This window comes from Ipomoea nil, unplaced genomic scaffold (assembly GCF_001879475.1).
Source record: "Ipomoea nil cultivar Tokyo-kokei standard unplaced genomic scaffold, Asagao_1.1 scaffold1043, whole genome shotgun sequence".
In the NCBI taxonomy this organism is placed as follows: Eukaryota; Viridiplantae; Streptophyta; class Magnoliopsida; order Solanales; family Convolvulaceae; genus Ipomoea; species Ipomoea nil.
In genome coordinates, this window is record NW_017617471.1 from 10841268 (window position 1) to 10913356 (window position 72089).

At 33.1% G+C, this 72089-nt stretch overlaps 7 protein-coding genes across 11 annotated transcripts in view; 3 read left to right on the forward strand and 4 right to left on the reverse strand.

Moving 5' to 3' along the window:
• The window catches only part of LOC109182265 (bifunctional 3-dehydroquinate dehydratase/shikimate dehydrogenase, chloroplastic-like), a 4763-nt gene extending 551 nt beyond the window's left edge, over nucleotides 1–4212 (forward strand). The window contains exons 2-9 of the mRNA XM_019332392.1: nucleotides 1152–1257; nucleotides 1407–1966; nucleotides 2075–2138; nucleotides 2268–2388; nucleotides 2699–2848; nucleotides 2937–3085; nucleotides 3174–3336; nucleotides 3900–4212. Coding sequence (XP_019187937.1) covers nucleotides 1152–1257; nucleotides 1407–1966; nucleotides 2075–2138; nucleotides 2268–2388; nucleotides 2699–2848; nucleotides 2937–3085; nucleotides 3174–3336; nucleotides 3900–3943 — 1357 coding nt within the window. The 3' untranslated portion in view covers nucleotides 3944–4212. The remainder of the gene's footprint in view (nucleotides 1–1151; nucleotides 1258–1406; nucleotides 1967–2074; nucleotides 2139–2267; nucleotides 2389–2698; nucleotides 2849–2936; nucleotides 3086–3173; nucleotides 3337–3899) is intronic.
• Nucleotides 4213–11664: 7452 nt separating this feature from the next.
• LOC109181255 (transcription factor MYB108-like) lies at nucleotides 11665–13846 on the forward strand. The gene is made up of 3 exons (XM_019331006.1): nucleotides 11665–12044; nucleotides 12158–12284; nucleotides 13127–13846. The coding sequence occupies exons 1-3, from the start codon at nucleotides 11665–11667 to the stop codon at nucleotides 13844–13846; spliced, it is 1227 nt and encodes a 408-aa protein (XP_019186551.1).
• Nucleotides 13847–33925: 20079 nt separating this feature from the next.
• LOC109182190 (protein BONZAI 3) lies at nucleotides 33926–40063 on the forward strand. Its single transcript, XM_019332288.1, has 15 exons — nucleotides 33926–34234; nucleotides 35734–35781; nucleotides 35999–36147; nucleotides 36222–36327; nucleotides 36668–36844; nucleotides 36931–37065; nucleotides 37283–37344; nucleotides 37457–37556; nucleotides 37920–38034; nucleotides 38129–38205; nucleotides 38323–38460; nucleotides 39067–39231; nucleotides 39321–39434; nucleotides 39521–39617; nucleotides 39751–40063. The coding sequence occupies exons 1-15, from the start codon at nucleotides 34079–34081 to the stop codon at nucleotides 39888–39890; spliced, it is 1779 nt and encodes a 592-aa protein (XP_019187833.1). The 5' UTR covers nucleotides 33926–34078; the 3' UTR covers nucleotides 39891–40063.
• Nucleotides 40064–41367: 1304 nt separating this feature from the next.
• On the reverse strand, nucleotides 41368–49367 carry LOC109182188. Of its 4 annotated transcripts, XM_019332285.1 has the most exons (19): nucleotides 49184–49367; nucleotides 48347–48528; nucleotides 48115–48196; nucleotides 47865–48005; nucleotides 47410–47579; nucleotides 46299–46572; nucleotides 46040–46143; nucleotides 44808–45093; nucleotides 44444–44650; nucleotides 44049–44306; nucleotides 43520–43963; nucleotides 43177–43440; nucleotides 42766–43085; nucleotides 42513–42686; nucleotides 42319–42423; nucleotides 42135–42204; nucleotides 41946–42044; nucleotides 41722–41846; nucleotides 41368–41690 (listed from the first exon to the last, which is right to left on the reverse strand). In XM_019332285.1, exons 2-18 carry the CDS (start codon nucleotides 48496–48498, stop codon nucleotides 41757–41759), a joined length of 3240 nt encoding a protein of 1079 aa, XP_019187830.1. In that variant the 5' UTR covers nucleotides 48499–48528; nucleotides 49184–49367; the 3' UTR covers nucleotides 41368–41690; nucleotides 41722–41756. The 4 variants fall into 4 exon arrangements, with proteins under 4 accessions (XP_019187830.1, XP_019187831.1, XP_019187829.1 ...); XM_019332286.1 differs by having other exon boundaries at nucleotides 41368–41846; nucleotides 49188–49367; XM_019332284.1 differs by having other exon boundaries at nucleotides 41368–41846.
• Nucleotides 49368–53920: 4553 nt separating this feature from the next.
• Nucleotides 53921–55533, reverse strand: LOC109181435. Its single transcript, XM_019331197.1, has 2 exons — nucleotides 55270–55533; nucleotides 53921–54350 (listed from the first exon to the last, which is right to left on the reverse strand). Exons 1-2 carry the CDS (start codon nucleotides 55502–55504, stop codon nucleotides 54019–54021), a joined length of 567 nt encoding a protein of 188 aa, XP_019186742.1. The 5' UTR covers nucleotides 55505–55533; the 3' UTR covers nucleotides 53921–54018.
• A 2152-nt stretch (nucleotides 55534–57685) lies between these two features.
• Nucleotides 57686–59022, reverse strand: LOC109181256. The gene is made up of 4 exons (XM_019331007.1): nucleotides 58801–59022; nucleotides 58502–58657; nucleotides 58094–58411; nucleotides 57686–57997 (listed from the first exon to the last, which is right to left on the reverse strand). Exons 1-4 carry the CDS (start codon nucleotides 59020–59022, stop codon nucleotides 57686–57688), a joined length of 1008 nt encoding a protein of 335 aa, XP_019186552.1.
• A 12772-nt stretch (nucleotides 59023–71794) lies between these two features.
• LOC109181746 overlaps nucleotides 71795–72089 on the reverse strand; it is a 5509-nt gene continuing 5214 nt past the window's right edge. For both annotated transcript variants that reach the window (XM_019331649.1, XM_019331650.1), the window contains exon 2: nucleotides 71795–72089. This exon is cut by the window's right edge. In XM_019331649.1, the coding sequence (XP_019187194.1) occupies nucleotides 71831–72089 (259 nt within the window). In that variant the 3' untranslated portion in view covers nucleotides 71795–71830.

Genomic DNA, 72089 nt, shown 5'->3' on the forward strand with positions numbered 1-72089 from the left:
TATGGGTAATTTAAGCTGGTTTACTTTGAGCCTTTGCCGGCTAGGGTCACAAGGCTGGGTTGTGGGTTTCTCTCGGCATCAAAAAACAAACAAAAAAAAAACAATTTTTTTTTAATAGTATTGGCATCATTCATTCTTGGCTAACCTGTGATTGAATCTACCAGAAAAATTGATTTGGTTAGGTTTGGTTACTGGTTTAGTGAAATTTCCCTTTTCAGGCATAAATGTTTTGCCTTAATGTTTACTCTATTGTTGTTGTTGTTGTTGTTGTTTATCACAACAAATGCTAAAGTTAACAATATCAAATTATCAATCATAGCCCAAATAGTCCCTTAATAACTGGAAAAAACAAATAGAATCTCATATATAATGAAACAAAATATAATTCCAACCAAAAACTTATTTTGCCTCTTGGTTCTGCCTGAAGGCTTGTATAGTTGTATACAAATTTGGTGGCTTGTTGAATGAGCAATGTGTGACAGCTAGTCTAAAGCCAACTGGATGACATGTTTGAATGATTGTTCAGGGGGACCACATTTTTTGCTGTAATTTTTTTTTACTGCAGAATATATCTATAGTAATTAATTAGAACTTGCAAGGGTATATACCAAAGGACATTCTTCATAGACTGGATTTTTTTTAAAAAAGCTTCATAGACTCTTTGTGCTTTAGTAGGTTGAGAAAGTAGCTATGAACATATACTACATTGTAACAGAGTCAGTAGTACTAAAAAAAAAAGATTAGCTAATTTAATCAATAAATATTAAAAGTTGTGGCACAAGTCACATCCTTTGGTACAAAAATTCAGTCCATTTCACATCAGAAAATTTACGAGGTAGGTCACCTCTGTGGTTGATATGAATCCACAACTACCAAAGAATGGAGTTGTTTTGCTCTTTTTATTTTATTAAATTTTATCTGTTCTTAGATTGTAGATATATTATAAAGTTCCAAGTAGTTTCCCAGAATTCTGAGTGAACAGCAAGAGAGAAATTGATGGTTTAGTTGAACTGATAGAATGGAAATTATTGAGCTGAAAATTCAAGGAAAAGAAGTCCTGAATTTGATAATATGGTATTTTTATCGAAAGGTCAAAGAAGAGGTTTCTCACAAGATTTCTGACAACTAAATCTCTATTTTTCGAGTTTCAGACCAATCTGGGAAGGTTATAACCTGGAAGGGGATGATGACAAGCAACTTGAAACTCTTCGTTTAGCCACCGAACTGGGAGCAGATTACGTTGACTTTGAGCTCAAGGTGATTATGACAGTTAGCGTTAATACTCCTCAAATTAAAAATATAAAATTGATTATTAACATTTTTTAAGGTTAACATTTTAGAAATGTATTTTTAGCTGATTTTGTTCAAGTGAAACTTCATTGAATGTAATTTTTTCTGTGACTCAGATCGCTTATGATTTCAAGAAAGAGGACAGAAAGAACTGTAATGGATCGAGCAAAATGATTGTATCGTGCTACGTTGAAAACCTCGTCTCTTCGAAAGAAGATCTGAGTGATGTCGTTGCACGTATTCAATCCACCGAGGCGGATATCATAAAAGTTGTTACAGACGCAACCGACATTACAGAGCTTTCGAAACTGTTCCAATTGCTTTCACATTGTCAGGTGCCGGTTATTGCTTATTCTATTGGCGAGAGAGGTCTTATAAGTCAGTTGTTGGGCCCGAAATTCGGTGGTGTCATAGTGTATGGATCAATTGAAGGGAGCCCCGTGCCCGGTGTGCCAACTATAGATCACCTTAGAAATGCGTACCAAATTGAGGATATGGATGCGGATACAAAAGTTTTCGGCCTCGTTTCAAAACCCGTGAGCCATAGCAAGGGACCTCTCTTGCATAATCCGACATTCAGACATGTGGGCTACAACGGGATTTATGTGCCAATGCTTGTGGATGATCTTAAGGAGTTCTTTAGGGTCTACTCGAGCCCCGACTTTGCTGGCTTCAGGTATGCAATGCTTCAACTCACGGTTTAATGATAAAGCTTCATTTTTAGTTCAATCGAAATATGAAAAGGAAAATTAAGTAGACGTTTATTTTCTTGCTCGAACTGCAGTGTTGGGATCCCATACAAGGAAGCAGTGGTCGATTTTTGCGACGAAGTCCATCCACTTGCTCAGGTTGGAACAAACTCCACTCGAAACACTATAATTCATCGATATATCTAGTTTGTTTTCGGCTCGTAAATTGATTATATAGACAGTGAGAACCTTAGTGAAAATATTACTCAACGTTTCCTGTTTCATCAGTCCATAGGGGCTGTAAATACTATTGTGAGGAGGCCTAGCGACGGGAAGCTTATTGGCTATAACACAGATTGCGAGGCTTCTATAACGGCAATTGAGGACGCTTTGCCTTTGACCCTGAAGGGTACGAATCTAAATCTCGTTACACATGATTTCTTTATTCTAACCATGGAAAACATCATTGCTAATTGCTAAGTGTTGAGCATAAAACCATTAATGTGCAATCCAACTATGAGCTTAGGCTTTTAGTTGAGATGGAGTACATGATTCAATTTGGTATCAGAGTCCGACCGAAGCACACGTAAGGGGGCATGTTGAGCATAAAACCATTAGGCTTTTAGTTGAGATGGAGTACATGCTTCAATTCTAAGTTGCGTATATAATTCAAGATTCTTCCGAATGAGGATTAACCGGTTCATCGTTAACTCTTTCAGTTAATGGATCGACAAATGGAGCAGCATTCCATCATTCTCCACTCTCGGGAAAACTATTTGTCCTGGTTGGTGCCGGAGGGGCAGGAAGAGCGCTGGCATTCGGAGCAAAGACGAGGGGAGCTCGGATTGTCATTTTTGACATTGACCTCGGTAATACCATCAGCATTCCACGACTTGTTGGGAAATTGTCTCGATTGGTGTCCCAACTTATGTGTTCTTTCTTTTTGTGTATATATAGGTAGAGCAAAGGCTCTTGCAGAGGCAGTCTCGGGTGAAGCTCAACCATTTGAGAACTTACCTTCTTTCAAACCCGACAGTGGTGCGATCCTTGCAAACGCAACGCCTATAGGAATGCATCCAAACACAGACCGCATCCCTGTGGCAGAGGTTTTCCATCTACTACTAGAGAACACGCCATTTTCATTTGAATACCGACACTATATATACTAAACTATATATATGCTCTCGTCTCTAGGCAACGCTGAGGGATTACCATGTTGTCTTTGACGCTGTCTACAACCCTCGCATGACCACTCTATTGAAAGCAGCCGAGGCTGCTGGAGCCATCACTGTTAGCGGAGTTGAAATGTTTCTCCGCCAGGCTATGGGCCAGTTCAATCTTTTCACCGGGGACAAAGGTAAACGAATCCTCCTTCTATGATACAGCCTTAGGAATCTTAGATTCCTAAGACCATTTTCACTATTTATAATTAATTCTAGATTCCTAGTGCCGTACCATACCCGAAAGTGCGCACTGGATAAAGTCCGTCTTATGACCCTAGCCTGCAAAGAATCACAAGGGGGTAAACTAGCCTAGGTTGTCCTTAGCTGATGACCGGCTCAAACCGAGAAGGCTTGGCTGGGGCACGAACCTGAGACCTCACGGTTATCAAGCCAACTGCCTAACCAACTCGGCTGGAATTGTATTGGATGAAGTCCGTCTTGTGACCCTAATCTGCAAAGAACCAGAAGGGGGTAAACTAGCCTAGGTTGTCCATAGCTGACGACTGGCTCAAACCGAGAAGTCCTGGCTGGGGCTCGAACCTGAGACCTCACGGTTATCAAGTCAACTGTGAACTGCCTAACCAACTTGGCTGGAATTGCCCCCGGTGGCGTACCATTCTATGTGTTCATCAGAGTTGAAACCAGCATTCATTCCATCCTTCTGATTAAAAACATGTCTGTTTGTGGTTTTCTGCAGCACCTGAAGAGTTCATGCGGGAGATCATTATGGCTAAATTCTGATTCTCAGAAAACATACATATTGTGTGGAAGGATTTAGTGAGACAAAACAATAAATATTGTGAAGAAAAGAAATTATTGACCTGAAAACAATTGAAAGTATAATGGAAAGCTGGTTTGGTGATAGCATATATGACTACAGCTCCTCACTATCACTTGACCACTTTACAAAGTGTATACTGCTAAGTGTTTAGTAGTGATATTTATTTATATATATATATTTTTAATGGGAGGAACCTCTGATTATTTGTAATTAATAAATTATTATATAACTTATAAATGCAACTATTTTCCCATGTCAAGTATTTTTACTTGAGAATGTAGATCATTACATGCCTACTAGCATCAACCAAACTTGTCTTAACGTACATCTAATGCAATTGAAGATGTAGAATTGAAATGCCTAGTTACATTTGAAATCGGTGAAAATAACACCCATTAGTACATTGAGCTTTTACCCTTAAGGCAAAAAACCAAATTCCATTCCAGCCAAACTCCATGGAATTGCAATAACGTTTTGCAGAAAACGATTTGCTGGTATTTGGTTGAATGCCTGAAAACTATCTTTTTCTATTTTGCTGAAAGTTAAAGGCATTGTTTGGTAAAAAATTGGCCTATAGGCTAAATTTGTCTTATTTGACCACTATTAATTGTTTAATACATTGATTTAGTTAAAATATCAATATAAATGTTTGGTTAATTAGCTTTTTGTAACTCCAAAATGCTAAAATTCAAAAATTAAAGCTACTCCAAGCAATTTTTTCAATTAGCTTTTTCAGAAAAGAAATTATACCAAACAGCTATCAACTAATAACTAATTTACCAAACACTTTTCTACAACAGCTAATGTTATTAACTAGTTATACCCTCTAAATTCCCAACCGCTGTATTTTCTATGTTCCCTGATAAAACCCCGGGACCGGATGGGATGAAACCCGATTTCTATCAGCATTTTTGGGATGTAGTTGGAGTGGATGTGTCTTTGTTTATTATTAACACTCTAAATTCGCGTGTTCTCCCACGTGGTTTAAATGATACGAATGTAGTTCTAATCCCAAAGAAAAATGTGCCTGAGACAGTAGGGGACATGCAACCGATTGCTCTGAATAATGTGCTCTATAGAATTATGGCTAAAATGATAGCCAACATGATGAAACCACTTATGGGAAATCTAATCTCGGAGTCCCAAAGTGCTTTTATTCCAGGCAGGTTGATTACGGATAATATTCTGGTAGCCTCGGAGGTTGGTCACTTTTTAAATACGAAGCAATGCGGTAAGGTTGGGTGGGGAGCTTTGAAATTAGATATGGCAAAGGCGTATGACAGAATGGAATGGCCGTTTTTTAAAAGAATGTTGAAGGTAATGGGGTTTGATAAAAGGGTGGATTGATCTGACTATGGTCTGTGTAACGATTGTGACATATAATATTGTGGTAAATGGTGTGCCTGGAAGCCAAATAATTCCAACTCGGGGTCTCAGGCAGGGCGACCCCCTATCTCCCTATTTGTTCATTATTTGTGCAGAAGGACTATCTTTGCTATTGCAGAAAGCTCAATTAACAGGATCAATACATGGATGTAGAGTAGCTAGAGGGGCCCCCCAGTGTCACATCTTTTCTTTGCAGATGATAGTCTATTATTTTTTAAAGCAAATTTGCAGGAGGCCAGTGTGATTAAACAGTGTCTGATGAGGTATGAGAACCTGTCTGGTCAGATGGTAAATTATCATAAATCTAATATTTGTTTCAGCAGGAATACCACGGGGGGGATAGAGATGTGGTGGCAAATTGTTTAGGGGTGGATCAGGCGCCAAATTTTGGTAAATATCTTGGTCTGTCCCTAAAAATTACGGGGGTTTGGGTTTTAAAGATCTTCGTTCCTTTAACCTGGCTATGTTGGGGAAACAGGCATGGAGATTTCTTACTAATCCGACCTCTCTTGTAGCAAGGATATATAAGGCTCGTTACTACTCGGCAACCTCTTTTATTGATGCTAAAATGAAAAATTGTCCCAGTTACTGTCGGCGGAGTATAATGGCTGCACATGATATGGTTTGCTCTGAGGTTCGGAGAAGGATTGAAAATGGAGAAACAACTCTCATCTGGGGCAACCCTGATTACCTGATGATCCAAGCCCTTTAATACAGACAATAATGCTTGAAGAACTGCGTGAGGCTAGGGTGGTGAGTTTGATTGATCAGCAAACAAATTCATGGGATCCCCATATTCTATGTGATTTGTTTGAACCCGAGGATGTGGTTCGTATATCTAGGATCCCTATTAGCCCGGATTATGAGGACTCATGGTATTGGTATAGGGATCCAAGGGGAATGTATTCTGTTAAGAATGCATATAGACAGATTGTTGGAGATTTTGAGCATAATCCTGGTGGCTTTGATAAATAGATATATTATGGAAATTGAAGGTCCCCGAAATGCAAGACTTTTTTGTGGGGAGCTATATGTGATATTCTCCCTACCACAAACAACCTGATTATAAAGAGAGTGGAAGTGGATCCAACATGCCCTATGTGTGATATATCTCATGAACATGTTATGCACACACTAATTTCTTGTGACTATTCTAAAATAGTATGGAATATTTCGGGTTTGCCTATTACAAATTTGTTGCTACCAGTGTTGCAAAAATCACGCCTAGGCGCTAGGCGGTGGGAGGCCGCCGCGAGGAATGGCCTCGGCGGTCGGCCGCCTAGACCGCCTAATCGGCAGGTTCGGCGATTTTTTTTTTTTAATGAAAATGTGGGAAAAGTTTCGGAAGGCATAACTTTTGACTCAGTTGTCCGATTTGGACAATTTTTTTTTTTCAAATCGCGTATTTTTTCGAGATCTATCCACCGCAAACAGCCAAAGGCGGTTTGGTCCACTAATTTCTCAAAAAGTGCTTCTTTTGCTCTTAATTTTAATTTTTTATGTATTTAGATGTTTTAAACAATCTTTTGAACAATTTTACAACCACTTTCGTATATAGTTTCTAAGAAATAACTATGGAAACCTTATGTTTTATTACTAAATTTTGAAAATTTTTAATTTTATTTTTAATTAAAAAAAATAAAAAATAAAATAAAAAATCGACGCATAGGCGCCCCCTTGGCGCCTAGGGGCCGCCTAACTTTTTTGCAACATTGATTGCTACTACTTTTCCAGTATGGCTAATGGGTACGTGCTATGACCAACTTAACAAAGGAGCAATTTGCCATGATGGTTGCGGTCCTTTACCACTTATGGAACGCCCGAAACAATGCCGTATGGAGAAGGGCCCTGCTGCACCCAACCGCTACATGGAGAATATCCGCGGCTGCCATGGCTGCTTATGCCAAGGCACACTGCCGAGGCGGGATTCGTGCTGCACAGCAGGCTGCACCATTACCGCAAGGCCGCACACGCTGCTTCTTCGATGGAGGATACCGCCCGCATTCGGGCGACACAACTTACGGAGTGGTACTGTTTCACCCGGATGGCTCTTTCAAGGCGGCAACAAATGGCAAACTCCCGAGTTGCTTCTCACCCCTTATGGCAGAGGCTCTTGCATGTAAGGAAGCGTTATCATGGCTCAAGGAGCGTAATGAATTGGACGTGGATCTGTTGACTGATTGCTCAGAACTCCGACACCATTTACTATCTAGTCCTACGACCATCCTATCCTATGTAGGGGTGGTGGAGGACCAATGCCGGGCAGCTATAGCCCTTTTTTCATATTGCTCTTTGAATGTTATTTCTAGATTAGTTAATGTTAGTGCTCATACTTTAGCAACGTTAGCTTTTGATCAGGATCACTCTATGTACTGGGACTATGTCCCCCGTGATTGTTTGGCTCCTTTCATTAATTAAAATATGCCATTGCTCTTTGGCTTTCAAAAAAAAAAAAAAAAAAAAAAAAAAAACTAGTTATACCCTCTAATTAACACAATCGCTAACAGCTAATAGCTATTTATCAAACAGGGCCAAAAATTACATTTGTATGTTTGATTCATTTTCCTTGAAAATGAACATATAGTAATAATAATAATAATAATAATAATAATAATAATAATAATATTATTATTATTATTATTATTATTATTATTATTATTATTATTATTATTATTATGTGGTGATTTGGTGATGATGGTGTTGTGATAGTGGTGGTGTTGTAGTAGTTGTTGTTGTTGGTGGTGGTGGTGGTAGTTATTGGTGTTAGTGGTGGTGGTAGTGGTGGTATTGGTGGTATTGGTGGTATTGGTGGTGGGTGTTGGTGTTGGTGATGGTGCGGTGGTGTTGGTGATGGAGGTGTTGGTGGTGTGGTAGTGGTGGTGGTGGTGGTGATTGTGTGGTGCTGTCGGTGTTGGTGGTGATTGTGGTGGTGAAAGTAATAAGAATAATTTGAAATTTAACTTTTACAAAGAAGAGAGTGAAAAAAGAGACGGGAAAATAAAGAATTAAGAAAATGTCTTTCGACTAAAAAAACTATGAAGATATTTTTTGTCAAATTGAACTTCTTTTTTGTTGACCAGAATGAATATTTTCCTTTGACTTTATTTTATTTGAATACCCAAACACTAGAAGAAAATGACTTCTCCAAACGGACACTAAATTTTTCCAAAATTTCCCAAAGATCATATGATTTATTTATTATTGTTTACGTTTGTTTGAATAAATAAACACTAATGTACCCTTTTAAAAGAGTTTTTAATTTATATTAACTTTTTTTATTCAATTATATTTGATTAATAAATTAGGACATGACCCTAAAACTTTTTCAGACTAAATTACTAAAATGATCATTTTGCAACATTGATTTTTTATATTTTGTTTTGCATTCTATAATGTCACTATCTAATTTCTATTTATTTGTCATTCAAGTGACTAAAATATGTACAGATTTGGACGAAACAATACACATTTAAATAGTAAAGAATATTAATAAACAAAATTAAAATTATAAAATTAATATAATTAATGCACGAGTTGGATAATTTACTCATTTTTTTTTACTCATTTTTACTATATTGTTTGAAGAGGAGAGGAAACTAGGGGGTGTTTGGTTAGATGTAATTTGGGTGTAATTGAATTACAATTCTGTGGAAGATCCAATTACGTCGTTTGGTTGGAGGGAATTCCAATTCCACCGAATTGTAATTTACTCCAAATGTTGAATTCTAATTCAGACTCTCCCCTCAAGAATTACAATTCGGCGAATTGAAGGGAAAAGAAAAGATAATTTAATGACCATTTTACCCTTTATCTTCTTTTGTCTTATTACCTCCTCTTCCTCCTCCTCCTTCTTCCTCCTCTTCTTCTTCTTCTTCTTCTTCTTCTTCTTCTTCTTCTTCTACTATATTCTCACTTGCATACCAAACATTGTAATTTGAATTTCTACTTTATTCCTATTTGCATACCAAACATTGTAATTTGAATTCTGGTGCAAATCAAATTCCGTGTGCTGTTACAGAATTAATTCCAATTTTGAATTCTGAATTCAATTCTCATATAGTGGCCTGCTGTTATAGCTGTTGGAAAGCCAGCTTTAATGTCAGTTTTAATTGCCGTATTAAAAGTTATTTAACTCCTTCATCCCTATATAAGAGATGGTAGTAAGAAGCAGATTTTTACACAACAGAGAGTACAAACACACTACACGAAAGTATCTTTTTCAAGCCTCAAAAATCTGCTTATACTCCTTTTCTTAAGCCTACTGTGTTCATAGCCTTGCTTTGTTCGTCGGATTTCTTGTTTGGGTGCTCAAACATTGAATCATAAGCAAGTTTTATCTTGGGAAGCCTAGGCCCGCTCCTAGCACTTTTGGGAGGTGGCAAATAAGGTTTTAAGGAAAGAGTGATCGCTTGACTCTTGCAAAAATCCAACACCAAACACTAGCCAAATTCTCCATTTTTTCCTTCCCTTATTTTTTTTCCAGAAAAATAATAATCTTATTTATTTGATTATTATTTATTTTCTACCAACGGATTTCCAACATACATCGACCCGACAAAGCATTTGAGAATATATATGTAAATCACGGTGACTCAATGACTCATAAGACATGGTCAAATGTCGGTGCGCATAAGGGACACACAAAGAGAACTGCCTACTTTGGACATAATCCCCACATTGCCGCTACCAAAGTTTAAACCTTGGTTTCTTCTCTAAAAAACTGCCTACTAAACCAATAAGCTAAGCCCGTACGGATACTTCACATGCCACTTGAGTGTATTAGCGATACTCGATACTTCTTTGTTTTTTGTTTGTTTGTTTTTTTGTTTTTTTTTTTAATAATTATTTTTGTTTTTCCCCCTTTTCTCCTCCATCTCTCTCAAACAGTCAAACCTTAGCCGCGCCATTGGATGCACAATCTTTAATCAAATGGCAATCATTTTGAAACCTTACTATCAAAACGGTATATAAATATAAAAATATATGAAAAAAAAATAGTTTGATAGTATACTCAAAATTGATAAAAATAAAATATTGGATATATCCAAACCAACCCGAAATAGTTTCACCCGAACCAAACATAACCGAATTAAATTTGATTCGGATATTGAGTGTCAAAATCATCACCCGAATTTTTTGAATATTCAAAATAAAATTAGAGTATCACCCAAACTAAACTGACGCCCACCCTTAGTTCTAGTTCACGGTTCTGGGAAATAATAAATCAGAACCGTATTTCAAGTTTGAACCGTCGATTTGATATATATATATATATATATATATATATATATATATATATATATATATATATATATATATATAAAAGTGTGTGTGTATTGTAAATTCTATTATCTATTTTTAAAATAGTTCAAATTCAATAATTATTTTTTATTTTTTATTTTTTTCGGTTTGGAACCGGAACCAAATCGGTTTTTATAAATTGAAACCAAAACCTTTTTCGATTTCAATTCTGATTCGTAACCGAAACCATCCCTACGGTTTTTGTTTCATTTCAGTTGCTACAGTGTTTGGTCGGTTTGAACTAAACCATGATCATGCCTACATATAAGCAATAATTTGTTAGGTAAGAAAAATAAATGAAATACTTAATTTTAAGGATAAAAATATCTACTTAACATAAAAGATGAAAAAATTGTCAGTTTTAAAATAATTGAGGAGTCTAATATAGATACATGAATAATTCAAAGGAAAAAACTAACGTTATAAGCACATAATATAATTCTAGTGAAAAGTGTCATTTTTCCTAACTAAAATATATAAGTAAAAATTTGGACAAATTAATTAAAACTAATACCTACCTCCGGATAATTGGCTAATTGCAATAAATACAAAATTAATAGTAAAGAATATTATTAAACAAAATTTAAATTCATATAAATTATTTTAATAAATTAAAATTACTATAATAATTAATGCCCCGGCCATTTGGATAATTTACTCACTAATTTTGCTATATTGTCCGAAGAGGAGAAGGGTTATGCATGCCATCACCCTCAAATCTAAGCCGTCTCAGCCGTTGGATGCACACAATCTTTTAATCAAACGGCAATGATTTTGGAAACTGATAGGCATATTACAAGCCTCGCAAGAAGCTCCCACCATAATAATAATAATAATAATAATAATAATAATAATAATAATAATAATAATTCCCAAAATGATCCTCATTTCATTTCTCCCAGCAGATAGAAGAGAAGAAAACCCTCACCTTACCTTACCTTACCTTCTTCGTCTGCCCATTTTTTGTTAAGCTTCAATTCAATTCTCCCCTTTCATGGAAGACAGTGATGGCGGTTTTGGGTACAACACAAATTTTCGTTCGGGTCCTCCTAGGTTGCCGTTGGACAGGTTTTTATGGGCTCATCATAGTCAACAGCAAGTCCCAAACGTTGATGATGAGATGAAGAACAGATCAGAAACAATAATGTTCTTCCCAGGAAATAGGGTCGGAGAACATTCCAGCAGCCATGCAGTAGCGTCGTGGCCGAATCCCCAAGAAGTAATTAGGTTTTATGAGTTTATTCATGGAGTGGACAGATCGCCGCCGGTCGGTAATAACGTTAATGAATCGCCGCCGGGAAGGCAAGTGAAGTACTCCCGATCTTCCACTTCTACGCTGCTGATCAGAGGTCAGTGGAGCGAAGAAGAAGACAGGTATATATGTACTCAGATTTTTTTTTTTTTAATCTACACAAGCAAAGAAAGTTCATCATAAAGCCATTAATATAATGGATGGTTTTTCTTGTTTTATTCTTCTGGGTTTTCAGGAATCTGATCAGGTTGGTGAACCAGTATGGAGTGAAAAAATGGGCTCAAGTCGCCGAGATGATGGCCGGTCGTGCCGGAAAACAATGCCGGGAACGGTGGCAAAACCATCTCCGTCCAGATATTAAGGTTTCTTTCATTTTAGAAAAATACTATGGTCCTGTTTGGTAAAATGGCGGTTAGCTGATAGCTGTTAGCAGTTAGCTGATTGTGTTAATTAGAGGGTATAAATAGTTGATAACATTAGCTGATTGTAGAAAAGTGTTTGGTAAATTAGCTGTTAGCTAATAGCTGTTTGGTATAATTTCTTTTATCAAAAAGGCTAATTGAAAAAGTTGCTTGGAGTAGCTTTTTGAATTTTAGCCTTTTGGAGTTATAAAAAGCTAATTAACCAAACATTTATATTGATATTTTAACTAAATCAAACAATTAATAGTGGTCAAATAGGCCAAAATTGGCCTATAGGCCAAAATTGGCCTATAGGCCAATTTTTTTACCAAACAGGGTCTATGTCTACTCCCATTTTCTACTCTCAAGACACAAAATCTGACGCTTGTATTGGGATTCACATGAAAAAAATGCTTATAAGGGTCCTGTAAATTTAGAGAGTAAGATTTAGGAGCACAAAGTCTATGGTACCATTGGATTGGACATTATCTGTGTCTCTCACATCATATAAATACAACTCAAACAACATTTTTCAGTATGTATCACGTCTTCAAATATTTTTCCGAAAATATGATTTTTTTTTTTTTCAAGATCAGGTCTTTAAACTTAAATAATTGCTTTAACCAATTTTGATGAATGTCATAGGCATGTCTGATAGATTATTGAAATGTGGGAGATTAGAATTATGGTTAATATATATAATTAGATTTTCGAGTGATTTTCCATATAAATTTTAAATTCTCTTTAGTGTAGTGTTTTGACATTATCATTTTTGGATTATTTGGTTTAATTTTGGTCTGTAGTTAATTAATATAATGGAGTTACAGAAGGATAGTTGGAGTGAAGAAGAAGAGAGAGTGCTGATAGAAGTGCATGAAAAACTGGGGAACAGATGGGCGGAGATTGCTAAAAGGATTCCTGGGAGGACTGAGAATTCCGTCAAGAATCACTGGAATGCCACTAAGAGACGCCAGAATTCCACAAGGAGAAGCAAGAAGGTTCAAGAGAATAAATCCACTGTTCTTCAGGACTATATAAAAGCTAAGTATCCTCCGAAACTGGATTATTCCGGCGCCGGCGTGTCAGAGAGCCGCCCTTCAATCCAAACTGACCAGATTTTGTCACCGTCGGCCGGCGAGGATGATGATGATGATGATTCTTCCTCCTTGCTGATGCAAGAGGCTTACCATGACGAGGATATGAGCTTCATGGAGAGCTTATTTGGGAACGACTCCACTGATCCCTACCCGACAATAATGGCGGCGGATCCCGGCAACCTTAATAAACATAACGAGGAACCCATTCCGCCGCCGCCAGACCGTTACCTCGCCTACTTGTTGGAAGGGGCGACTACATCACCGGCTTCTTCATCAATGGAGTTTACGATGAACCAGCTGGGATCATCGTACTGTTATCCTTCGTTGTCAAGTGGAACAAAGGCGGCTAAGGATATTGACTTGATGGAGTTGATATTTCCTTCTCCTTCTCAATCATCTCAAGGAAGCAACAACAACACCAATTAATCTTCTTGCTATTATGAGTACGTACTAATTATAATGCATGCATTCGAGTCGTTTGGTTTTGACATTTACCTTTTCAGGCTGTTGTTAATGGACATTTTTCGAGATATGTTTGATAATTGTGAGGCTCTGACGGTCCGGAAAGCGTTGAGCTGGTTTAAAGGGCACAATTTTGATGGGGTACATCTTGAAACTGATGTTCGATCAACAGATCCTTATTCAGCTTCATAAGGATGGTTTGATCTTTCGGGATATTGTTTCTCTTTTATCTTTATTTTCTAATGTGAGTCTTCATTTCATCGTTAAGCGTTCTGCTAATTTTATGACACATCTTTTAGCTAGAAACGTGTTTTATTGGGTAATCGGTTTTGGTTTGATACTGACCCCTCTTTTATTTCTCAAGTTTTGTGTAATGACGTTATGGTTATATAGTAGTTTTTCGTGGTTTGTTTTTCAAAAAAATTAGGGTAATATAATGGAGTTATGATATTGAGTGTAGGTCCATGATCTAGTTTGTAATTTCAATATATATGTTTTAGGTGAAACTTCTATATGTATTATAATGTTTGATGACTTTGATCAACTTAATGGTAGCTATCTAGTAAGTTTGTGTTTACATGCCAATGTGGTTTAATTACGCAAATATATATTTTTCCTAACTAGAATGATTGATCAATGTGTATCTATCAGACTAATCCAGTAGAGTGTCATTTGTCGGAGGCTCTAGTTAAAAACAATGTAAGTATGTAACCCTATTTAATCAATGAGACTAATTCAGTCGAGTGTCATCGATCAAAGACCTATCTCAATTTAAAACAACGTAACCTATTTAGAGCAGTCTCATTGGTGGAGTAATTGGGATGGTTATCAGGCTATGGACTACTCTAATTGCACATTGAGCTCTTAGAGAGTAAGGTAAATCGCATTAGAAAATTAAAATCTTGTATAATAAATTCTATTAAAACAGTTGGCAATAATCAAACCTATAACCTTTATATATTAGATTAGGTACATTTCATTTACTTGATCCATCTTCTCGAGGTTGAGTCGTCAACGTTCTTTGGTCATGTTGTATGTCCTAGTGGATGATGAATAAAATGATGTAATTGCATATAACTAATAGGACGAGTCAGCGTTTTTGGTCACGTATGCCCTAGTGGGTGATGAATACAATGGCGTAATTTCATATGACTAATAGGACGACGAGTCGGCGTTTTTGGTCACGTATGCCCTAGTGGGTGATGAATACAATGGCGTAATTTCATATGACTAATAGGACTCACGGAAATGATGACTCACACCCTTAAGGCTTAGTGTAGTGATTTGTTAGTTGAAAGGGCAGCGCGCAATGTGGGGGTACGGGGAAAAAAAGTCCCAAATGATCATATAGAATGTGTGAATTGGATCTCTTGTGCGTAAGTGAAAATTAAAAATTGACCGCTAAACTGATTGGATGACTTGCAATTTATCTCTACATACGGTAACTAATCTTTATATAATAATAATAATAATAATAATAATAATGATGATGAAATTAATATATGTTTATATAATTATATATACATATGTGTATATTTATATATTTAGTTTTTTTTTTAATATTTAAGTTTTGATATACATTCATAGATATAAATAAAAAAAACACACATAATATATATATATATATATATATATATATATATATATATATATATATATATATATATATATATATATATATATATTAAGGGCATTATTGTAAATTGATCTATATAACCTAAAATATAACTCTGAACCAAACAAAGTAATATTATATTACACCATCCAAACCAAACACACAAGGTAATCTTACATTCCCAAAATCTCACATTACCTTCCAGAGGTAATCATATTACCTAGGGTAATCCAAAATTCCGTGAACCAAACGCCCCCTAAGACTAATCTAGCAAAGTTGTTATCACCTAAGTAATTTTAAAAAAAAAAAAAAATTGTGACTACATTCAACTCCTAATTGAAGCAGCTAGAACATGCATCTATGTCAACAGACGTTGATTTGGTTTTATTAATTAATTTGAATTATATAATTAAGGTTTCTTACGTTGTTCCTACGTCATGATAATTAACTACAAGAAGACACTGTTGATTTTTATTTTTATTTTTCCTACTCGTATACCGTATATATCCGCTCCCGCGCGAGGTGGAAATTAAGTATTAGAGCATTAAATTGTTAGAAGAATATATATGGTGGCCAGGCCACGAATTTAATTTCGACGGTTTCGATCTGTTGAAGAATAATATTATTATGTTGATTAATCATTTTTATGGAGTACATAGATGAGAGAACGACTAATCATATGCATATCCAGCATATTTTGGGGGTAATTTATTGGTAAATTATATTATGCTTCTTTTTAAATAAATATTAGGCATTGTACGTCTTGAAAGATTAAATCTAACATCTTATTATCAAAATATAATATTAATTGGTGTGACGGACTAACTAAATAAAGTTGTATTTTGCTATTAACTATAAATTTTAGCGTAGTGATAAACACGTACTTAATCTTGAAAATGAGTAATCATGTATAGTGATAAGCACAATCGTTATGTTGTGCATCCGTATGCACCATGCATGGTGCATACGGATGCCAAAACGACGTCGTTTTATTAAAAAACGCGCGTCTCCCCTTTAAAAAAAAATTCAGGTTCGATTCCCAGCAACAACATTATATTGTTCATTCATTCTGGAATTTTAGTTCATAGATTATGGAATTATAGTTCATTGATTATGGAATTATAGTTCATCGATTATGGAATTGTAGTTCATCGATTCTGAAATTTTAGTTTATAGATTATGGAATTTTAGTTCATTCATTCTGGAATTTTTAGTTCATAGATTAGATTATGGAATTATAGTTCATTGATTATGAAATTATAGTTCATCGATTATGGAATTATAGTTCATCGATTATGGAATTTTAGTTCATATGTTGTTGCTGGGAATCGAACCTGATTTTTTTTTTAAAGGGGAGACGCGCGTTTTATTAAAACGACGTCGTTTTTGCATCCGTATGCACCATGCATGATGCATACGGATGCACAGCATAATTTGCCGTGATAAGCGTTTGATTTTAATAGAAAATTTTGCAATACTAGATGGCTAGAAGAAATACAAATTACTATAAAATAGAAGGGCAATGAATTTTTGTGAGCAATGCAATTAAAAGTATTATTTTATCTATAAAATACTAACAGTCATTTTTTTTTTGGGGGGAATAAAAAAGACATGGTAAACTCATAGGAGCAAAAAGCAATAAGCTCCATTTTTAGTGTGCGTTTTGCTCACCAGTCGCACAGAGTTGCGCGTGTTGCACACACTGGCTGAGTTTCTTTTTTTTTTTTTTTTTCTCCGTTTCCCTCTTCCCTTTCTTTCCTTGTTGGCGGTTAAAAAACTTGCACAAAAACTATACTATTGGCCTTAGGATTTTGCAATTAAGGTGATGTTTGTTAAATAATCCTTTATGCGCTATAACTTAAATGCGGAAGCACAATTAACAATGATCGCATGTAAATCAAATCAATAAACTAAACAATGTTCATGATTATAGACTTTTAATTAAATAGGGAAGATAGGACTTACTTGGTTCCATTGAAGATGTAATCTCTAAATTGAATGAATCAAGAATATAATGCTTTACCTAGGGGTGGAAATGGGCCAGGCCAAGCCAGGCTTTTAAAAATTAGGCCTGGGCCTGTTAGGAAAAGGTAAAGCCTAGGCCTGGGCCTGGGCCTGTATGTATGCTTTTTTCTAGGCTCAAGCCTGAGCCTGCAGTAGGCCTGGCCTGGCCTGAAGCCTTTTTAAAAGCCTATTTAGTAAATAGGCTTTTAAAAAGGCTTCAAAGTAGGTTCTAAATAAGCTTTGAGAATATTTAAATAGGCTCAAAGCCTATTTAAAGCCTACATTTTAAATACTGTAAAACATAATAATATTATTAAATTACAATCAATAAATAATCATAAACTATAAAACCAAGTTCATATTTTATAATAAAATGTCCAACAACACAAGTTTAATAAGTAGGAGTTCATAATACAAAAATCATACAAGTTTGATAACTTCAAGTCTACAAGTCCAATGTCCATAGACCATAATACAAAAGTTCATCACAAATTCACAAGTTTAACAACAACAGAAATCATAAGTCCATAATACAAACATGAAACATTAAACATAATAACAACAATAGTATTCACACATAAAATTAAGTCATGGTTTCAACATAATCTCCTCTTGTCCAGAATTCTCCTACAGAATATTAAAGTTCAACAGAATTCAAGAAGTTCAAGTGCTCATAATTCATAAATCATAAACCATAAATATTAAAGTAACAAGTAGTAATATAAAATAATATAAAATATTAAAGTAATAAGTAGATTCTTACCTTTTGTTTTTTCTTCAGCCCATCTAAATATTATAATTTATAACTAATCAATTTATACTAAACTAAAACAGCAATCAGTTTATTACTAAACTAAACTAAAACAACAGATTAATTACTAAACTAAACTAAAGATTTATTACTAAACTAAAACAACACAGTTTATTACTAAACTAAACTAAAACAAAAGATTATAATTTATTAGCACTAGCAGTATAAATAAACTAAAGATTAAAATAAACTACAGTATATTAAACACTAACTTCACTAGCAGATTAACTATACAGTATATAGCAGATTTGCAGATTAGCAGACGAATGACAGTATATAATAGGTATAAAATGTAATATATAATAATTAAATATTAAATATATATTATATATATATATTATATATAAACAAGCCAGGCCTGCAGGCTCGTAGGCCAGGCTTTTATATATAGGCCTGAGCCTATTTACCTAAATAGGCTTTTAAATAGGCCCAAGCCTGACCTTTTTATTAAACAGGCCAAGCCAAGCCAGGCCCTAAATAGGCCAGGCCATAGGCCCCTGTGTAGGGGCCTGGCCCATTTCCACCCCTAGCTTTACCTCTCTGATCCGTATACCTTATTCACCTCCTGATGATATGGAGACTAGAAAACTTAGAGATTTTAAACTGTTTTAATCCCTAGAGTTTTCCTGGGTATTTATAGATGTGGTGAGAAACCCTCTTTCAAGAGGAATGGGGAACCTCCTTTAGGAATAGAAATCCCTTTAGGAATGTGACCTCCTTTAGGAATAGAAATCCCTTTAGGATTGTGAAACCCATAACCTATCCATTATACATCTTTTAACCCTTATAAACTTAAATTTTTAACAGAATGAGAGGGAGGGAATTTCACCCAGTAATTCTGCCTTTACACATCACTGATCATCAACGTTAGTACCTTATGGAATTACAGCCTTTATTATATAAATCATTGTTAGGAAATAATTATTTCTAACAGTCTCCCACTGATTCATATGAGCATGACACCTTAATTATATGAATCAACGTTAGGAATAAATTATTTCTAACAATCTCCCACTTGATTCATATATGCGTGACTTTACAATTTTCAATCCTTAATTTGAGCTCACTTAATATGAAAATGTAAAAGTCACCACCTTATCGAACTTTATTAACCGAATCATGGCAGTTACAGGCCTGACATAGCGTCCCGCTCCCTTCTATGTATCACAGTTAATAAGAATTCGAACCATAATAATAAGGTAAAATCCGAAAGTACCTTATTCCTTATGTCTTAAACAAGACCATTGTTATCACTTCTGAATTATGCATAAATAAGTGATCAACATCAACCATAACAAAATCAAAACCTGAATAAATATCTAAGAGTATCATCAACCTGATGTGCTATCAAACATAAATCCATACATGTATGGCAGAGTTAACCGTTATACAAGGACTTTACCAGTATGCCCATCCTTCCAACATGGCCAATGAAGGTCGTGGGCGCCAATCCCTTAGTCAACGGATCCGTGATCATAAGATCGGTGCCAATATGCACTATTGATACTCTTTTGATTTTGTACCTTCTCCTTAACAGACAGAAATTTCAAATCCATGTGCTTGGCACCACTAGTATATCTGTCGTTCTTTGAGAAGAACATAGCTGTTGTATTATCATAATGAATCCTCAATGAAATTACGCAGCCATGATTATTGAATTGTAGCCTCAAAGCATGCTACAAATTCTGCCTTTATAGTGGAAGTAGCAATGACAGGCTCCTTCACACTCATCCAAGATATTGCTCCATGAGCAAGTGGAAAAAATATATTCGAATGTGGATTTTCTGATATCCAAACATCCGGCATAGTCTGAATCCGAATAACCTATAACCTCCAGGTTATTCGTTCCTTTTATAGGTGAGCATGTGGTCCTTAGTGCCTTGTAAGTATCACATGACCCTCTTTGCAGATTTCCAGTTTATATCTTTCTAAAACTTTGTTAATGTGAGTCTTCTAGGACGAACCTAAAATCCCATGTGATCTATTACGGAATATTTCTTATCCAATCACATATGAAGTCTCACCCATATCTTTCATCTCAAAGTTCTTAGAAAGATATTCTTTAACATCACGCAACATCCCTTTATTATTAGCAGCAAGAAGAATGTCGTCAACATGTAATACTAGGATTACAAACTTGCTTCCATTAAACCTTTATGTAGATACACCGATCAACAGTGATCTCTACAAAATCAAATGACAATTTCAAGTACCATTGTCTAGAAGCATGTTTTAATAGATCGACATCTTCAATCTACATACCAGATTTTCCTTTCCTGTGGCCATGAAGCCTTGCGGCTAATCCATGTACACTTCCTCTTTTAATTTACCATTCAGAGAGGCAATTTTAACAACCATTTGGTGGAGCTCAAGAACAGAATGAGCGACCAAAACCAAAATAATTCTCAAGGAGAATTATTATCCTGCATGGCTTGGTTAAATGAGACTGGATAATTATCAATGCTCAAGTCACTTTCAGGCTCAAGTGCATAAACAATATAGTCATCAGGAATGACTGATCTTTTCTATCTAGTAGATCTCCTTAATGCCACTTCCTGATGAGATTTCACTTGATCATCATCATCTTGAGTTTCAACATCATCTTCATTTACAATAGCTTCCTCATGTGGAATTTGAGCATCTAGTTGCTGTTGTTCCAAAGTATTTCCATAAGGCTACACTGCACTGCAGCAATAGGAACAACAACATGAAAAAAAGGATCACTTGATGAATCTGTAACCATCAATGACTCCTTAATCTCAACATTACGAGCTCCCACACTCCCACTGACTTCGCCATTTTAAATGAAGCGAGCATCACCAGACTCAACAATCCTTGTACTTATGATTATGACAATAAACATGTACCCTTTAGACCTTTCTGGATATCCAATGAAATAACCACTAATGGTTCTGGATTCCAATTTATTTTCATGTGGATTATATATCCTCACTCCAGCTTGACAGCCCCAAATGTGAAGATGCCTCAAACTAGGTTTCCTTCTTGTCCACAGTTCATAAGGTGTTTTAAAAAACAACCTTACTAGGAACCCTATTGAGTAAATATGATGTTGTCTTTAATGCATATATCCACAATGAAACAGGCAATGTACAGTTATTTACCGTACTCCTAACCATTTCCCTTAGAGTACGATTTCACCTTTCTTCCACACCATTTTGATGTGGTGTGCCTAGCATTGTGTATAATGCACAAATGCCCTTGGATTCGAGAAATTTCTTTAAATGGGTCGAGAATTTGTCCAACTTTTGATGTTTTCCCATAATACTCATCACCTTTATATGATCTAGTTGTATTTAGCTTTCTATTTAACTGACTCTCAACTTCAAATATGAATGTCTCTGGGACATCCACAGACTGAGATCTTTCACGCAGTAAATAGATGTAACAGTACCCAGAATGATCATCAATAAACGTAATAAATTATTCATCACCGCTCCAAGACGGATCATCAAAAGAGACCACAGATATCTGTATGTATTAAATCAAGTAATCATGAGCTTCTTGTGGCTGAGTGTACTGATACATGTCTGACTTGCTTTACCTTTATGCAATCGACACATGCATCATTCCAGTCATTAAAATCCAATTGAGACAAAATTCCAACTTTAATAAGTCTTAATATCCTTTATTTGGATATATGACAAAGCCTTTTATGCCACAAGTCAGCTGAAGATTCTTTTTGGCGCACTCCTTTTAACACAAACATCACATTAAACAAGGAATTAACAAAGTCATCATTAAGATTGAAACAGTATAGTGTATCAACAAAACACCAGAACCATAAAGGTTTTTGTTGATACAAACATTTGTTTCCAATCTTGAAGTAAAAACTCAATGTTTCTAACCTAGCTGTTGAAACAAGATTTCTAGAACAATTTGGAACATACAGACAATTCTCAAGATCAAGGCAAAAACCTGTATCCAGCTTAATTCTGTAAGTTCCAATACCTTCAATTCTAGCTTTCATCATGTTTCCCATGAAAAACACTTTTCATTTTCCATGTGAGGTTAAAACATCAAAAAATCTTCCTTAATGTTATAAACATGTGTTGTAGCACCAGTGTCTAACCACCAAGTATTAGAATGAACCTTAACAAGATTGGATTCAAAGCATACTGAAACTGAATGTATACTTTTATTTCCATCCAAGCTTTCCTCTTCAGCATTCAGCCTTCTTGTGCCCAGGTTTGTTACGGAAATAGCATTACCTTGCACCTTCATAGGATGCTTGACCTTCTTTACTACATTTAGACTTGCTGCTATTATCACTGACATTAAACTGTCACCATTATAGCGTGATATTATAGTGTTTACTGCGAACATTTATCTCACATATCAATTGCTTTGAGTAACAAACCTTTATTCAGACTATAATTTATAGACCTTAAGTTTGCATTTAAATCCGCCTTTGGGTCAAATTTAAATACAATGTCAATTTACCGACATGCATCATTCACACATACTTGAATGAGACTATTCATCAAGTTTCAATTTAATATATAGGTCATCTTTGGACATGCACTACATATTAACAAAACAGGAATCATAATCTCCTAAATTGTCATTAATCACATGTCTGATCTACCTTTAGGCAACCGCTAGAACCATGTGTTAATGATCACAAATGTTTATCTATCCTTTAGTGTCATTCAATGATGCAAAAAACCTGTGTACGATAAACATTTGTAAACATAAATAATTATTTAGCTATTTCCTTGAGTGGGCCACTTTGGTGACTAACGCACTCGCCTTATGCTAATAATTTATTTATGTGAATAAACCTTAATTTATGTTGTAACATAAACATAAATGATTATTTAGATATTACCATGAGTGGGCCGCTTTGGCGACTAACACACTCGCCTTATGCTAATAACTCATTTATGTAAGTAAACCTTAATTTATATATATGTTGTAAACATAAACATAAATGATTATTAGCTATTACCTTGAGTGGGCCGCTTTGGCGACTAACGCACTCGCTTTATGCTAATAATTCATTTATAAACATATATATAAACCAATAGTGGATAAAACCTCCAACCATAATTGATCCCAAATGAGCCTATAATTTAAAGCAAGTCCTTAATGCCTTAAATAAACCAAACAGCTCAAATATAAACCCAAATTAAATGAGTCTAGAATTTAAAGCAAATCCATAATACTTTAAATAACCCAAATAGACTCAAATATAAACACAAATTAAATGAGCCTAAAATTTAAAGTGACGCCATAATCTACTATACTAATAAGAGCCCAAGAGAGTTAGACCTATAATGGGTAGAAAAAATGGCGGTCACATATTTTAATCAAATGAATGGCTCAGATTGATTAAAAGATTGATCAGATTTAAATTTTACACTAAAATTTCCTAAAATACCCACACACCGTTACTAATTCCGTTAAAATTTTAAGAATTGCCGTTAGTTCACCGTTAACTTATTCATTGATTTTAATAAAAAAAAAGTCTTAGGTTCGAACCTCATCCCAATCAAAGTTGGCATAATTAGTACTTTATTTTACTCTTATTAAATTATATAAATAATAATTTAGTAGTTACAACAAAAAATAATACATATGCATTTCTTTAATTTAGAATTATGTGTCCACAATGTCTTTATTCAAAAAAAAAAAATATTCATTATCAATAAATTAAATAAGATAAATAATTTTATTAGTTATATTGTCTTTATTTTTCTTCAATATAAAAAATTCTTTATATTCAAATTTATTAATTGATTATATTCGCTACATTGTCCTTACAATGTCTTTATTCAGTGAAAAACAAATTATTAATTATCAATAAATTAATTAAAATAAATATTTTCATTAGTTATATTGTCTTTATTTTTCTCAAATGTAAAAATTTTTACATTCAAATTCATCAATTGATTATATTCACTACATTATCTATTATCTTTTTTGTGCACTATTTTTCTAATTAAATATCAAAGTTATAACATAAAATAATGCTATATATTTATTTACCAAGTATTTTATTAATACCATGAAAAAATTTAAAAAAATATAATTAATAAAGCCAACCATATTAACTACTTGAGAGATTTTGTGACAAAGAGAGTATTCAAATCACACAACAAATTGAAGTGAGAACTACCTCGCAATGTCCTTGTTTGACAATTAGCAGTTAGCGGTTAGCGTTAGCGGATTTGACCTTATTTAATTATTAACATTGGGTAGAAAAAATGACCGCCAAATTATTAAATCAAATGAATGGTTCATATTGTTCAGGTTTTAATTTTTTTCTTTTAAGATTTTCTAATTTATCCTTAATTATATGATTATCCATTTAACTTTTCCGTTAATTCACCGTTAGTCCAATTCTAATATTAAAGTCTAATATAGAATTATAACTACACCATTAATCTAATTCTAATAAAAAAGTCTTAATAGAACTTAACCACAAATCCTAATGTCGGAATCTCCTCAAACAATATTAGTATATATTTAATATTTTATGTCCTAATTTTTATTTGTTCTCCCTTATGCATGTCCCGTATTTGATTTCAACCATATCTATACAATTATTTTATTGACAATTATAATCAATATTGAATATATTATCTTGCATTTGTAAACTTAGAATTACCTATTTAACCCGCACGGGCTTAGCTCAATGGTTTAGTAGGTAGTATTTGGGAGAAGAGACCAAGGTTTGAACCTCGGCGGCGGCAATGCGGGAATTATGTTCAAAGTGGGCTGATTCCTTGTGCGTATCAGCATTTGGCCCTGTCTGTTGAACGATTGAGTCACCGTGATTTACAACTTCCCACAATACTCTGTCGGGTCGGAGTGTGAGGGGGCCTTGGGGTTGGGGACTCAACCACTCTGTCGGGTCGGAGTGTGAGGGGGCCTTGGGGTTGGGGACTCAACCTTTGGGAGAAGAATTACCTATTTAAATACGCAAATTCAACCTTCAATTATCTATGCATGAACAATTTCAATATAATCTTGCCTTAATATACTTTAAAGTACTTATTTAAAAAAAAAGCATTGGGCATTATCCCAATCGCGCAATGCGCGTTAAAAAACTAGTACTTTAAATAAACCCAAATAGACTCAATTTAATTGTCCAAACAAAATAAACCTTAATTTATATGTCGTTCTCTTATAACATATAATACATGATTAAAACTGACAAACCATATACTATATAAATCATGTAATAACAAGTAATATGGAGAACCATATTAATCTGAATAAGGTCCAGTACGTACATAGACAACCATATATGTTGAACAAAATATATGCAAATCAATTTATGCATATAAGCAGTACGATATAGCCATAACACATAATATATATATATATATATATATATATATATATATATATATATATCAAATACAGTTGACATATATGTTTAACATGGACAGTGCTTTGATTCCATAACAAACCACAAAGCATGCGGTAAGTAATAAAACATTAGGTGCCAGCATAGGTGGTTTAATGCATCGCCTAAATTAGTACTTAGATTTTCAATTGGGTGTTCTACCCACAATATCTTTTCCTAGAAAGTCAGATCAGAAGTAGGAGAATTCATAGATCCAGCGGTGATGCCGAAACCTCATCCCTTGGTTCCAATTCGATGTTCTCAGCAACGAACATAAAACATACCAACGGTGGCAATCGACAAACCCACCATCAAATAAACTTTATAATTAAAAATCCCCAAATATCATGAACCCTAATTTTAGTGATTAATCAATTTACAAGAAGGCTCTGATACCAAATGTTAAATAATCCTTTATGCGCTATAACTTAAATGCGGAAGCACAATTAACAATGATCGCATGTATCTCAACATTACCAGCTCCTACACTCCCACTGACTTCGCCATTTTAAATGAAGCAAGCATCACCAGACTCAACAATCCTTGTACTTATGATTAGGACAATAAACATGTACCCTTTAGACCTTTCCGGATATCCAATGAAATAACCACTAATGGTTCTGGATTCCAATTTATTTTCATGTGGATTATATATCCTCACTCCAGCTTGACAGCCCCAAATGTGAAGAACAGAATGAGCCACCAAAACCAAAATAATTCTCAAGGAGAATTATTATCCTGCATGGCTTGGTTAAATGAGACTGGATAATTATCAATGCTCAAGTCACTTTCATGCTCAAGTGCATAAACAATATAGTCATCAGGAATAGCTGATCTTTTCTATCTAGTAGATCTCCTTAATGCCACTCCCTGCTGAGATTTCACTTGATCATCATCTTGGCTTTCTAATTTGCTTTGTTATCTGATCTTTTTATAGATGTTTATGTTATAGAGTTTTTGTCAAATAATTTAGCCAATTCTTGTCAACTATCTCCCTTTTTTGACGAAAACAATTTTTGGTTTCTTTGGAGTTGTCATATTAACTCCCCCTTCAACAAGTGTATTCATGTTTAATGTTTTCCATGTTTGACCTTCGATGTCCTTGCATACTTTTAAATGGATAAAGCATATTTGAATATATAAAAAGTCTATCAACTATTTTAACTTGTCAATACAAGCCACTGTCTATCAAACATTCAAATGTCAACTAGCTTACACATTTCATATATATCATCTTAGTTTGACTGACAAAATTGACCTTTTGACCGCCACCTTGTCTTGTTTTTCTTTTGATCATTTGAACCCTTGTTTGACTAGCAAAACATACACTAAATATAGAAAGATAAGATATGTGTTTTGGTACCTGGTTATCAACCAGATTCATAATATGCTTATACACAATCTTCCTTCGACGCATACATGGAATAAAAACAAAACAGATAAAAACCATCAAATTACAGTTATATACCTGACTTAATTAGTAAAATTTATGACTAAAAAACGCTAATCGAAGTACCTACTAGAGCTAATACGATCTGTATGTAGTGTTGTGTGATCGAGAGTCCCTTCTATTGAAATTTTCAGATCAGCTTCCTATCTAAACATGCAGCAGTTCGAAATTATAGCTGGAGAAATGTGTAGTATAGAAAATAATTCTAGAGGATAAGAAATTAACTTAGCTAGACCGAGCAAAGTGAGATGCAAGACACAAAAGTGTAGATCTGGAAAATTATCCGTAAAGATGCACCGTAATAGGAAATAGAATGTATATATCTTCATATGTATGCATCTAATTAAGCTTGTGTTTCGAGTAAAATGGGTTGAACAAAGATGAATCTAGAACTTGAAACTGAGGAGTAGAATACAAGGTAAGAGCTTTCCAGAAACGATGCATCAAAGCGTTGGATCTTTATGTATATACAATCGTTATGCTATGGACCGTGTCCAGCATGCAATGCCGTTAGTGGCATTGTTATCTTCTACTTTGTTTTCTTTTTTAAAAAATTTCAGACCACTTCGTTATAGTAGTATATGTTCATAATTATATTACTATATGTTCGTAATTGTAAGTTCATAATGTCAGAGTTCTATGTTCATAATTGCATAACTGTACACTCATACTTCCATAACTGTACATTCATAATTCCGTAACTGTACATTCATAATTCAATAACTGTAACTTCATAATTTTCGAAGCTCTATGTTCACAATTTTAGAGCTCTATGTTTATAATTTTATCACTATATGTTTATAATTGTAAGTTCATAATGTCAGAGCTCTGTGTTCATAATTTTATAACTTACATTCATAATTCCATAATTGTACATTTATAATTTCATAATTGTACATTCATAATGGCACAAAAGAATAACGTCGTTAACGGCGAGACAAAATCAATTTTTTTTTTAACTGGAATGACGCGTTTCCCTGAAAACGACGTTGTTTTAGACTCGTGTCCACAAGGTCCCGGGCATAATTTGCCATGTACATAAGGATGGGCCAGGTAAATAATTTGGGCTTAGCATTTTGTGATTAAAAATTTGATTCATATGTATATAAATGGGCTTAGCTTTTGGATAATTTATGTGCAGAACAATATTCATAAATAAATAATTATATATATATATATATATATATATATATATATATATATATATATATATGGTGAACACGGTGGGAGTGATATATATATACATATTGAAAACCATGCATTAACAATGAAAGTTGGATCACATGTAATGTTATTGCGAAATATAGATCACTCATTAAGCTTATGTAATGGAACAAGTTTGATTATTATAAGATTGTCTGAGCATGTTATTGAGACCAAAATAATGACTGGTGACAACGTTGGGAGTACAATATTAATACCTAGCTAGAATGTTTATGACTCAATTAGATACAAAATGGCCTTTTAAATTCTAAAGGAGACAATTGCGATGCACGAATATTCGTTGGTTTTGCAATATCCATGCACGGATATTCGTTGGTTTTGCAATATTATCCTATAATAACCTATTACAATGTTATATGTATAGTTTATTATCATATATTCAATCAGTTTGTTTATTAAAATAACATTTTAAATTAAATTATAATTTGTAGACCATGCATTGCACGGGTACAATGCTAGTTGTATACTCAAAACGGATAATAGGTGAATGAAAAATTTATTCTCAAAATAGATTTATTTAAGTTGGGAAATGAAGATGGAAAGACTTGTAAAAACAAGCACTTAGTCCCATATTAGATGAGCTGGTGGATTTTTAACAACTCCAACATCCACATCCACATCCACATCCACATCCACATCCACTTTTTAGAAAACCTATGCTCATCTTCTTCAAAAATTTATGTGTTCATATCACTGTTCTAGTTCGTCGGGTTTATTGTTTGAATGCTTAAATTATAAGTCGTCGTAGTTCGTTTTATCTTGAGAAATCTAGACTACAATGCTCCTAGCACCTTTGAATGTAACAAATAATAAGATTTTAATGAAAGAATGCATGTTTCGCTTGACTCGAACTAAACTTCACCTTTCGTTTTGCTTGGACTTGTATTTTTCTAGAAATAATCTTTTCGTAAGATTATTTCCCTACAAATTATTTTAAAGACAACCTTACATGACTTATATTTACCACTCATAAATTTGTCATTCCTTAATATGACAAGTTTTAATAGGTTACTATTTGAAAAAAAAAATGGATAAAAAGGAAAACAAACCTATTTAAAACTTGTCACATGGAATGACAAATTTGTAAGTGGTAGATGTAGGGGCTATTGTCATTTTTCTTATTAAATAACTTTAATACGGTGTATTATTTATAAAATATTTTTTTAAGTATTAATGGCTCTATTACAATGCATGTAATATCTATTCATATTTACTTTTTTCAACCTATTAAAGGACAAAGAGTTCATATTTGTTCATATTTACTTTGTCAACCTATTGAAGCACAAAGAGTCAATATCACCCCCACTAAGATTCGAATCCATAACATTTTATTTGTCTCATTAAAGTATCACTTCATGCTACTAGACCACAAACAGGGACGGAGCCAGGGGCAGAGGGCAGCTGCCCCCCCTCACCCCACCCCCACCCCATATATAGTCTTTATATGTATATATGTATATATAGTACAGGTTTTAGTATTAGTATAAAAAAGGGAAAATGACACTTTTTACCCCTGAGTTATATACTTAATTACTTATAGCACTTTTTTCCCCTCAATTATTTAGGTAAGCACATTAGCCCCCTCAATTATTTTAAAAGTGGTGCTTTTTCCCCCTGATATATTAAATTGACATTTATACCCTTAAAGTAAACATTTTATTTATTTTACTACTACAACAAATTATTGCGTATACGTAGGGATGACCACGGTTCGATTTGAATTGAACCGGATACTAAAGCAATCGAATTAATAGTTTACGGTTATAATTCAGATCTAGAACCCAATATTTAAATGTCAATTTATTAAAATTATGTATCAAAAAATTGAATCTTGAACCGTGAACCGGCGGTTCCGGATCTGATTCGTGGTTTTGAACCGTCTTTATTTTAAAATTTTATTTTTTATTTTAAAATAGTCTAAATTCAACAATAAATGTATTTTATTTTTTTTTGGAACATGAACCGTCCGTTCCGGTTCACGATTTTAATAAACTCTAAATATCGAATTTCGATTCTAAATTGTAATTGGAATATTTCGGTTTGGTTGCTATAGTGTTTGTTTAGTTTGAACCAAATTATGGTCATAATTTGTTGGAGAAAAAAATAAATTAAATATTTAGTTTAAGGGTAAATATGTCCATTTAACATTTCAGGGGGAAAAACAGCCACTTCAATAACTTAGGGGGAAAAAATGCTATAGGTATATAACTCAGGGGGAAAAAGTGCCATTTTCCCTATAAAAAAACTATAAAATGTTAACAAGAGTGAGTTAGATTAGGTGGTAGAGTACATATTTGGCAATAGTGAGGTCAAGAGTTTAAATTTTGACATTCATATAGTTTTACAATTCATTAATTATGTTTCATATTTTGTTATGAATATTTTTATAAAGTTTCGATGTGTTTTATTTTTCGTCCATATCCAACAATATTTACAATTATATTTCTTAAGTAATTTATTTATTTAATTTACCCCACCAAATTTCTAGCTCCGTCCCTGACTACAAAATCATTAACATTAAATATTTATTTAATCACGTACTATCGTGCAATATTTGACTTTAAAAAAAAAAAAATAATAATAATAATAATAATAATAAGATGAGACACTCCACATTCCACACAACTTTTCAAACACGACATCCAAATTAAGAATTATATTGTTACGCAGTGGACGGAAATGGCGAAGTCGTGCGATCCAAGTTTATAATTTGGTGCGTATTCAGAGAAAGTTTCTCGTGGATAAAGAGACGTATCCACTTCTCCCTTCTCTTTAAAAAAAAAAAAAAAAAAAAAAAGACTTGTCCACTTATGCATATGTGATATTCGAGTTATTATACCATGGACAATGATTTACTTTGGACTGCATAATACAATACAGTGTCTACCTTGTAAGGTAGTCTCGAGTCTATACGATAATTTGTGGTGATATTCTCTATCAACAATTCACCAAATAAATAAGGGTTCTTACAAACCTATGGTAATGTGGAAAAAAAACATTTAAAAAAAAAAAGCAGAATTTTTTCAAAGTGATGCATAATATGATCAAGGTTGTTTAAAATGACGTATAGTTTTATCTAAATTGTTCAAAAAGTCATGCTACATGTCCTATAAAAATCACTATCATGGTACTATTTTGTGATTTTTTTTTTTATATTTGATTATTATATGATTTTTTTATTATTAATTCATGGTGAGGTTATCCATTATCCAATTCACCAAAGTGAATGAAAAAAAAAATATTTTTATTTTTAAGATTGCCACATGGAGAGTAGAATTTATGTAGTAACTAATTGTGGATAGAGATGTCGATCGGACCAGCTCCTTCAATTTTAGACTCGCCCTATAAGACTATCAGACGTATCGATTCTGGCTAATCATTTTATTTTTGTTAGATTTAAAATTTGTGGCCCTAACTTTAAAATTTTGAGTTGTCCACCTTATCAGGTAGACTCAACTAAAACTTTTGATATTTTTAAATTAATATTTTAAACTTTTAATTCCAATAAACTAGTGGATTTACACTAATAAATATAAATTTGTACAATAATCAATCAATCTAAACATCCATTTTCAATTCCAACTGAAAATGATTAATATATTTGCGTTATAATATAACAAATTTTTATTTTTCATTATTTATTTTGATTAAAATATTTTATCTTGTAATAAATTTATTAAAATATTATTTACAAATTTAATTAAAAAATACTAAAGATAAACTTATATGTAAACTCCATGTGTATTTTGTTCCATATTACTTGTGAAAAAAAATAGCCTTAAGTGGTTCAGACTAGCGATTCCATATCACGATTAAAATTTTCAAATTTCAATGTAATTGTACTTGTATTTAAATTTTCAAAAAAAAAAAAAAGTACTTGTATTTAAAAAAATAATAATAAAATCAAACTAACATATTTAAATTCATTTTCAAAATACATGTGTTTTAAAACCACATTTTAAAATTAAAAAAAAATTAAATAGGTTAGTTCTTACAAAATTACAAGTACGAATATATTGAAATTTTAAAATTTTAATCATTATTATTAAATTTTTAAATCAATATAAATTTAAAAAACTAATTTAAGTTTATTTTAATTGATATAGAACCTTTCTTCTTCTTTTTTTTTTTCAAATATAAATAAAAATGTTTACAGCTCATTCTAAGATGGCCTTTAATTAAATTTCACAAAGCAATACCAAAGTACGTGGTTGTATATATATACTATATAGTAAGATGATAATATTTTAATGAGAGGGTTCAAAACTAGCTAGTTGACACATTAGATCATGTTGATGTGGTAGTAATGACGTCATGTCACGTCAATAATGCCAATGGTCAATTTTAATAGGAACATTAACAATGTCAATAGTCGCAATAGCTCATTAGTTAATAATACATTTATTTTCTTATTCTTCTTCTTCGTTTTAATTTATTAAGCATTTACCAATTTTAAAAGTAATTTAATATTTATTGTTTTATTTTAGTAATAAAATTGAATCAATTGCTAGTGAGTTTATTATGTAATGAATAGGTTATTACACATGTTATTGGGAAAAAAAGTTTGAAGGCTCAACATTGATATTTTGTTTTGGAAAAGGAATCAAATATGTTATTGAACTTTGTACTTTTGTGTAATTGAGTCATTAAATTTAAAAAGTGTGTAATTAGACCATCAAACAAGCAAAATGTGTGTAATTTATATAGTTTTTTAATTTTTTCCAGTAAAATCTGATTATATTGATTATATGGTATGTACTAAAAGTTGCTCTTTCAATTGTCATATTAGTTAGGAGTAAGATTGAAATGTTTTTAATTCAAATTACATTAAAAGAAATAAAAAAAAAAAAGTCTCAATTGCACATAATGTGCTTGTTTGATAACTCAATTACACCCCTTTTTCTAATTTAGTGATCCAATTACACAAAATAGATAATTTTAGTGACATATTTAACACATTTTCTTTCGTTTTCATGAACATTGGGAACAATTAATTATCACTTACATAGACCTTTTTTTTTTATTAGTTCATTAATCATAAGCTGAAACAGTTACAATAAAGATCGATAGAATGATAAGACATTCTTTACAGTCAGACATAGAAACAATTTTCCTAGCAATGCAAAAAGAAACTTGAATCGCAAACTGTGTTACAAGATTGAAGCTGAATTCATTAGAGGAACCTAAAGCTTCTTTGATGTTAATGATCTGGCTATCCAAGACTGACTCTGTTTGAGAAGTCTTGCATACCACATGAGTAACTATTGCAGCTATTCTATCCATAGACACTATAATATTTTAATTTAAGAATCACTATTATTGTGTAGGAATATATTAGTAATTATACTCAATATTTTTACGATTTTAAATGGAACCAAATAATATAATTAATATCCCAACAGAATATCCTTTTTGGGCCAGCTCCTGTGCCTCTCGGAGTGAACATTAATATAATTAATATTTTTAATAATTCATTTCACACCAACCAAATAATAGAATCAATACTAATTTCTTTCTATAAAATTTTAAATATTTTCTACGCGTTAGAGTTTTTCCTAAATTTGAGGGAAGAGTGCTTTCCTTTGAACAAATTCCGAAAGAGAGTTTTTTCCTAAATTATGAAACGAAATTTCTTAGAAATTGTGTAAGGAACAATACAAATTATAAATGGTGATGGGAGGCCATTCGAGCAAAAGAGAGAAAGAGAGAAAGAGAGAATGGGTAACTGTGTTTCTGATGTAAAAGGTGGGAAACAGGGTGTAGGCGGCGGTGGGGCCCAGGGTTTTGGCGGCGGCGGCGCTGAGGGGAAAAACGACGCAGTTGATTTTTACTTCCGCGCGCAGGGACAACGCCATCTCGCCTCCCAAATTCAGGTTTATTTTCTTCTCAATTACTACTAACTAAAGCTTCAGAACCCTCAAATTCAATCGCTCTACCTTGCAATCACTTCAATTTAAAATCTCAATTACTATTAAATTTATAACTTTATTGTTATCAAGTAACTAGGCTGGTTCTCCAATCAATTTAATTTTTATTATTTTTATTTCGGTTATCATTCTAAATTGTTTTTGAACTCTGAATTGAGGTTTAAGTTTTTTGGACTGAAAATATTTGATAAAGTGATCTTATAAAGAATCACCGTGTATTTAATATATATATATATATATATATATATATATATATATATATATAAATTATATACTTTTTTTTTTGTGTGTGTTCGTGAAAAAACAAAGGTGAACACTACCAGGTGTTGTCAAATCCATTATCCATAGTTGATATTATGTGTGATCTGTGCACTTTTCTACTAAAATTTTTATTGGTCTTTTTGAAATTTAATTGTAATTTATATTCGGATTCTGGTTTTTTGACTGATGTTATTTTTAATTAATTTTTTAAAATATTAAGATTAATATTAGTATATATAAAATTTGTATTTGTATATTTAGACATTATAATTATAATAAAATAATTATTAAATTCAAAAATTAAAATAAATAAACAAAAAGAAAAAGAGTTAGTTTCGCCCATGAATAACAAATCTCAAAAGGAAAATGGTTCAGATTTAAGAAATTCAAAAAGTGGGTCCATTTGGAATGATGAAACTAATGTCACATCTTATTTATTTTTTATTAAAAAAAGTGTAAATACACCCTCTCTAGATTTTATAGTCAAGTCAAGTCAACCTTTTGTACGTAGTCAACAATCCTTGTTTCAGCTTCTCATTTTTATTTTTTTTTGAAGCTTCTCATTTTTAAATATACTAATTTATATCATTGGCCTACAAAGCCTACACCCAGAAACTAACTTAAACAAATTGATGACACAAGTAAACTTTGGGTTCAATGAGATCTGGTCCTCAAATAACACTGAACTACGGATCTTGAGAACTAATTCTAATTGTTTATGTAATCAAGTGAAATTTTGTTAAATTGATGTCGTTGGGTGGAAGTCGGTAAATAGCGCACCAGGTGACTAGGAGATTATTGAGCTATAAAGGGTGCACCAGGTGACTAGGAGATTATTGAGCGGAAGTCTAAAGGCCAAATCGAGCAATTGTGTCGTGAAAATGTGACATATAAGGACCAGTTAAGCGCTTGATCCTGACAATGACATACATAACTAAAATTTTAGTTCAATGGGAATTTAGTCATGAAATAACATGGAATGGAGATCTTGAGAAATCTCCAAGCTGATTACTGAAACCATAATGTTATGCGGAATCCGTTTGAATCATTTTCGGGTTCTTGTGCTTTATTATGTTTTTTCCATGAGTAACTTGTCCATATATGCTTCTTGTTAAATTTTTTGTTTTGTTACAAAATCTTAATACTAACATGGCATTACAACGTATCTTGTTAACGAAATGCAGCTATCTCTATCAGCTTCGAAGCTTCTTGATTGTGACATCATGTCAAAGGTATCCTCACAAGATTTTGCATATAGAAAATGGCTTGCAATTCGAACCACATTTTACTCAAAATTGCTACATATTGAAAAAAGAAGAAGAAAATTTATGTTTCTATGTAATAACCTCACCATGAAGTTGTACATATTACTCTTTTATATATATGAATATGAATGTATGTGAATCCAACTTGAGACAATATTTTGGTGCTTCCATCTTTTAATTGCAGAGTGATCCCATGGCAGTAGTGTATGTAAAGAAAAGGGATGGAACCCTTTTAGAAGTTGGACGCACGGAAGTGATAATGAACAATTTGAATCCTACTTGGATTCAAAAAATCAATATTACATACCAGTTTGAGATTCCTCAACCATTGATGTAAGTGCTTTAATTTGTACTCATAATCCCTGCATCTCTCTCATTTTAGAAATGTCTATTCACTCTCTTTTCAGCTTTCATATCTATGACGTGGACTCGAAATACAATAATTTACCTGTGAAGGCACTGAAGTTGAAGGACCAAGATTTCCTTGGTGAAGCAAATTGTGCTCTCTCTGAGGTGTGTTATGTTGCTTGCTTAACAAAGGCAAATTGGAACTAAATTCCGGCATTATACTATTATTATCAATTATCATGAAGTTCTTGTTAAGTTGAGTCGTAGTGATGAGATTGATAGAAGGAATGAAACTATAAAGATTTATTAGCTATCTTGGATATCGAGACTACTTGTTATGACACATCTAGTTACTATTGTAGGCATTTCCTCCTTTGTATCATGGCGGGGTGGGGTGGGCCTGGCCATTGGTGGCCCGCCCTGCCAGCCTGTATTGACAGCTCTATTTGTATGGCATGAAGATATATCTTGCACTTTTGCTTATTTTCCCATTTGACTATTCCAGATTGTGACCAAACAAAATCAGCTGTTAACATTGAATCTTCGCAATAGATTTGTGCATGGCTCGAAGAACTTTGGTACACTTACAATCCATGCAGAAGAACTTGTTGTTTCGAAGAATGCTGTGGAGTTGACGCTAAGGTGTACAAATCTGGAAAACAAAGGCATATTCTCGAAAAGTGTATGTATAGGATATGATGGAGTTGAGTTTTGTGTTGCTCGTAACCTCGTTTAATTTTCTTGTTTTCTTCTGCTTCAATCTTCTAGGATCCTTTCTTGAGAATATCTAGGATTGTTGAAGCTGGAGTATCTGTTCCAATTTGTAAGACTGAAGTCGTGAAGAACAACGTAACTCCCATATGGAAGCCCTTGTGTCTATCCATCGAACAATATGTAAGCAAGGTATGTATATGTCATCTTCTTTCTTAGAAACTTCTTAATATTGTTTGCAACTTTGCATACATTTGTTACACTTTGATTCCAATTCCTATTTACTACCAAACAAAGAAACTTTTTCTACTTAAACCCATTACAATTATCAAGTATTTGATTCTAATTACGATTCTGATTCCAACATTTGAATCAAATGCTACCTTCATATTTCCTATGTTTGTTGTAGGATAACCCTCTAATCATTGAGTGTTTTGACTTCAAGAGCAGTGGTAATCATGTACTCGTCGGGTATGCACAGGATATATTTATATCCTTCATTCTTTCTCTTTATATTTAGCTTATTTAAAACATCTTACCCCTTGGATTTTAGTTTTAATGGAATGGTTTTTACATCATGCAGAAAATTACAGACGACAGTTGCAGAGCTTCAAAATCTTCATAATGCTAAAGCTGGAGCAAATTTTGTCAAACCACCTTCTGGGTTCCGGAATCAAGAAAAGGTTTTAGTTACATTTGTACTTTATGTATATGTTTTTTTTTTTGATACATTAAGTTTTCTGGCTTACGCTAAATTAATCTTAAGCCCCCAAAACCTCTGCCTAAGAGTCACTGGAGGAGGTAAATCGCAAGTTGCCCAAGCAATCTCCCAGTCAATCTTTGTCGTTGACTCTGCGCACAAGGGATTCATCTCCATACTTCCTGCTAACTTAGGGAGCCCAAGGGCCCGAACTCTAGTTTGGAGAGCCCTAGCTCCAAGATGTTGGTGGGAGTCAAACTTTTATGTTTTTCCGCTTTCTCCATGACTTGTAGAGTCTTTGCACCACATGCATGTACTATGTGACTCACCAGTATTTTCCGTTCAGCTTTTGAAGGCTCAACTCTTTGTGGAAGTATGCTTTGAGAAGCAACTCTATAGCTTTCTCGATTACATTTCTAGTGGATTTGAGCTTAACTTTATGGTTGCTGTTGATTTTACTGGTATCATCTTTCATATCTATTCTTTTTTATGTTTTATTGTTCTTTTGGTATTCTTCAAGAGTTCTTTGCTGATACATCTACTTTGCATGCCCAGCTTCAAATGGAAACCCTCAAAATCCCAGTTCTCTACATTATATTGATCCTCAAGGAAACTTAAATTCTTACCAGAAGGTAATAAGGGGAATGCCATCTTCTATAAGAAATTAAACTAAATGTTATCATTACGATGTATTGAGAACTCTCTTCGGTCCACAATATGAAATTGACTAAATACTGTACTTGCTTCAGGCTATAAAGGAGGTGGGAGAGGTTATACAATTCTATGATTATGATAGATGTTTTCCTGCTTGGGGCTTTGGAGGAATGACATATACTGGATCAGTATCTCATTGTTTCAACTTAAGTGGAAGTTCAAGTTCCTCCGAGGTTAGAAGTCTATATTGAATCTAAGAGAAAACTCAACTATTTTGTTTTTCTTCGCGCAGATCATTATATAGTTTGTTTGTGCATGTTTTTGTGTTATGATTTGGTTTTATATTACTTCAGCTACTAGCAATTGTTATACGACGAATCAAGGTTTACCTTGCATTGTGGACGCTGGTCCAAAATGACATTTAGATTATGTGTTTACTGTTAACATATTATGAACTTTCTGTTAATAAATTATGTGCTTACTACAATTAACATATCTATAGGTATATAATCTGTTAACCAAGGTTGAAAAAATCGCTAGGCGCCTGGAGGACCGCCTAGCGCCCAGACGCCGATAATCGGTGCCTGGGCGCGATTTTTGCAACACTGTTGTTAACTGCATGCACAGGATCTGAATGTGATTTTGGACCAGGGTCTGCAATGCAAGGTCGACTTGAATTGTGGACCATGGTCCATGGTATAATTTGCGAGCTAGGTTTGAATTCGTAGTTGTTTTGAACACTCTTGGTCTTGTTGGAGACAGCAACTTAACCTTTGGGCTATTGTTGAATACAACAATGTCATGTATTATTAAGGTTTGACACAAATGCTCTTTCACAGGTTCAAGGGGTGGGAGGGATTATGAATGCATATTCAAGTGCTTTGCACAATGTAAGTCTTTCAGGACCCACTTTGTTCAGCCATGTTATTAACAATGCTGCAAAGATTGCTGCCAAGTCCCTCAAAGACAACCACAACAAATACTTTGTCTTGCTGATTATCACGGTATATATGCAGTGGGAAAAATAGGATTTAATTTGCTCGATCTCGTACATTTAGTGCCTATATGTAACGTTATTTTGCCTTGGCTGTAGGATGGAGTTCTTACTGATCTTCAAGAAACGAAAGACGCAATTGTAATGGCATCTGATCTGCCACTTTCGATTCTTATCATTGGAGTTGGCAATGCAGATTTTACACAAATGGAGGTACATACACAGTCTGTTTACACACTTTCTCGTTTTAGAAAAACGAAGGTGGATCCAATGATAAAATCGTGTTTTTCATGGGATAGATCCTCGACGCTGATAATGGACGACTACTAGAGAGCTCCACCGGAAGGGTAGCTACACGAGACATTGTGCAGTTTGTTCCCATGCGTGAAGTGCTTGGTAAGTCCATACGTGTGTGTCCTCTCTTCTGCAGCGCTCCTATATATGAACACATGCAAAAAAAAAAAAAAAAAAAAAAAAAAAAAAAAAAAACCGAGAATTTTTATGCCGTTATATAATTGTATGTATGCAGGTGGACAAATTGAAGTAGTGCAAGCTATGTTGGAAGAGTTACCATGGCAGTTCCTAAGCTACATGCGAAGTAGAAACATCAAACCCCTTCTGAACGTCGAGGCAATCCCACCTTCTACTGCTCCAACTCAACCATGCTAGCTAGGTTTCCGTTGCTACAAAGTCGAATGGAGTTAGTTGCTTAAATATGTACATGCTAAGTTAGAGTTAGCAGGAAAATATAATGTCAAACGAACAACTCTTCCCGGGCACATATATAATGTTCGTATTGCACCAAATGTACTATTCTGTTTATAATCATTCTTTACAAAAAACTAAGAAAGATCTCTCTGGACAGTGAATGAATGTACATTAGTGATGTCTATGGCTATCCTTCTCCCTTGATGAATATGAGGAACTGTGATAGTTACAATCTTTGCATAAAATTAACATTGTTAAGAAAATTTTGGTGGCATGTTTACTTAGGATTGAGGAAATATACCTCAAGAGTTTTGGCTATTTCCAGATGTGCTGTTTTTATATCAGTTTAGTAAACATATGGTATGAGTGAAAAGCTTCAAGAGCTAATCAGAATGTTACCCATGACTTTGATTTTTCCTTCTTCTCCCCTCTCTCTTTTGCTAATCCTTTTCTTAGGTCCCTGGCCTTTTCCCCACCAACTTTGCACATATGCTCAGTTGTTGAATTTTGGTTAAACATGGTAATTAGAATGGTAATTGAAATCGAATACTCGGTAATTGTAATAAATAGGAATTAGAATCAAAATAAATAATTAATTAATTAATTAAAATAAAAATAAATAAATATATAAAAGTATATAAGACATATATATATACACATATATGTGTATATATATTAAAATTCCATAATCAATGCATGTGCAACAACCTTTTTATTTATTTATTTTTATTTTTTTCTACCTTATTTTTTATTTCATTGTTTAAAGGGGAAATCAACATTTTGATCTCTCAATTGGCAATGTAGTCCTTAGTTTTCAATTTCAACCAGATTCTCGAATTATTTTAAAATTTTGTTAATTAAACACTTTTAGGGATCAAATTGACGAAATTTTAAAATGTGAAAATCACTATAAAGATTTAAAATTTTATCTAAACTCTTTCAGGGACCAAATTGACGAAATTTTAAAAATGTGAAAATCACCATATTAGTCCTTGAAAAGATTTAATTGACAAAATTTTAAACAATTCAAAGATCAAATTGGGAATTGAAATGGTAATTAACTCTTGTTTAAAAGTAAAGAATAGTACTACTAAGAGTCAATAATACCCTTACTAGAGGGCGAACTCATGACCTCCCATTGAAAGAGTCACTTCATTAACACTAAATCATAAGATCATTGGCATAATAGGTTTTGTGATTATTAAAAGGTTTTATTCTAATAGTAGGATAACAAAAATAAATAAACAAACAAACATAGTAATCGACATCAAACCCATAGTAAGGTGCAAAAGTCCCAATCAAACACACTGACTTCTTCAACTAATATAGAAAAGTCCAATTGCATCTATTGTTCATCCAACAAAAGATGTGTATAATTCTTTTAAAATATTAAAAAGAATAGGCACCTGTTTCAGACTTTTAAAACAGACACCCATAATTCCTACTCAACAGAAAATTTATCATCCAATATTCAATTTGAATCATTCAAATTCTACAATCAGATCCCATCCAACACATTCAAAACAATCAATCACCAACTATCATCTAACAATATATCTCTCAACACATTCAACCATCCATCTATCCACATATACATCTCAATTAAATTTCAACCAACAAATTAATCTATAATGCATAAATTTAAACAAACACATCTAACGACCATAATTTTTAATATAAAATCAGATAATATATATTGCTAATTACACTACTTTAACACATTCAACCTGACACGTAATATATATATATATATATATATATATATATATATATATATATATATATATATAATAGTTTGCTAGCTACAATCAATTACAGTATTAGAAACTATATGCATTCTTCCATAAAATATTTCACCCACATGGTGCGTATCTCATCGATTTCCTTGTTGGGGTAAGCATTAACTTCTTGAAATGCCTGCAAAATTTTCAAATGAACAAATTAGTAATTATATCATTACTGCGCTATAATTAAATGTTTTAAAAAATATACCTAGTTCTATTACTTTTTACATACCTCATCCAAAGAAGTGTAGTCAGAATATCTTGTGCACATCTCATACATATATCTCATAACATAGTATCCACACTCAACACCTCCTGATTGTTGAGGACACTAAAAAGTATATATATTACTATATTAGTAATCTAAACAATACATTAACTAAAAAAAAATCATACTAATATTAAAATTTTAATTTCATACACGAACTTTCTTCCAATCAACCATGTTTCTTGCCCTTTGCCCTCTTTGACTCGTAAATGATCGAAATGCCCTATAATATTAGTTTAGGTCTTTAGGACAACAATTTACAAACAAATGAATATCAAACTTACACAACAAATATAATAACCCAAAGAGTTATATATGTATTAATAATTTTACTTACATATTCAATGCTGGCTTGATTTCTAGGGTGCGGTCACATTCTATAGGATCTAAGACGTATACCATTTTCGGATTAACAGAAATCACTAGCAACAACCAATGGTGTCTACATTTTATAAACATGTGTATTAGACATTTAATAAAAATAATTCAAATTAAATTATATAAATAAAGAAAAAGAACTAATTATCTTACTCTTGATGGTATGGTGCCAAAATGAATTTATGGCTCTTAAGTTGAAGCATGACATGAGCAAGATATGTCGTAACAACATCAATATTTAAGTTAACATTAGCTTTCGAAATCTGTGTTGGACACATAAACCCAATTGAGTTGACTCCATTTTGCTTGCACAACCGATTAAGACACCTGAAAATCCTTAAATAAGAAATTCAAGAACAAATAAAAGTTTTAAATTGATAAAAATATAAAATATAAAAAAACTTACAGTATAAACACTTGTATAATAGACACATCAAGCCATTTCATCGTCAATAAGTCTTTGATGTCCCCCATCATCACATAAATGGCAGGCACATTTCTGTGATGGAAGATTGCATACTCAAGCTCCAACTCGAAGTAGTCCAAATTGGGAGGCACTGATTTTAGCAAGGTGACTAGTTGCTTGCATTCATTTCCCAAATGTTGTAAGACATCATCATCAACAAGGAGGGGTCGTGCTTTCGTAGTAGATAGCCCATCATGCTCATCACTCTGTTCATTCATTTCTTCTTCATTTTGTTCTTTTGAATTTATTATTACATTTTCCTGTATATATAAATTTTTAATCATAATAACAATTAAAAAGTAAACAAGAAAAATTTAATAAAACTCTAAAAAAAGAGAAAAAAGTTCTTACATCTTCTAAAAGAACTAAATGCATAGGCCATTGTGTAAAATTTCTCAAGATCTCTCCCAAGTTGGTATAGTGTTGAGTTTGCACCGGTAGAATAAACGCTTCTGCACCCTTAACAACCTCATCTACCAAAACCTTTACATGATTAGGTAACAATGGTTGATTTTGCACTATAGTGTCAGATTTAATTGGGTGAGCTATCCCTCTTGCAACTACTAATGGTGTATCACCAATAGGACATAAGGCAAGACGACACCGAGTCGGATTCTATTATTCAACATAAAATAAGATATATGTTAATTTAACTATTGAAATGATATTTAACATTAAAAACGTTTAATATTACCTGAATCATGCTAAATGAATTTAGATCAACTGAGTGGCAATTGCTACGAGTAAGTGGTGGATCAAAAGGAATACGCGTGCTCAGAGGTGTCCCTGTAGAAGCACTAGGATCAACAGGAAACTGTTGGGGAGCGTTTTTCATTAAGTACTTGAGCTGATCATTTAGGATGTCTATCGTCGGTTGCATTGCTGATATTGTTTCTTGCTTGACTTTCTCAGCAATATCAGTATAAACTTCCTTTTTGATAATCTCTCTAAGATTTTCAACATCGGCAAACCTTGATTTTCTCTCCTCTGGCTTGCCAAAAACATCCCTAATGGTGACGTATACACCAACACCTCTCACAAAGCCTGAGTGATCTTCCTTACCAGTAGCTGCTGACAATATATCATGGTGCCTTTTTGGTTGAAATGATCCTTGGCTAACTTCTTCACACTTTTCTACCTATTTAATAAATAAGGTAAACTAAATATTAGCATTTTTCTCAATATTATTTACATTCAAGATATTTATAAAAACTATTACTTACAATTTTTTGAAACACCTCCTTTGTTTTCTCATTGGGAATGTAATAATTTCCATCCTTTCCTTTTTTAGATCTTGCCCGAATCCAATCTAAACTACGATCATCAGACGCAATGATTGAGTTAACAGACGCACACGAAGATTGTGAAGACAGAGGGTCTGATATAAGCCACTCTGACTTTCTACCAGCATATCCAGCAGACCCTAAAAAATGTGGATGCTTATTTTGCGATTGTCGTTCCCTTGCCAGCTGACTTTGCTCCTACAATGTAAAAATTATTATTATTATTTTAGTGATTTGTTAATAATAATAATAATAATAATAATAATAATAATAATAATAATAATAATAATAATAATAAGATTATTATTATTATTCATACAAGTGATTAAACATACCTTGAACTGCTCAGTCTCACGATTTGCTACAAATTTCTCCCATTGTGCATCAGTTAAGAAGTCATATAACTGTGTGGGAGATTCATATCTTGGGTGCTTCTTATAAATAAAATTACGCACTAATCTAGCTTTAAAGTCTTTCCACCGCATTCCAGCAACTCTTAATACTGTATGTTTCTTTTCATCATTTGGAATGTTGAACTCCCTCTAAATAATATCACACACAATCAATAATCAATAATTATTTATATATATATATATATATATATATATATATATATATATATATATATATATATATATATATATATATATATATATATATATCAATAATTAACATTTAATATATTAGAATATTAGATACCTTAATTTCTTCCCAAATTGTATTCTTAATCTTTTTATCCACTTTACGCCAGCCGCTAAGATTAATATCTACATGACTTCGAACCAAAGTACCAAGGTAGGACTTAAACTCGCTTCCATATTGGCCGATTGGCCTACTGTGCTTGTCAAACTCAACTGAAAGTTCTTCATCTAATTTCATCATTTTCAGTTTTTTGCAGGTTGTGGGACCTCTTGCTTTGGGTTGAGAAACTTTCTTCAAAGTAGGTTGTAAAGTAGATTGTGAAGCATTGGGCATGCCTATGTACCTACTCATGCAAATATATATGTCATGAAATGAAGTATATAATAAAACGCTCAAAAGATGTCATTAATAATCAATTAATCTTACACGTTTAAATATATATATTATATTTCAAGGTTATCTTCTCCTAAGGTTAAAGATTAAATACCAATAGAAAATAAAAGGATTTGATCAATCTTACAATCACAACAAGGACACATAATGAATCCTTTACCATTTTTTATTTTATTTTCATTAGAAAATTTTATAAACTCTTCAACTCCTTACACATATTCAAGTGTATACATTCAACTTCGATCCATATTTCTCACTGCCACACAATCAATTTGTCTGATTATAAAATTTTAGCCTAAGCAGGAAGAAGATATGGATAAATGAAGATGGACACACTTAGAAATGATATTTCAAATTAATATATTATAAATAAAATCTAATTATGTTATAAGGATCTAAAGAATTAGTTAAGATTAGTTCATTTTAATTTCCTTCAAATTAATATATTATAAATAAATATCACATTACAAAAACAATAAAAGTATTCAACAAAAATTACACAATTCAAAAATACAATATTAATATATACTTTAAATAAATATCATAAATTATTTTTAGCAAATCCAATAATAAATAAAGCCTCACTATAAGGATATAGGAAATTAATTAGGATTAGTTTATTTTAATTTTCCTCAAATTAATATATTATCAATGAATATCACAAATTACAAAAGAAAAAAAAATTCCAACAATTCACAATTAAATACGGAGTAATATATTATAAATAATCGAATAAAAAAAATCTAAATAATATTTTAATCAATTAAACAAACAAAAATAAATTCCAATATTTACACACACATTATAATGAAAATAAAAACTGAAATTTTAAAAAACAAACAAAAAACAAAAAACAAAGCAAAACGAAATAAAAATAAAAATTTTGCTATATTTACCTTTCTGCCAAACTGCTGCCGTTGTCAAAGGATCGTTGCCAAGCTGCTGCTGATGCTGCCGAAAATTTCTTGGGTTTACATGATCGATGCCTTTTGTTTTTAACCTATATTAAATGAGATAACAAAAAATAGAGCCTTGATTTGTTTCAGAGAAAATGATAAGAGCTTAAACCCTCTGTGCTTAATAATAGAAAGAGCACATGACAAAGTAGAAAAGCTAAAGGAGATTAAAATAGACTGATAGAGGATGCATTTTGACCTTAGGCATTGGCTTAGAGGGTAAATCCCATGATCTATTTGATGTTGAAAATGAACCACCTTCCCTGCATACATGTATATATTGTGCCTTTGGAAGACTATATAGATGGGCCAGAACTCGACAAACTTCATCAATCCCAGTCTTATCTGTATCAAATGCTTTCCACCAAGGAGGATTCTCAGGCAAGGGAACTTTAAACCTACGGGCTGTAGCATAAACAACTCCACAGGCCACAACCTCACTCTTAAATCTAACACACAATGTTGTGCGCAAACTGCTCAAAATATGGATAAACATCAGCAGGATGGAAGAAAGAAAAAGAAATTATGAAAATTGAGCTACATGGTTATCAAAGATAATTGGAAAGAACCTACAAGTTCACAATTTGAAATTACTGTACTGTGCCACCTTTAAAAACTATCTACCAAAAAACTCAAATCTGATACAGTCGGGAAATCTACAACCAAAAAAGAAATACAACAGAGACTTTTGTTTTTGATAGGTTAAAATATTGAATAGATCTCAATATCTCATACAAATTTAATACACAGAAAATATTAATAATAGCAAGTACAGCTTATCAGCTCTAAATATAGTAAACAAGAACCTAATTTGAGACGTTACATCTGGAAGCTTCAACAGTTTACAACTTCACGTTGAAATAGGTTAGGAACATCACAATCAAAAATCAAAATGCATTCATGTGGAAACATTGCTTACATACGGAGTAAACTATCAGATAATCAATCAATCATTGTTAGATCAGTGGGATAGATTATTTTGGGCAAGGAAAGTTTTACATCTAAAAGAACCACAAGTAAAACTGTTAACATGTTAGGGGAGCTCAGAGAGTACTTGTAGCAAAAACTATAAGAGAGCACAAAAATATGATTGAACCTAACACTTAAAAATATTCTGCATTAACATTTAAAGCATACACAATACTATTCCTTTATCACTTCTAACTATTTTGCATTAGCATTTAAATCATACAGAAAACTAAGTACTGGTACTGCCAACATATACTATTTCATGAGAGAGCATGTGCTTGTAAACAGACAGATCATATCTACAATCTACTATGTCACAGTTCTGCTTGTTTGAATTATACCTGTCATTTGCAAGATTCCATGCTTCCTGTCTCAATTCATGAGGCATCTCAAGAATTGTAAGATAAATTGATATAAATTTATGGGGGTGTTCAACATGGCAGATGACGCCCATCTCTTTTTGAAGACTCCTTTTTGTTTTAAATAAATCTGCCTTCAGATCAACATATTTCTGTCCAAAGAATGAATAGCAGGTGTTAAATCTAAAACCAACTTGCCTTCAGTTGAAAAGACATAAAACCAAAAGGCAATACTTATAAGTAATAACAAGCATCATTTTCTTGTCATTTTGAATGTCTTTCTAGAGAAGATTTGTAAACAAAGAAAAGAAGATATATAGCCAAGAAAGCTAATGATAAAAGGCAAACGAATACCCACTTAGACAAATTGTCTACCTACAAAATGGTAAAAAATTGTTCCCCAGCTCGTGCAATGTAAAGATTATTCAAAATCTAACCTTCGAAGAAGTATCCAAATGTTCTATGGGTAAATTCTCCCTCCGACATTCCATTCTGTGGAAAACAATGAGGACTCGCCCGGCTTTTCTGGGACAGTGTTCAAGTTTTGAGGCAAGCCACACACAACTAGCAGCAACTATCTACACATAGTATAATGCCATGTCAGCATGAAGATTGCAACTTTTAAACTTGCACAAGTAATTATTTTCTTTCATTTTTGGAAGGAGCAAGGGAAGAGAATAGATATACCTTCACATTAAAATGAGAAAACGACTTCTTGCAATAAAAACGGTGGAATAGTACTTGACCTGTGGCCATAACAGCTTGAGGTCTGCAGGTAACCACATTAAGGAGATACAGAGGCCATGTGTTGATCCAAAAATAAAATAAATCTATTACAATGGCAACTACTTACTTGAAGATGCATCAGTATCAATAACTGAATAAATAAGATTAAACAAATAAAAAATATATAGGATACAGTTTCAATAAAATTCCACTTTCTTGGATAAGATCACAGCCATAGATTCGAAGGGTTCTCTCAGTGGCTTCATCTATTCCATATCTCCTAGAAGGTGAGTTCTTAAGCTGCTCATCTGTTAGGTAAAATGTGTCAACTGCTGTGTGAATCATAGTTGGTCAGGAGTTCAAGACGTCTATCAACTGCAAACAAGAAAGAAAGCAAGCTTCAGATCCCCTTATTCAATAACATTACAACGGTTGCAAATAAAGAAGCAGTATTTACAGAATGAAGTGTAACCAACTCAAACAGTGATTTGACATGTGCAGTAAAATTTGAAACATTTAGTTTGATTATAAATTTTAATTCTTTCTTCTTTATCAAGTGTCAACAGAGTAACCATTTTAACCCGAAGTACAATACCTAAAAAGCCCAGTAGATACTTACAACTCTTGGTTATAAATTGGATTTAAATTATCCTCCAATACCCAAATACCCCAAAGCCATTATCATCTCCATCACACTCATTCTTACAGCTAAAATGGATCATAATCATGAAAAGATTAACTAAAAGATTCACTTCTCGATAGCAATTCTATAAATAACGACTCTGACAATGCCTATTAAAAACAGCAGAAATCGAAACTAAACTATTAGATTATTTCTCTAAAATTCAATTCCAACTTCATAAACTACTCCAAAGATAAATCAAAGATTAAAAAAGAAAAAACCTTCAATTTGATACTTGAGCGGGAACCCTAGATGAATAACTGAAGCTAATTCCAGTATGGCAATTTCCAGAAAGTTCAAACATTGAAACATATTGTAAAGATTGTAGGATAGTAGAACGTTGTGTACCTACCCTCCAGCACTCCAGTGGTGTTGTCGAAGAAGAAGTATGAAGCCAATGTCGCTATGACGAGCGCTGAGCACTTTAGCTAACTGCTTAATAACAATAATAAGTGTTTATTGTTGGGTTAATAAAAGTAAACAACAAATTATAAAGAAATACTTGTAATTGTAATTCTCTCCTAATCTCCCACCCTCCCAGAAATAGACACTTTTTCGGACAGTTTAACAAATTTATGGGGTGAACTAATTTATGACATTCAATTATTATAAATTTTGTAAGAAGATTTTTAAAAGGGGAATAAAGCATTTTTCTTCCCCATATCATTATAATAAGGATTTGGAGTTCATTCCACCAGAGGTCCCTAGTCTTTAGTTGCAATTCAAAATTTAGTCTCAGATTATTATTTTTTTGTCATTTAACATTCCAGATTTTTATTTCTTGGACATTTTTAATTTTTTTCATGACTTTTTCTATTTTTAGTAAGGGCATTTTTATCTCTTCATATATTTTTTTGTTATTTTTCCGATTTTAACCGGTTTAACTGTTTAGGACTTTACTATGATTTTCTACAAAGTTAAAATTTGTTATGAGACTTGTAATATTATTTGATAACTTATATATGTAATAAAATGTATTATAATTTATATATAAAGTCCAAGGGCAATTTATATCCAGGGCCGGCCTTGGGACAAGGGCAGGCTGGGCCCTTGCCCAGGGCCCATGCTTGGGGGAGGGCCCATCCTACCTCTTATATATATAGTATATATGTATTGAGTATAAGTAATTTATATACATATGTTTTACAGTAAGGTAAATTAACTTTGTTGGTAAGATACTTGAATTTTAACCTCATTTAATCAAAGGCTGGTGATCCAATCCTTCCCTTCACATTTTAGAATTCCTCAAATTTACTTCTTTGCTTATATTCTAATGTATATTTTAAAAATTTATTTTTATTGATTTTTTGTGTTTAATACGGAGTCGTATTTTTAATATATAAATTTTCATATATTTATACTAAACATATTATGAAAATTTTTTATATTAAATATATAAATTTTTATATTAAATTTTTAATGCAATTTTTAAATTTATAAATTTTTATATACTTATATTAAAAAAATTTCAATCAACTCATGTTAACCAAACAAGACACGTCAAAATAGGATGGTATCTAATCAATGTAGTATATAAGTTTGCTACTGGCTCTATTATACTTTCTCAACTTACTGAAACACAAAGAACCAACGCCTCCACTAAGAGTCAAACTTACAACCTTCCAAATGAAAGTCCAACCCGGATACCATTAGACCACATAGTCTTGGTTTAAAATTTATCTATTTAAAAGAAAAAGTATTTATAAAAATCATCATATAAATAATATAAAAGATGTGTGATTTGTAATATGCTTTATGTTCAAACTATTTTATCTAGATAATTATGTTTCATATCTTTTTGGATTTTTTTCATTGCGTTTTGAAATATTTTAATTTCTTGCTCCTAGTCAAAAAAGATTTTTAGCTTCACATATGTTTGTAATTATTGTTTTATAAATTTTTAATAATAATTAATTTATTATTTATTATGATAACAATGTTATAGTTTATAAGTTTACTCGATTTTAAATCATTTATTCATTTTTAAAAAATATGATATTATTTATTTATGAAGGCACTTATACGATTATTTATTATTTTGCATTAAGGAAAGCACATAGAATTTTTTTCATGATTATTGTTGTGTAGGTAAAATTGTTAAAAACTTGTTAATCTTATTTAAAGTTAATGATATTAATAATTTTTTCCTTATTTAATTTAAATTTTAGGCATGAAATATATATTAACACTGCTGGAAATTATGAAATTTCCGACTACTTGAAAGTGATATTAAATCAAGTTGAAAGTAAAAAGTGGTCGGAAATTGCAATAAAAGTTTTTCCGGATACCAAAAGTGGTCGGAACAAGGATTTCGACTTGATTTAAGATTACTTTCAGGTGGTCGGAAATTCCATAATTTCCAGCAGTGTAACCGGGACCCATCTTTTTTATCCTGCCCCGGGCCTATAAAATGATAGGACCGACCCTGTTTATATCGTGCACCACGGCGCACATAGCAATATGCGCCCAGGCACAAAACGTCGTCGTTTCAATTGCTGTTGACGAGGATTGACATAACGGACGCCACTTCGTCCATTCAAACGGACGCCACTTCGTCCGTTCAAACGGACCAAACCTCATTATGTGTATTCAGTTAAAATTTTATGTGTATTGTGTTATGAGTTTATGTGTATTATGTTACGAGTTTATGTGTATTCAGTTAAGAGTTTATGTGTATTATGTTAAAAGTTTATGTGCATTATGTTAAGAGTTTATGTGTATTATGTTATGAGTTTATGTGTATTATATTAAGAGTTTATGCGTATTCTGTTATGAGTTTATGTGTATTCGTTATGAGTTTATGTGCATACGAAACAAAAGGTTTTTTTTTTTTTTTGGACAATGCACCAAAACGACGTCGTTTTGGGTAGGGCGGGCGCACAATGCATTTGTGTGCCCTGGTGCACGATATAAAGACCAGCTAGATTTTGCCTGGGTCGGTTTCGAGCTGGGCTCTAGGTTATTTTTTTTTATAGGACCTGAAGTTCTGAACCGGTCTTCTATAAGCTGGTCCACTTTTGGGTAAACTTAGTCCATACTTATTTTTTTTTTCCTGATCGATTCATGACCGGCTCGACTTTGAACCTGCCTATGTCCACCTCTATAAAATTAGATGTTTAAGTTAGCGGTTAACATGTAAAATGACATATATTATATTATTATAATAATAATAATAATAATAATAATAATAATAATAATAATAATAATAATAATAATAATAATAATAATAATAATAATGATGATGATGGAGTTGTGCGCGCGACTCCCTTTATTTTTTCACTTTTTTCAACAAAAAAAAAAAAAAAAAGATTGGAGCCTTGTGTCTCCTTATATAAAAGCATCAAGAGTCAAGACTCCTTAAATTTGCCTGCACATCAGTTGATGCACAAGCATTATTGAGGAGCCAGACTCTTTTAATAGGGAGCCAAAATAGCTATTCTATTGAAGGAGTAGGGCTCATGATATTTAGTATAAGTTTTGTTTAAAAAAAGAAAAAAAAAAAGTTACAGTGGCATTTTGGAGAAAGATTATCTTTTTTAAAACATCAAATTAATTTCAGTTTTAAACAATTTCGAACAAATTCTTGCTCCAAACTATTGAATAACCAATCATCTTCTTTGATATTTTGACCAAGGTTAAAACGTTAAAATGGCTAATTCACAATTACCAAACAAGCCCATTGTGATAAGATCATATAACGACTTGCATCTAAGTGTGAACGTACGTACTTTAAAGTATACCAAAATTAGAACTCTAAAAAAGTGCATAACACAAATTATAAATGTGCATACTATGATATTTAAACATGCAATTCAAAAATAAATTTCATAAAAAAAAAATGCATAACAAAAAGTCTAATAATCAATAATTACAAGTGGAAGCCTCCACTAAGACTCAAATTATCCACCTCCCACATAGGAGATCAACAGAGTATCAATAGACCACAAAGTCCTTATATATAAGTGCATAAGTTTGTGTGTTCATATCTGAGCGCATGTTTTTATTTAATCCATTTCATACATTAATAATCATAAATAATAATGATTTTAAGATTGGAAAGTGCATGTGTAATCAAAATGGATTAGAAAATTAGCAAAAGCGAACATGAACAGTTTATGAACAAAATTATATACCAAATTGTAGGTTTGAAAATTAATTTTGTGGGTATTAGTCTTTTTTGTAAGTTACAATGCATTTGGTATAATCAAAATAATCTAATTTTACATTTTACCAAAAAAAAAAAATCTAATTTTACAATGTTCTTAACATATTTTTGTTCTTACACCCGATCTATTCACTCTTGGTGTCCATTTTTAACAAAGAAATCCTAATTCCTCAATGTTCAAAATTACGAATCTCACATGACATCAAAAGTATATATTCCCTCTTCTTTAGTTTTTTTCGCTCTATATATTTTTATTGTGTGCGATTTATTTCACTATACACAATACATATATTGCTTTATTTTTAGGGTTACATATACACATAAACGTATTTAGTGTTAGGATTATAAATTAATTCCATTGTCGTATGTAGCTAATTTTAAAATTTTAACTGTACCCAGTATAAAATTAATTAGTTGTTAAAATTATTATTATTTTAAAAAAAAAAAATCTATCTATCCTAAATTATTTTGAACTACAAATTACATTTGATTTCAAACAACAAATAATATTATAAATAAGGCAAAATGGATATTTGTACAATGTACAAAAAATTGCAAAAGTTATTTTTAAAAAAATGTAGTTAATTTATTTTTTCATCTGGCATTAAAATTTGAAATTAAATAATTTAATACAGTTTATTTGCTTGTTTTGTTTTTTTGGAAAACTATTTGCTTGTTATTTAATATAAATTATTCTATACATATATAAATGAATACAAAAACTTGTGTGAACCCGTATGGCGGATCCTTGTTGTGAAACGGGTCAGGTCAAGAAAAAAAAATAATATAATACTTATACTAGTAAATGTAATACTAAATAATGAATAAAATTAGTTGTTACTTAAATGAGAAAATGTAATACTTTTTTCACCATAATCAAAAGTATTATATTTTCCATTATTTATAATTCATTACTTTTAAGGGAAAAATACAATACTTTTAAGTTTTGATGAAAAAATTATACTTATACATCAAAATGTAAAAATATTACATTTATCCTCAGGTCAAAAGTATAACGTCATTTTCCCTTATGTTGGGTGTGATTGCAAGATTTAGGTGTAAGGTGTATGGTGTGAGTTGTGTAAGTGCGGGTGCCTTCTTGAACTCCAATGAGTTGAATTCGTTTGTGTTTTGGTGGCTTGGAGTAGTAGTGATGATGTTGGGTGCAAATTGAGGCCTTTGGGAGATGAAGAACCCTAACTAGGCATGTTTTTTTCAGATTTGGGATTGCATGAAGATGAGAAGGGAGATCTATGAGGAAGTCGCCCAGCTCATCTGTGTTGCCTTTTATCCATGAAGAATATGATGCTCTTCTTCCACTTCTGCTGCACAAAATACCCACCCATGCGCCTGCAAAATACGCTAGATAGGCATCAGTCGGACGTTAAAGGCCTGCCTAACGCCTAGGCAGAAGACAAAAAAAAAGGTTGTGGGTGTGTGTATTGTGTATATATATATATATATATATATATATATGATTAAGGATCAAATGAGAACACTTAAGTGTGGACTAATTTTGGCCCTTGATTTTGTGTTGATCTATGTGCTGATTTTTTAGTTATTTATGATTATTTGTTTAGATGTATTTATGTAGGGGTTGTTTAGTAATTATGGTTGTATTTATAATCTAAATATAATTATATTTTGATTTTATGCATGATTTTAGGGGTGTAATTTTACTAAGATTCTATCTTATATTTTCAAAATCAAAATATAATATGCCTTGTGATAATATGCATGAGAACTATGAACAATTTATATTTTGATTTTATGCATGATTTCAAACTTCATTCGTGTGCATTTCAAGGGCATCGTCATGTGCACTATCGATATATATATATATATATATATATATATATATATATATATATATATATATATATAATTTTTTTAAAATAATAATAATTCGATCAGCCAACTAGGTGGTGCCTAAATGAAAACTCGCCACTGTCGGGTTTATAATAGTGATTTGGGACAATCCAAGTCAAGTTGACTCGGTAGCCACAAAGTTCACTCGTGAGAGATGTTTTTTTTGTTAAAAAAAAAAAAATTGAACTGGTCAACTATGAAAAACTTTCTTTATGATTGTTTTATAACTAAGATCAGAATGCAAGTTTCACTCAAAACACACATTCAAATAAATCAAAGAATAAACTAGCAGCGGATTTCAGGCAAGGCACACTTTCGGATAAATCACAAAATGAAGTAGCTTTTTCTAACCTCATTTTACAAAATTTTTGGCCTTATAATAATCTTATATGTTACGAACCTGAGATGGGATGAAGAGATCTAGACGACCTTTCATCGTCGTCGCTGCAAGTCTGGCAAACAACTTTACCTTCAATTTGAACGGTGGAGATCTTGTCTTCACCATAGCCAAACATTTTCACAAGCTCCTCTCTATAAACCTCATCAATACTAAGATTCGCCGTCGCCGGAGATTCAAGAATTACAAGAAATAATATGAAAGCTAGCAATAATGGTGACGCCATCACCCTGCTCATTAGGAAGGCAGAGCTCCCTTGGCCTTGAAGCTTCCGCAACATCTCTGATCTATATTTTATATATATATATATATATATATATATATATATATATATATATATATATATATATATATATATATATATATATATATATATATATATATTATGGTCTTTGGGGCTGTAAGGTTGTTCGTAAATCACAAATCTTTTAGGTGAGGAAAGGATTTTTAATTTTATATTTGGATGTGGAATGAAGAGACAATGAAATCCTACCATCTTTATTCGATTTACACAAAATGGATAATTAGGGTATATTTGGTTGGCATATGGGAATCAGAATGAGAGTGTGAATCAAATATTTGATAAGGTTAATAAGTTTTGGTGAAAGTATTTACATGCTTGTTTGTAAATATGGTGAAATTAGAATGATTACCAATATTAATATTTGGTTATGTATTATTATATAATGTGAATAATGTTTTTAGAATATAAAAATAAAAAATCATGATAATTGATCCAAATATAATGACATCCAAAGCATTAATATGAAGAAAAAAAATCAAAACAAAAATCTAAAAGTACTAATTCAAACTTAAAAAGAGTTAATTACCGATTTGGTCACTCAATTTCACCAATCTGGTCCTCGACTTTTAAAATTCTTCAATTTAGTTCCCGACTATGCTTTTTTACCCGAAATGGTCTTAACCGTTTCGTTAACTCGGGACCAAATTGGTAATTTCATTATAGTCAAGGGACCATTTCGGTCATCACATGCACCATTTCGGTCGTCTGCATGATGTAAGCCGAGATTGCATTCAGGACTGACTTCGTCAGGACCACTCGTCCAGCCAGAGATAAGGTCTTCGCTTTCCAGCCCTCAAGGCGACCTAAAATATTATCAAGCAAAGATGAAAAGGTATTGCACGTAACCCGTCCATGAAAAGCCGGACTCCAAGGTATTTTCCCAAGTCCTTGGTGCTCTCTATTTGTAAGTGGTTCGTTATTGCCTCTGCTAGCTCCGAATCGGTATTTTTTGAGAAGTAGACTTGTGACTTGCTCAAACTGACTTTATGCCCCGCCAACCCGCAGAACTGGTCAAGGCATCATTGCACCACCACGGCTTGATCCACTGACGCCTCCGTGAAGAGAACCATATCATCTACAAAACAAAGGTGGGTTAGTGTGGGTCCATTGCTTGCTAATTTAATACCTTTCCAAACGTTTCTGTCGACTTCCGAGGTGATGAGCTGGCTTAGCCTTTCCATGCAGAGCACGAAAATTGCCGGCGACATTGCATCGCCCTGCCTGATCCCCCGTTTCGGGCTGAAGGGTTCAAGTCGTTCCCCATTCCAAATCACCGAAAGCCTGGGGGTACTGATGCACGTCATTATGAGGCTTTTCAAAGTAGTTGTGAAACCTGCTTGTTCAAGAGTATCCTGAATGAACTCCCAGGACATACGGTCATAAGCTTTTTTCAGGTCCAGTTTGATGGCCATGTATCCTTTTTTACCCTGCTTCTCTCGCATAGAATGCATAACTTCCTGGAAGATGATGACGTTGTCCGATATCTGGCGCCCAGGGACGAAGGAGCTTTGATAGGGTTCTACTAGCCTCGGCAAGATAAGTTTAAGCCTATTTGTAATTGTTTTAGTAATGATCTTGTAGCTGACGTTACAGAGGCTGATGGGCCGGAATTGTTTAATTGTCTCCGGTGTCTGGACTTTAGGAATCAAAGCGATAAGAGTGTCATTCAAGCCATCCGGAAGAGCTCCTGTCTCAAAAGCCTTACTGACAAGGCTGAAAATGCTATCCCCCGTCTTGTCCTACGTTTGTTGGTAAAACCCTGCGTGGAAATCGTCTGGCCCGGGGCCTTGAAAGGTTTCATATCCTTGAGGGCAGACTGGACTTCCTCTTTCGAAACAGGCCTGTTGAAACACGCCCAGTCCCTTGGGGAAATGAAGCGTTCATAGAATAAACTGAATCTCCGTCCCCGGCCCTTGAAAAAATCCAGATGTAGAAGTTTCTAACGTGGTCTCGTAGTTCACTCCCCTTGGTGATCCACGTTCCATTCTCATTTCTGAGCTATTGCATTGAGTTGCGCAACTTACGTACCATTACGGTTGCGTGGTAAAACGCGATGTTTCTATCCCCCGAGAATATCCAGTCTTCTCTGGATTTTTGGAACCAGATAAGTTCTTCCTAGTGCATGATCTCTTCAAGGTTTTTTCGGAGCTTTAGTTCTAGCTTTGCGAGTCCTCTATGAAAGTTTGTCGCTAAAGTTGCCTGAATACCTCTTAAACGAGCCAGTATGACCTTCTTACGAATAAACACGTTCCCAAAGGAGTTTCTATTCCAAATCGACAGCTCCTTTGCCATGTTCCGAGTATTTTCAACGATGCCTTGATCTGTTCTCCAGTGACTCTTCACAACTTCATGCATCTCCGTATTAGTGAGCCAAGCTGCCTGGAAAATAAAAGATGCGGCCTGCGTTGGTTGCCGCGCGCCCTCTACCTGAATTATCAAAGGCGCATGATCAGATGCTAAACGTGTTAAATTGGTAACGCACGCATCTGGGATCTTAGTGCGTCAATCAGCATTACACATGGCCTGACCAAGTCGGACTCCTTTGGAGGTATCCGTGCTATTCTTTATCCACGTGAGTCTTGGCCTAGCGAAGCCCATGTCAATGAGCCCTTCATCTTGGATCCAATTCCCAAAATCAGAATTTCGATGATCTAAGAAGGAGTTATAGTTGCTGGTTTCGTCCCTGTTCAGGACCGAATTGAAGTCCCCGGCGACCATCCAGGGCGCAAAAATACCACGTGCCAATTGTCTAAGGTCCCTCCAAAGCCGTCGGCGCAAGTTGTGGGCCGGGCTCCCGTAAACCGTTGCTAAAAACCAAGGACGTTGGCCAGTTTTCTGTACCTACAAGAGGACAAACTGAGGGTGAGTAAAGAGGATCTCGACCTGCACCAGGTCTTTCTAGAAGATCCAGATACCCCCACTGAAACCAACAGCTTCCACCCGGACCCAATCCGAGAAACCGAGTTTCATGCAAATAACATTTGCCTGGGTACCCGAGACCTTTGGTTCGAAGAGGCCCAAGATGCAGGGGTTGTGCATCTGGAGGAGTTGTTTAAGGGCGCGGAGAAACCGCTTACTACCCGCACCCTGACAATTCCAGAAGATACAATCCATAAAACACAACCAGGGGGAGGGAAGACTAAACAAACAAAAACCAAACGAACAAACAAGCAAAAAACCAAAAAAAAAAAAAAAAAAAAAAACCAAAAGCAGGGCGCTCAAAGAACAACCTCGTTACCTCCATGCAAATGCTGTGCTGGGCCTAGTTCAAGGTCCATAACCACATCCCCCTCGTCATCGAATTGCTCCGGCGGATCACCATGGTGCTCCGTTGGGTGATGCCAAACCGATGATGGAGCGCTACCACCAGTGTCCCATACGTACACTCGCGATGACTGTATCACCAAGCCGCCTTGCGCACCCCGTATAACCACATGCTCATCCTCCTCCATTGCCTTCCTCGATCTGCCACCGGTTTGCCTCTGCACTCTGGTTGTGGTTGCCCCCGCATTGGACGTGGAACCCTAAGTTGCAGTAGGTTCGTTTGCGATTTGTTGTTCCGTAGCTATGACGTTCGGTCTGCGCCCCTTTCCATTATGCCTAGCTGCTCTATTTTCTGCGCCAATTCTTCTTGCTTGTTGATCTCCAGAATCCCCGTCAGCCTTCTCTGTGCTTTCTTCCCTCGCATCAGCCGCGGCATCCCCGTTAGCCTCCCCATCAGCGGCGCAAACTTCGAAGCTTGAACCGTCACCCCATTGCGGACTCTGCCTCCTTCACCTTGGCCAGCCGAAGGACGATGTGTGCGTTCAACTGGTTTCGAAGTTGGCCTTCCCCGACATGCTGGTGCGATCATCCATGCTCCAAATGGGATCTTGGGGTCCATGATCTCTGTGTTGATGGACAGGCTCCGCCGCCGCGGCATCAGCCACGCCGTCACCGTGCTCATCCTCTGGCTTTCTCAAAGACGGGCATGCTTTCTTTGCGTGTCCATAGAACCCACAGGAGAAACACACCATGTGCATTCCTTCATACGCGACATGCCTACCTTATGCTTCCTTTGCGTGTCCATAGAACCCACAGGAGAAACACACCATGTGCATTCCTTCATACGCGACATGCCTACCTTATGCTTCCTTTGCGTGTCCATAGAACCCACAGGAGAAACACACCATGTGCATTCCTTCATACGCGACATGCCTACCTTATGCTTCCTTTGCGTGTCCATAGAACCCACAGGAGAAACACACCATGTGCATTCCTTCATACGCGACATGCCTAACTTTTCCTTCATACGTGAGCTTCGATATCAGGGGCTTTCTCATGTCGATCTCTACACATATTCGGGCAAACATGCCACGAGACACCAGACTTGTGGCCTGATTGACCCGAACCGTTCGTCCGATACAATTGTCATAGGGAAAAACCGCCACTTTTAGAATAATTGAGAAGGCTAATGTGCTTACATGAATAATTCAGGAAGAAAATATACTATAAACATATAATTCATGGGAAAAATGTGTCATTTTCCCTTAAATTCATTTAAGAAAGTTTATTTGCTTGTTATTTAATATAAATTATTCTATACATATATAAATGAATATCTGCAAAATACTACAATAAACAAAAATTATGGTGTCATTTTCTTCATGTACATGTTTTTCATTTCCCAGTTTTCTAATTTTTATTCTCTATTTCTTCAGTTTTTCATTCTCTAATTTTGAACTAAAAAATGTCCATCCAATTATTTGATTAAATGAATGGTTCAGAGTATTTTTATTTTAGTATTTTTTTTATTGTTTTCATACTTAACCCCTTATTATATCATTTACTTTTTCTAAATATCCACATTTTGTCAGTATAAACTTTACTAACGTAATATTCTAGTAACTTCTTACTCCGTATTATTTTTAACTTACTCATCATTCATTTCCATAAGGAAGGTCATATGACCAAACCTCACCCCAATCAAAATTAACATAATTGTTGAACGTATACTATGAATATATTAGATGAGACACACTACTCCAGCCAAATGCACACGCTGCGTAACAAAAACCACATATGGCCGTGCTTTTGTGGTAAACTATTTTCGTCTACATGAATGAACATATGTGCACCCACTGTAATTAATTATGACCAAACTGCCCATTGTGCACCTAGAACACACGAAACACATTTGCACAAACCGGTAAGACCGGATGCACACGCTCATCAAAGTACCACATTCAAGAAATAATAAACTCAGACTTTTGTCCTTTCAAAAAAAAAAATCTCAGACTTTTGCACACGCCAACAGTCACAAACGCACACACCTACGCACCACATACAAAATTAAAATACCGAACAAACTTACCGACGACGTCTTCTGCCATGTGCAAACTCTGCATGACTAACTTTAATTGTGGTTCTTCACGCACGGAATTTTTTTAAAATCTTAGTATTAAAAACTAGAATTATTTCTTACCATGGATAGGTTTCCTTAAAATATGGAAAAGATTCTATTTCATTTATAATCAAATTCAAACAACATAATTAAATTACAATCTCACCCTTTTGTATTATTTTTTCTTAATATAATTTCTATGTTAATCCCAATCCTATCCATTAATTTCAAATGTATAGATGGTTGAGGTGAGATTTCACGATTTCATTTAATTAGGAAAGTCTCACTAGATCCCGTTAGGGTCAGGTTCTTGTGAGAACAGAGCTTCCAGTGCGGTTTACATAATTAGGTATGCATGCACCACACATTGTTCAAAAATATACCGTTATGTGTGGTGCATTTTTTTTGTGTGTGTGGTGTATTTATACATACCTAATCGTGTAAATCGCACCGACCGCACGAAAAATCGTTTCTCATTTGAACCAATATATATATATATATATATATATATATATATATATATATATATATAAACACAAAATTTGAGTGGAGTCAATTGACCTTACTACTTCATACTTAGCTCCGCCACGCTTACTTGGAATTGTAATTTTAATATACTCCCTTCCTTCGATTAATGAGGCTTAAGTTAATTTTAATTTAAAATTTTATAATATTAAGTGTAGTATTAATATACAGAATTTATATATTTAAAAAGGAATAAGGTTCAAATTGGCCACTGAACGTAACCTGAAAGTGCAATTAGGTCACTGAACGAAAAAAAAAAAGTGCAATTAGGTCACCGAACACTCCAAAAATGTGCAATTTCACCTGATAGCAGGTTACCCTCAATTTTAGCAGGTTATCTGCGTGGCACCTGAGTTGGCATTTTTAATAAATTTTAATAAATTTTTAATAAATTTTAATAATAAATTTTTATTAATTTTTTTTTTAAAAATAAAAACGACTTTATTTTATTTTTTATTTAATTTTTTCCAATTTTTTATAAAATTTATTATTAAAATTAATTATTAAAAATTATTAAAAATGCCAATTAAGCTGTCACGTAAGCAGGTAACCTGCTAAAATTGATGGTAACCTGCTATTCGGTAAAATTGCATACGTTTGGAGAGTTCAGTGGCCTAATTGCACATTTTTTGAGTGTTCAATGGCCTAATTGCACTTTTTTTTCGTTCAGTGGCCTAATTACATTTTCAGGTTACGTTCAGTGGCCAATTTGAACCTTATTCCATTTAAAAACAACACTAAAACTATTATCAAACACAATTTTTTTAAAAATAAATAAAGAAAAAATAATTGATTTGACCAATTCAATAAATAGTAAGACAAATAAAATGGGATATAGGGGTATTACTTTGTGAGTTCGTGATACGGTTCTAACATTTCTTTTCTCGCTGCAGTGTGGTCTAGGCCTAGCCAAGTGATGCCTTCCGTTGTAGTACATGCCCTACCGTATAAAGGTCTTCCTGCATTCAAACTAGGCGAGGCAGAGAAGCTGCATATTCAAGATAAACTGCACTCATCTCCCTTTATATCATATCACTGTAATAATTAATGGAGAAAAAGCATAGAAGGTCCAAATTAAACTAAAATTTATAGTATTCATCATTCGTTATTACAAGTTTCATGAATTAGAAATACTAGGAAGTCTAGTCCAAATACATTCAACTATTCTTCTTGTATTATAATAATTTTTACTTGAAAAATTTTGTGGAAAATTGCGCCACCTCTTTGTTGCAAGGTAATAAAACGCTCCTTTGTCATCACAAAACTTTGGAAAATATATCTTGTTAGCAGTTCCTCGAGCAGTTGCTTCTCGTGACAAAGATATCTTAGAAGAAACGTAAAAAGATTTTCCTTTCAAATTCTCAATCTTTACCCAAACCATTTTAGAATCAAGCTTCAAAACCTGAACTTTTCCTCCTTCAAGAGTTGCCACACACATGAGATGTCCATCGCTCTCTAAAAGGAATCGATCTCGAAATTTTTTAAATTGTTGTCCATGTGACTTACCGATGATATTCCAACAAATGTAGTTGGCATGCTCATCTTTCGGAATCTTGAGCTTCCCTAGATTTCCAGATTCTCGTAAAATATAGATATATCTATTGCAAATAACTGGGGCGCAACTAGAAGCTATAAAATCTATATCATTTCCTAGTTGTGAGTATAATGACCATGAATTTTCACCCAAATTCAATATTCCTACCGTAATAAATTTTGATAAAACACTAACTATACCAACAATTTGACAACTAGGGAAAGTTGGTGATCCGGAAAAACACACAAATGAAAATGATGTATCTTGTGTGTCTGGTATGTCTACCGTAGCTTTAGTTAATGGGTTGAAGAAGAAATAAGATGCAGCACCTTTTCCAAGAAATAACCAACCATTATTTGCATAATAAAGTTGAACTTTACCACTATCGTCACCCAACAATTGAGGAATGTTAAGTGAAAAGTTGATATTACGGGTCGGATCATAAAAATTGAACAAATCAGTTTTTTTGTTCAAGTACATTAAATGCAAGTTTTCATACGAATCTATATCATATAGTGATTCATGTTTGAGTGAGATTGAAAATGAAGGGCAATGTAGTAATATTGTAATTGACTTCCAAGATTTACATACTGATTGAAAAGTATAATAATCTCCAATAGCTAAACGTCTTAGAATACATGATAAAAGCTCCTTGTTTAGATTTGACCAATCCTTTTGTGTAGGAGCTTTATCAATACTAATTATACTACTACTACTCATGTTCTATATATTAAAAACCAAATAGAAGTGTACCTTGTAGGCGAATATTGAGTCTACACAAACACTAAATTATTTCTGCACTTCCCTCTTTGAGCAAACTTTGCAATACTCTAAAATAAAAATCTTTCAATATAATTCCTCTATATATAACTACTTATGAGAGTCACTGTTTCCCGCAGGATTAGGATTCTTTAAAGGATTAGAAAATTCAAAGTACACTCCAAATACTATTATGTTTAGGATTTCGAAACTTAATTAAATTATATACCTCAAATACTAGCCACTAGATGACAAAAATACTTAAAACCTAATATAGTTTGTCCGCAGCTGAAGTTGAAAAATTCATGCAACTCAATGTTAAACATTATAATTTGATATTTTGGCATGTAAAAAATGTTTTAAAAATTTAAATATAAATAACTACCAATTAAATTGAAAAAATCAGAAGAAATAATTTATAAACTAAGTCCAATGTTGGTGGAACTCTATATGGCAACTAGATCAGAGTTGTACGTGTGTCATACACAGAAGAAATTAAAAAGATATTAAAATGTACAGTATAATATGTAGTTGGACTTCCGTAACATATAAAATTAAACTTAAAATTTTGTATGGTTAATATAGTCATCCCTAATCATGTATATATTTATATAAATTTATGAGAGAAATTTACATAATTAATTGATTTATTCATAATTTTATTTCATATATATTATAATTTCAACAATATTATATATAATTCCAAAAAAAAATTATAATTCCAAAATATGAATAATTAAGGGAATTATATTTAGAAAACATAATATGTAAATTTTAAAATTTATATGAGTAGATTTAAATCCTAATCTAATGTGTTTTCTTATATGATTGTATAATACATTGTAGAGTAAATTTCAATTTTGGTCCTATGACTATAGGGGTTTTGTTAATTACAGTCCACGATTTTCAAAAGTGTTAATTTAGTACCTTGACTATGTAATTTTTATCAATTTTGGTCACTCTGGCCAAATTGCCGGTTAAAACTCACCGGAAAATTTTAAATGATAAACAAATGAGGGTATTTTGGTCTCCTCCTTCTCTTTTATTTCTTCTCCATTGAGTCTTCTTCTCTTTATTTAAGTGTTTTTCCAGTCACGAATAGAGAGAGAGAGAGAGCTTAGCTGTTGGATTGGATGTTCTTTATTCATTTCTGGTATACACGCCGGAGTAAAAAGGGGTCGAACCTGCGCCGGCAGAGCCCACACGATTTCTAATCAATACTACAGCACGAAGCCAAAATCTTTTAATTTTGGTGGATTACAGCAGAGCAGAGCAGATTAACAACCAAAACCTTACAGTTATGGACCAAATTTGATTTTGGTTGATTCCATGTTCATTGCGGTCGGCCTTATTATGGACCAAATTTTATTTTGCTTGATTCCACGTTCCATGTTTCCATTTGATTTTGCTTGAAAACCAGTGGCTATGTGGTTGCTTTCTCGATGCCGCCGCCGGTTCTCCCGTACATGAACCTGCTTCCACTTCCCCTTTGCCTCGCAGCCGCAGCGGTTTCCTCTCCAAGTTGACCGTAATTCTCCATTTATTAACTTACAACAACCCTAAATCAAGAACCCAACAGTGTAAGAATTGCAACCAGAAAATAATGAAAGCCTAAAGTAACACAACAATCCACCTTGTCTTCAACTACGAGAAGAGCCGGTGAAAATCCATTAATTATCTCCGATCCTTTCTCAGAGCTAAGAAACGCAACAAATTCGGCAAAGGAATAGGGGAGAAAGAAAAGGGAAGGAAAAGACCAAAATACCCCCATCTTTTTATCATTTAAAATTTTCCGGTTAGTTTTAATCGGTAATTTGGTCGGAGTGACCAAAATTGATAAAAATTGCATAGTCAAAGTACTAAATTAACACTTTTAAAAGTCGTGAACCGCAATTAACAAAACTCCTATAGTCACAGGACTAAAATTGAAATTTACCTATACATTGTATGTGCACATAATATTTAGTAATATGTATTTAGGCAAATTTTATAATATTAATTTCCTAATTATAATTTATATTGCTAAGTTTATAATTAATAAAATTACATTTAGAAATTGAAACAATCAGTATTATAATTTTGTATGATTATATATATGTATTTAAGCAAGTTTCTAAATTTTTATGAATGTACATTTAGTTAATTTTATAATTGTATTTCCTTAATTAATTTCATAATTTTCTCTATTTCTCATATACTCGTTATTTGACGGTTGTGTTGGCCAGTCCTTACCCTCCAAAAGCCATAAGCAAATTGACATAACCTTTGCTTGTTCACTGATTTGAACTAATATAATTAATAAGGAATGTCTCTTTCTAATTTGATTCGGGGTGTTGGCATGGTATTAAAATAAGGAGTATATATCTTAATCCCAATTGTTCAAGGAATCATTCATCTTGAAGGCTATTTAAAGAAATTGTTGGCAATATTTTAATCCCAATTATATTGTTCAAAGAAATAATTTTTAATTATATTTCTAATTAGTTTAAATTTCGTGAATTTTTTAAAAAATTACTTATTCAACTATTTTTTTTAATTTTTTTTTTTTGGGATCACAATCAACTTAGGAAATTAATCAAGCGGAGAATCACTCAGTTTTATAGTAGTTAAGTCATGACAAGATGATATCAAAAATGACACAAATGCAGAACTGTTAAAAAAAAAAAAAAAGGAGGAATTTTGAGTCTAAATGGGAACTGTATTTAAGTATTTAGGAATGACACAATGCAAAACTCTAATAATGCAACAGGTCAAAACTCAAAACTGCATTAAGTATATATTATTGAATTGTTTGGTGACAAAAAAAAAAAAATGATATGTTGAAGCATAATCTGCTTGATTAAGTTTTTGGAGCAATCTCTTGTTAATTATCACCTTGAGCACAAGATAATTTTGATGGGTGCGGCAATGATACAACCATGATCATGGGGCATCGTTGCAGTTATTATTTTTACTATTGTAGTGGGATGGCCACTTTCTTAGATAGTTACAAACACTTTAAGGTAGTTGGTAGTTTTATTATCCTGTACAAATAGATACACATGTATTTGAAGAAATAAGTGAAGAATATATTAATGGATGTCTGGCGAAATTTCTCTTTTTGATATCTCTTTTCTGGAGTTAGATTATCACTCGAAACATAGTCATTTGAAGTTAGGTGGTCACTCGAAGCATAACCATTCTTTTTCCTCATTTTCTAGAGTTTAGCTCTTGACTCGAAAAAGAGCAACTCATACAAGCTCAGGATTGTACCATTCGTCTTTTTCTAACGATGTTCATCGTACAATGATTTCACTATTCAACTATTGTTGATAGTACGTGGTACAAAATTTAGAAGGAAACCATAATTAGTATGAGGCCTTTTGTGTTCTTTGAATATGTGGGAGGCAAACATGATTTAGAAAATTGGTAGTTATTGATATTTAAAATCATCAACATAAAATTCAAAAATCAATTTCAAATTTTTAAAATTTTAATTTATCAAAATGTTTTAACACTAAGTTGCAACCTGCATGACTTTTTCAGTGTCAGTGTTGACAAACTATATTAGATTTGAAGTATTTTCTTGATTTTAGGTACACCGTATTTGAAATATAATTTGACTTTTTAAATCCTAAACGTAATAGTATTTGGAGTGTATTTGAATTTTCTAATCCTAATCATGGCAAATTTAAAGAATCCTAATCCTCCATGGAAACAATCTCATTAGTTGTTATATATAGAGATGTTATATTGATAGGCTTTTGTTTCAGAGTATTGCATGTGAAGTAGTTTGCTCAAAGAGAGAAGTGCAGAAATAATTGGTGAGTTTTTAATATATAGAACATGATGAGTAACGGTAACATAACTAGCATTGAGGAAGAAGCTGGTAACATAACTAGCATTGAGGAAGAAGCTGGTACACAAAGGGTTGATGAAGAAGCTGCTACACAAAGGGCATGGTCAGATCTAAATGAAGAGCTCTTATCGTGTATTCTCACACGTTTAGCTATTGGGGATTATTATACTTTTCAATTCGTATGTAGATCTTGGAAGTCAATTACACCATTGCCTCGTCCCTTGTTGCCAATCTCACTCGAACATGCATCACCATGTGATATAGATTCGTATGAAGATCTGCATCTAATGTACTTGAACAAAAAAACTCGTTTGTTCAATTTTTATGATCCAACTCGCAATATCAACTATTCACTTAACATTCCTCAGTTGTTGGATGATGATATTGGTGAAGTCGAACTTTTTTATGCAAATCATGGTTGGTTGCTTCTTGGTAAAGGCGCTGCATCTTATTTCTTCTTCAATCCCTTAACCAAGGTTACAATAGACGTACCGGACACACCAGATAGGCCATTTTCATTAGTGTGTTTTTCTGAATCACCAACTTCTCCTAATTGTCAAATTATTGGTATACTTAGTACTTTACCACAATTTATTACTATAGGAAAATTGAATTTGGGTGAAGAATCATGGTCAATTACATCCCAATTAGAAAATAATATAGATTTTATAGCTTCTAGTTGCACCCCAATTATTCGCAATGGATATATCTATATTCTGGGGGATTCTGGAAATCTAGGGATGCTCTACTATCCGAAAGGGGACTACTTTTATTGGAATATCATTGGTAAGTCACATCGACAACAATTTATAAAATTCCGAGATCGATTCCTTTTGGAAAGCGATGGAGATCTCATGTGTGTGGCAACACTTGAGGAAGGGGAAGTTCGGGTTTTGAAGCTTGATTCTAAAATGGTTTGGCAAAAGGTTGAGAATTTGAAAGGAAAAACCTTTTACGTTTCTCCCAAGATATCCTTATCACGAGAAGCAACTGCTCGAGGAACTAGTAACAAGATATATTTTCCAAAGTTTTATGATGGCAAAGGAGTATTTTATTGCCTTGCAACAAAGAAGTGGCGTAATTTTCCACAAAGTTTTTCAAGTAAAGATTATTATAATACAAGGGGAATAGTTCAATGTATTTGGACTAAACTTTCTAGTATTTCTAATGTAATTCATGAAACTTGTAATAATGATTGATAGATAGTATACAGAAGTTTTAATTTGGAATATAAATTTTAGTTTAATTTGTACCTTCCATGCTTTAATTTCGATCTCCTTTAAATTTTGATATGATATTCATTTATGCCTTAATAATATTTGGATTAAAATCCATATATATACCAATATACGTACTTGTAGGTAGCCTAAATTTCCAGGTGTTAAAATTTAAATGTCATTCAAGAATAGTGTGCAACTAAACTGGTTTCATACCAGCCATCCTAAATAACATAACCAGTAAGTTCATTATACTATACATATACATTGGCACAATGAGATGAGATGAGAGTGAGGATTATTGTTTGATCGAGTTAGATTGAGATGTCGTCTGTGGATCAGCGGGAGGAATTGAGAGATATATTCTCGAGATTCGACATGGATTCCGACGGCCAAAATGGGGCAGCCGTTGTCTTACCGTGAGCTAACGGAGATGATCCGGGAGGCCGACACTGACGGTGACGGCGTTATCGACTTAACGGAATTCGCGGCTATTATGGCCAAGTCAGCCGCTGGTTATCTAGGACTCCCACTTTCATAACCTTTTTGTCAAATTTGGGGAAGCCTTTTGTTTTGTATACTACATAATAATAATAATATACATAATCAACATGGTTGGCATGGTGGTTTTGTATCATGTCCCTTAATAATAAGCATGAGGTGTTCTATCCCCATTTGAATGAAGTAACTTGCTAGGGCTGGACATTTTGGTTTGGTTTATTCGAACCAAACCGAACCGAAGTGCTTCGGTTCGGTCCCAAACCGAAGTACCGATCGGTACTCGGTTTGAGTAACCCGATCAGTTCGGTTAAAACCCGAATCGAACCGAAGAACCGATCGATTTATATATATATATATATATATATATATATATATATATATATATAAAATAAATATATACAATATACTTATAACCCGATCGGTTCGGTTAAAACCCGAATCGAACCGAAGAACCGATCGATTTATATATATATATAATAAATATATACAATATACTTAAATGTTTTAAGTGAGGTTTGATCCCTTTAACCACCACATTTGAAGTTAAGAGCTTTACCCATTACGCTAAAGACACATTTGTGTTAATATTTACATTTGTATGTTAATAAAGGTATATATTGTTTTATTAAATGTTGTAAACTTCAATTGTAATAGACAAAATTATCCCTACTATATTATTGTTAGACTAAAATACCCTTATACCGTTATAACACCATTATTATTTAATTCTAAAACTTTCATAATTCTATCATTATTATCATACACCTATATCTAATTATCTATGATATCTTTTTCCTATTCTTTAATTATCATTTTATTAAAATCATTATATAATTAGTTTAATTGTTGATTATATTTTAATTAAATTTCTATGAATAGTAAATCATATATATATGTGTGTGTGTGTGTGTATATATATATATCTATATATATATATATATATATATATATATATATATATATATATATATATATATATATATAGGCACGCACACGCACCAATATATGTGACCGGTTACTAGTTAGTATTATATATATTTTATTTATTTATTGTAAAAACAAAGTATAAATTATATCAAAATTATTTACATTATTAATAAACAAAATATCAATTTTGTTCATCTCTATAGTTTTCAAATATGATGATTAAAATTTACTAAATTTATGAATTTTGCGAAATATAATTTGAACTATAATTTGTAATTATTTTCATTTATCAATTTTTTAATGTTGGGCATAAATTTTCGCGCATCACTCGTACAAAATGCTAGTATTATATATACATATTATAATAATTAATAATTTTAACTTCTCAAGTCCTCAGATCTCAACTCTAAGTCGTAAGTCTCAACATTTGGCATTTTAATAATTCTTATTTTTCAAATATTAACTATAGACGGATGATTCTTTATATTGTCATCAACAAAACACTTCAAGGGGCACTCCAAGTGAGCCAACTAAACAATCGGGCAAGTAAAAAAGGAAACGTTTATTTAGTGGACTTCGACCAAAACCGAACCGAATACCGATCCGAATATTTCAAACCGAAATTGAACTCTATTTTAAACCGAATGGTTTAATTTTTTTAAAACCGAAAAATCAAAATCGAAACCGAAAAAGCCCGACCCGAAACCCGAAGTGCCTAGCCCTAGTTCGACCCCATCTGAATGGGTCAAACCATTTGACCAGTTAACATGCTAAACAATATTAAATATTTAAAGAATAAAGGCAGTTAACATGCTAAACAATATTAAATATTTAAAGAATAAATGTCAAATAGGCCATCGAACTGCATACAAATTTTCTAGGTTGTTAGCAGGTCACCTTTAATTTAAAATATTTTTAAAATATTTATTATTTAAAATAATTATTTAAATTTAAAAAAAAAAAAAAAAAAAAAAACAGATCAGATCATCTCCGACCATGGAGACTCTATGGTCGGAGACATCTTCGTCCCTGGCCGGAGGCGAAGACCTTGTAATATGTTCTTAAAATCGATATCTTGTTTTTGTATTTCTTCTCTGAGCTGACCAATTAAGTTCCAATTTAGATTTTCAACTTATCCACGTTTTGGTTTAAGAATTTAATATTGTTGAAAATATGAATAATTTCGCTTTTTAATTTATTGTCAAAGGGTAACCAACAAATAGTATGTTCGTTGTAACTAGCTAGTTAGGGAAAATGCAAATTGTTATATATATGCAGGTAGCATGTAATTTTATATTGATTTGTAGGTAACTTTGGAATGCATATATATGGATGAATTGAAACAAAGCATTTAGGCTTATTACATGTAACATTAGATGATGCTTTTTTGAAAATCCTGAAAGTTGTGGCCAAAGTAAGCCTAGAAAATGAGTGTTTGAAACAACTAAAAAAAAATTACATATTTCTTATTATTCAATATATTTTTCCTTGCCCTCATGAAATACAAACCAAAAATATAAATGTAATTATTATTCAATATTTGAATTAAAAAATATATATATAACAACTCACATAATCATAGTATCCATCGTGATATAATATTTTTATTGCCTACATGAGGGCAAGGATGGTTGATGGAAACACTCATATCTTCCAAATCAAAAACATACATGTTTCTGTCATTTTCTTCAATGAAGTATATGCAGTTATTTCTCACATTTGCATTATTGCTGTTAATGCAAAATATGCCTCCAATATATCCTAAGAAAATGGTACGCTCTCCTATACTTTCCATCTCCACCCATTTTCTTGCATACAAATCCGCTCTAAAGACT

What these genes read in the sequence shown, in the direction of transcription:
- LOC109181255 (XM_019331006.1), top strand. Translation starts at nt 11,665, where the DNA reads ATGGAAGACAGTGATGGCGGTTTTGGGTACAACACAAATTTTCGTTCG. An exon ending in TGGAGCGAAGAAGAAGACAG is followed by an intron (nt 12,045 to 12,157) that starts GTATATATGTAC and finishes CTGGGTTTTCAG; the next exon opens with GAATCTGATCAGGTTGGTGA. An exon ending in ATCTCCGTCCAGATATTAAG is followed by an intron (nt 12,285 to 13,126) that starts GTTTCTTTCATT and finishes TTTGGTCTGTAG; the next exon opens with TTAATTAATATAATGGAGTT.
- LOC109181435 (XM_019331197.1), bottom strand. Translation starts at nt 55,504, where the DNA reads ATGAGCAGGGTGATGGCGTCACCATTATTGCTAGCTTTCATATTATTT. An exon ending in ATCTCTTCATCCCATCTCAG is followed by an intron (nt 54,351 to 55,269) that starts GTTCGTAACATA and finishes CGTATTTTGCAG; the next exon opens with GCGCATGGGTGGGTATTTTG.
- LOC109182188 (XM_019332286.1), bottom strand. Translation starts at nt 48,498, where the DNA reads ATGATTCACACAGCAGTTGACACATTTTACCTAACAGATGAGCAGCTT. An exon ending in TTTCTCATTTTAATGTGAAG is followed by an intron (nt 48,006 to 48,114) that starts GTATATCTATTC and finishes TACTATGTGTAG; the next exon opens with ATAGTTGCTGCTAGTTGTGT. An exon ending in TTGGCACCATACCATCAAGA is followed by an intron (nt 42,424 to 42,512) that starts GTAAGATAATTA and finishes TATAAAATGTAG; the next exon opens with ACACCATTGGTTGTTGCTAG.
- LOC109181256 (XM_019331007.1), bottom strand. Translation starts at nt 59,022, where the DNA reads ATGGAGGAGGATGAGCATGTGGTTATACGGGGTGCGCAAGGCGGCTTG. An exon ending in ATTGGGTCCGGGTGGAAGCT is followed by an intron (nt 58,412 to 58,501) that starts GTTGGTTTCAGT and finishes GTCCTCTTGTAG; the next exon opens with GTACAGAAAACTGGCCAACG. An exon ending in AAGGAGTCCGACTTGGTCAG is followed by an intron (nt 57,998 to 58,093) that starts GCCATGTGTAAT and finishes TTGATAATTCAG; the next exon opens with GTAGAGGGCGCGCGGCAACC.
- LOC109182190 (XM_019332288.1), top strand. Translation starts at nt 34,079, where the DNA reads ATGGGTAACTGTGTTTCTGATGTAAAAGGTGGGAAACAGGGTGTAGGC. An exon ending in AAGGCATATTCTCGAAAAGT is followed by an intron (nt 36,845 to 36,930) that starts GTATGTATAGGA and finishes TCAATCTTCTAG; the next exon opens with GATCCTTTCTTGAGAATATC. An exon ending in CAGATTTTACACAAATGGAG is followed by an intron (nt 39,435 to 39,520) that starts GTACATACACAG and finishes TTCATGGGATAG; the next exon opens with ATCCTCGACGCTGATAATGG.